Here is a 71,558-nt window from a genome sequence, read left to right on the forward strand (position 1 = left end):
TCTATGAGGGTTGCTTGTTGCTTTGTTTGGTTCAATAATACCGCTTATCCTAGTGAGTTTTACGGGCCCACTGGACCAGAAGCTTCTCAAGCTCAAGCATTTACTTTTCTGGTTAGAGACCAACGCCTTGGGGCTAACGTGGGGTCCGCCCAAGGACCTACCGGTTTAGGTAAATATCTAATGCGTTTATTTTATAGTTTAGCCTTGGTTTAGGGGCGACACCAAGTACTAATGAGGGTAGTCGTACCACCACCTTGAATTTTTTTTTTTTTTTTATAATTTTAATATACCTTAAAAAATTTTGAGTTTTAAATTAATATGGGTCTTTTGATCATCTTAAAAAAAAAAAACTTGACCACCTTAAAAAAAAAACTTAAACATCCTTAATAAAAATTGAGCCTATTAAAAATAAAATTCAACCTCTCCAAAATTTTGGTTTGTTGAATGTTGAACAAAAAAAATTGCAAGAAATGCAATTACCAAAATATTTTCGCAGTATTTTGGTAACAAATCCTAAATAGCAAGTTGGTACTGGTAAACAAAAAAATAATTTCAGTGGGAAGTTCAAATTAGAACCAGTAAAAAATTACCACTTAGGTTTTGTTGTGAAAGTAGTGTAAAAATGTTGTGAATGTAACACTTCTCAAAAATTGCCCAAACAAACAGATTAGTGCCCAAATAAAACATTTAATTGTTATTTTTTAAATTGTGTTCTCAAATGACATATTTTAAAATAGCTATTTTTTATATAAAAATAAAAGTATACTTTTTAAATAGCTAGTGTGTTAGTGCTTGCTTTAATCTTTAGTCGAATTTGTTAGATTTAATTTTTTCAAAAAGATAATGCATTTTGTTTATATTAGTACTTATTTAGGCAATATGTTAGTAATTGAATAAGAGATTAGTAGCTTAATAATTGATTGGTTGTGTACATTGTGAAAATAATTTTTTTTTATTTTTTTTATTTTTATTCTAGTCTAATCTAAGTGTAAATATGTATGAAACTTCATCCTAGAGACTTGAACCCCGGCCCTTGTACCTCAGGGCCCTCACACCCCACAAATTTTTATGCTTATGATGTTAATATATTCAAGTTTTATTATTATTAAAATTTTAATTTAATTATTTTTAATTACCATCCTGAAAAGAATTTTTGAAGCCCCCAGTGCCCTTGTTGCATGAAACTCCAAAGATTTTATGGGCTGAATAGGTTGACTTTGCACACAGTTTGACTTATCGAAATAATGCCTTGATCGATCAAAAATATTAAATATCGATATCCAAAGCTATTGAACAAGCACAAAGTTGAATATGATCTGCAGAACTTGAGTAATTGTTGACCACAAAAACATACTTCCAAGATACATTTTTGATCCGGTTTGCAAACCTATATTATAGACTCAACATTATACATTTTAATTAAAAAAATATAAAAAATTATGTAATAAATAAACTAGAAAAAGGTGTTTTCATAGATGAAGGAGATAAAATTAAGATGAACGGTCAGATTTTACAGAAACCACCTTGGACGACTGTACTAGGGTGACGGGTGAAGAAAGGAGGTAGCATGACCTCACGCGTAGTAAGTGGACGGATTGACTTTGTTGGATGAATAGGGGAGTAGACAAATACAAAACGGACGGTGGCAAGGCCACGTGACGCCCACGTGAGTTGATTGGTCCTCAAGGGACTTCAAAAGGAAAATGACTTGCTCCACGACTAACTCTGGTTAATAAAATTTTTATATGGAAAGGATCTCGTAAAATACGCGCATGCATGAGAATCTTCTCTACAAGGAAATATTCCCCTTCGCTAAGGAACCAAGGTCGGTTCCCCTCTACTATAAAAACCCAAGAACTTCTAGACCAAGGTACACATAATTCACCCTAGTTCTGACACTCTAGAGTTGTGACAATTTTCTGACTTAACCTTCGGAGGGTATTTGGCCGGTACCACATCGGTACTCTCTTGAGGTCTTCTTTTTTAGTGTTGTGTAGGTATTGTTCTGGGCACGTGAGGATCTTGTAGCTTATTGATGATTTTTGGCATCATCAATAGATGCATAGGAGTTTCCATAGACGACTACTGATGCTAAATTGCTAATTTCACCAAATTTTTTGAAGGCAAAATATTAGTTATAATTTTTACTATGTATATTATTAGAAAAGCAATATCAAAACTCATAGAAAAAAATAAATAGAAAGAGATATTTTCGTAGAAAATTAAGAAGGATTATGCCCCTTCTAAAGTAATAGATTATAAACAAAATACTAAATCATAAGCAACAAGACATATGACTTAATCAAAGTCAAAGAGCTACTATGAAGCACACAAAGCCCCCTGAGGGGGCGCCCAATAATATTATTTATTTTTATAAGATAATTTTTTTAATGAATTTCCTTTCTGCCTTTATCTTTCTTTTTTATTTGGGATAATTACACATAACCCACTTGTGGTTCGGGTGAAAATCGCTTTACTTACCCGTGGTTTAAAAAGTATCACTTAACCCACTTGTAGTATGTTCCGTTTGTTTTCTGTAACTCACCTCTGTTAAAATCAAGGGTAAATAGGTATTTTTGCTCAAATTTTATCTCTCCTTCCAAAACAAAAAATAGAGCAAAAATGCAAAAGAAACAAGATCAAAGAGTGGTATTTGTCTCTCTCTCTCCACTGACACAAATTTTAAACATGAAGAATATACCCAAAAAATAAAAAGCCTAAACCCCATTGCCTCCCTCAACCCTTTGGCCAACTCTATCACAAACAGAAAATGAAAAAGAACCAATATAACAGTTCCACCGCTACTTCAAGACCTTTATTGTTATTATTATTAGATCAAATATGCCAGATTATTATTCAAACAAAGAAGAAATCTCAAGCTAAAAAGATTACTGGGTTCCAGGTAATTCTACTTTTAAATTTCAAGTTCTGTTCCCTTTTTGTTTTCTTGTGGTGCTGTGTGCCTAAGAGGCAAGTAACTTTGTATATGAACAGTTTGCCCCTAGGAAATCCATCTCAAGTGCTAGTTACTTTAGCTGATTCCCGGATTAGAATTTTGGATGGTCCTGATGTCACTCAAAAATTCAAAGGTATCTTCATAATCATAGGAGCAGAAGTCTCTACCTATTAGCTGGTTTGTTTTAACCTTTTTCTGCTTATGGTAATGGGTTTGTTGGTTGGATATATAGCAGGTTTGCGAAATACAAGTAGCCAAATATCAGCTTCTTTTAGTCAAGATGGGAAATATATCATTACTGCAAGTGAAGATTCTCAAGTTTATGTTTGGAAGCATGAAAAGCCCAAAAATGCTGGGACAAGAAAATCCAAAATCCAAAAATGTAGTCACCCAATTACAAGAGCACTTTCATCATCAAACACTGAACCCCTTCTTCCCTAAAAACCAAAAGCTTAAAACTTTCATCATTAGAAACTAAATTACACAAACACCAAATTGCATTTTCTTGAGCCAAAGCAGTCCCAGAATTCACAACCCCCAAAAGAACACCAACCCCATTTTTCTCAACGAAATTCTCTTTAATTTCACTAAACAAAGCAAGATTTCTCAGAACCTCAATTGCAAAAGCTTGAGAACCAGGAGTACCCACTTGACAAATCTCCAACAACGATGAAATCCCACCTTGAGAACCAATAGCCCGTGCGTTTTCTTTGCTAAGGGTCAGAACTTGAAGTGCCACACATGCTTTTTCTTTAGCAAAAGCACTCCCAGAGTCCAAAACTTCAACAAATGGTTCAAAAGCAAAAGACCCTTAGCAATCACCATGTGCTTGCTCGAATCCACCAATGAAATCCTCGAAATCAAACTCACAGCTTTCTCTTTCATCTCGAACGAGCTTGAATTAAGCAATTTCACCAACACAGGCACCACGCCTTGAGCCACATCGATCATCACATTCTTGTCATCCAAATATTAATTTTCATAAAACCCTCCCTTTTGATCTTGTTTCTCTTGCATTTTTGTGCTACTTTTTGTTTTGGGAAGAAAGAGACATAAAATTTGAGCAAAAATACCTATTTACTCCTGATTTTAACAGATGTGGGTTACGAAAAACAAACGGAACATACCACAATAGGTTAAGTGATACTTTTCAAACTACGGGTAGGTAAAGTGATTTTCGCCCAAACCATAGGTGGGTTATGTGTAATTACCCCTTTTTATTTTTATGTACTTTTCTTATATCATAACTAATTGGTTATTATAATTTCATACTTCAAACTTCATTGAAAAAAAAAATTCCTATTTTTTTTTACCATTTTTTAAGCTTCATATATTTTTAAGCATCAAGATTTATAAATGAAAAATGAAAAATGAAAAATCAAAGAATATAATTGTTTCCTTTCGAAACTGATAAAACAAATTGATAATAGGATCTCAAATTCTTATGTAATAATTATTCTTCTTCATAATAGTTTTTGTAAAATAATTAAATATGGGGATAATTTCCTAACGAGCTTTATATTGTGATATTATATTTATTGAAATTTCAGGGCAGATATGTTCATGATATATTTTTAAAGCTGTTACAATTTGAACATTATAATATAAATTAACCAAAATAATATAAATTTACATAAGTTGCGTTCGGGTTCAATCTTGCTACCAAAAATTCTTGTGAATTGTGAACAGAATTTTGATTTTAAAATATCATTTTAAAAAAATTATTTTAGAGAAAGGTTGCAAATTTAATTCAAAAAAAGAAACAGAAAAAATCAAATTGGTTTGAATTATAGTGTTGAGGTGGAGGACCAGCCATACTACCTATGAAATGCTTACCATGCCTAGTAAGGTTATAAACAACAAAATTATCCTGGCAACTCACTTGTGAGTAAATAATATGCCTAAAAAACTATGAAAATAATTTCGCATTGGCAATTAAGTGGCCAAATAAAGCTAGAGAGATCTCCTCAGCTTTTAAAAGAATTCATAATTATCTATGAGTCACCCTTCAAGACTGCCTTAATAACCCGAACTTCAAAGGAGAATTCGAGTGCTTTTGCTGTTATCATTGCTTCAATCACTGTAGTCGAATCAATTAAAATTAAGAAGATTGACTTTTTTTTTTCTTTTAATTTTTTTTTTATATACTAATGTGTATGTGTGTGTTAATTATGAATTTTATCCTCCTAGAAATAAATCCACACCCCCCCACTAGAGGCGCAAAAAGCCTAATTCTTATTGTGACTTCACGTAGAAACCATTTGCCTAGCAGACTCTTGTAAAAGCTCTCTCTTTAAGGATTATCACATAAAATTAACAACTAGTGGAGGTTACAAGCTTGAAGCTACAACTCACAGCGCCTAATTCAACCATGAACCAACTAGACAGTCAACCACTCTTTGGAAGAAAATGCATTTCATTCCTTCCTCTATCTGTCCCTCACGCGTTTTTATAAAAGAAAATCGCAATGGGTCAGATTATAATTAAAGGCATATAGAACATTAGTCAATTTTGACAAAATAATTTAGGAGGAAATAATATAAAAATCTTCTTGGCAAACAATCATAATAAATTATTAATATTTTTGTTGTGACATTATGTATGATGATTTTTTATTTTATTTTTTCTAGGATAGGATGATGAAGTTTATTACCACCACTGGGCACCATGGAAATCCCATTGGACACCATTTTATTTGCATTAGGGAGAGGATGATTAAGTTTATTACAAGTTCTGAATTTGTTATGGACCATAACAAATTTAGAACTTTTGGGTATTTTGGTAATTTTTTGGGTTTTGGAGGTATTTTGGTCATTTTTAGGTTTCGGGGGTATTTTGGAAATTTTTTGGGTTTTGGGGGTATTTTGGTCATTTTTAGGTTTCGAGGGTATTTTGGTAATTTTTAGGTTTTGGGGGTATTTTGGTATTTTTTGGGTTTCGGGAGGTATTTAGGTCATTTTTTTGGTTTTGAGGGTCTTTTGGTCATTTTTAGGTTTCAGGGGGTATTTTGGTAATTTTTTAGGTTTCAGGGGTATTTTGGTAATTTTTAGGTTTCGAGGGTATTTTGGTCATTTGTTGGGTTTTGGGGGGGTATTTTGGTCATTTTTTGGGTTTCAGATGTATTTTGGTCATTTTTAGGTTTTGGGGTATTTTGGTAATTTTTAGATTTTTAAGGGTATTTTGGTCATTTTTTAGGTTTTGGAGGTATTTTGGTCATTTTTTGAGTTTTGGGAGTATTTTAGTCATTTTCTAGAAATTTAGATTTTATGAGTTTTAGTGGGTATCAGTGGGTTTATCCATTAAAACCCATATAATTAAATAACCTAATTGGTCTTTACCCATTTGTGCGTCCCAAAATAAGGCTGTTGGGCCTCGAAGGAATTTAGGCTCACAATCTATTTGTATAGTGAGCTTTTGGATTTCCTACCACGGGTGTTGTTATGCTCAGCAAGCCCGTATACTGGGTCTCCTCCCCTTCCTCACTGTCTCTTCCCTCTCTTCCTTAGGGAGAATTGATATCGCTCACTCTCTCTCGTCTTTTCTCTCTTAAATTGCCAACCCCTTTAACTGAGTCTTCCCTGCCTATTTATAGCAAAACTTAGTGGAACGATCATGATTGTTCTCCTGGTGGGTAGAAAGAGGGGTCCAATACTATTACCCATAAGTGGGAGTTTAGTTGGGAGTAGGAGGAAATGAGAGTGGCATTGGAACTAGCTCCAACATTGGGTTTTTTTCTCGGCAGGGGCGTTCCCTAGGCAATGGAAGGGAGGTCCAATACCGTTTCATCTAAGTTGATGTTTGGTGGCGAGAATGAGATAATGATAGTGGCGTTGGGACTAGCCCCTCATGTAAGTTATGTGCTCGGCAGGAGCATGTCACAGGTTACTTTGAGCATTCCGAGCTCTCAACTCTCGGACGGCACGTGTGTCACAATGTGTGATCAGCGCGGGGCTCCCATAAGAGTTGGTCTTCCTGGGCCCTAGGGCCATTGGGCTTGACAAGGGGGTAGGGCCCGTACACCATTTAACCCAAATATTCAAATGGGTTGGGTTAAGGCTTATCCAAATTAGGTGGGTAATGGATGAGTTCATGGATATGGAGACAAATTGCCACCCTAGTTATGGTTAATCATTTTATTTTCTCCCTTGTTCTTCTATCAATATTATTTCAAAGGTATTCTAAAAAAAAAAAAAAAAGGCCATGTTACATGTAACACTGAAAAGATTAAGATAATAAGGCCCATGAGCTCAACAGTGAGTCCATCCCTTGAAGTTGGAGCCTCTTGAGTAGTTTGTCTAGCTGAGTTAAACTTTGAACTTGGATTGGGCTGAATTTATAGAGGACCATGCTTACAAAATCTCTTAGCAACTTTTAGGTAGGCTTGTTGATGGGATGGGTTAGGTTTTAGGTGTTTTTCAATCCAACCCAACTTTTTAAGTTGGCAAATCTCCAATTCAATTCAACTCAACTCAGCTAATGATTGTTCTTAAAACCAAACTAACTCAACCCTTAAATTGAGGAGAAGTTCTAGTCTATAATATTTTCATAATACTTTTACAATAAATTATTCAGCAACTTTTAAGTAGGGTTGTTGATGAGATGAGTAGGGGCTGTTTGGATTTTGTATTTCCATCGTCTATAACTCTGTTTCTATCACTTATAACTCAAAATAAGTGGGACCTACAAAAAAAAAAAAAGTTTGTTTGGATTTGTTTTTTGTTTTTGTTTCCATCACTCAATTTTCTGATTTTTGAGTGATGAGTTATGGAAACTGAAAACACATTTTAGGTATTTTCAATTTCCAAAACTCAGTTTCCAATGACATTTTTGTAATTAAACACACATGCATGAGACTCACTAGTCTTGTCAAGTCAGACTCCCTTCTCTCTCTCCCACCGGTCACTCTCTCTTTTCTTTCTTTTTTCTTTCTTCTCCACTTTTCTTTCTTTCTCTCTTCTTCTTTATTTGTTCTTCTTTAGAGCAAAATCTCACCCAAAGACAAAAGAATCTCAGCCCTCCCCATCCACGACCTCTCTTCTCCGATCTGCCTGCCCACGCCAACCCATCCGACGGACCCACGCCGACCCATCCGATGGACAACTCACAAAGAACCCACGCCGACCCATCTCTCTTTGTCCTTCACCCTTCCCATGCCGACCCACGCCCACCCATCCAACGACTCGATTCGGCTTTGTCGTCAATCCAAAAGAGGAAAAAAGGGATCTATGAAATGGTTATGTTTGTGTTTGTCGTCGATCCGGCTTTGTTGGGTTTGTGCTTTGATTAAAATGATTGTGTGAGAGATGGGTTTTGCTATTTTTCTACATAGTTTTTTTTTTTTTTTGATTTGGTGGTGTATCATAAATAAGAATGAATGGATTTTTGATTTGTTGCTGCATATTTTGAGGGTTCGAAAATGGCTTCTGGGTTTGGAAATGAGAAGTGAAGAAAATGAAATGAAATGGTGGGAGGCGGGTAGGCGAACAGGAATGCCTGACATGGTGCTCAGGTATGGGTCCCACAAAATGTAGAAAAAATTGAATGATGATAAATTGAAAACATGTGCTAAACAAGTGGGGTATAGAAAATTGGAGTATTTTAAGTGATGAATGACGAAAATTGAGTGAGGAATGATGAGTAATGATAAAAAAAAAATCCAAACAGCCCCTTAGGTTTCAAGTGTTTTTCAATCCAACCCAACTTTTTAGGTTGACAAATCTCTAATTCAACTCAGCTCATGATGGTTCTTAAAACCAAACTAACCCAACTCTTAAATTGAGGAGAAGTTCTATGTCTACAATATTTTTATAATACTTTCACAACAAATTATAGGTAGTATGTTGTTGGTTTTAATTTAAATCTACTACAAAAATTACTTTTTTGCCCACCAATAACAACTTGCTACTTATAATTTGTTGTGAAAGTATTGTGAAAATATTGTGGATATAACATTTCTCCGGATTGAGTAATTGAAATTGGGCCATTTTGTCAAGCCTAATAGAAAATTGAGTTTTCATTCAATTATTTAACAACATTTCAATAAATGATTATAACTTACATAATTGAGCATAATATTTTAGTTTTATCAAAATAAAATCTCAAACACCCAAAATATATCAAAATAATAAAATTTAAATAATGTCTAAAAATCGAAAAAACCTAAATAACAAATATATATATATATATATATATATATTTTAAAGTATTTAATATTGTGGGTTGGTTCAGGTAATATGGGTTGAAAATTTTGTCAACTTGAACCTAACCTAAGTTTTCCAAAAATTACAACTGAATCCATCAACCCACAAAAACCAACCCGAGGCATCGGGTTGTGTTGGATTTGATGAGTTGGTGGAGTGAATGCATACTATAGTTTTTGGGAAGGATTCCTATGTTTTTGTTGAATCTTAATCCACATTAATTTCTAGGAAGGATTTCCATGCTTTTGTTGTATCTTGATTTTTTTTGGATATAATAATTTTTAAACAAAAACACATTTATATATTTTAAATTTGGTCAATTGTCATTTTAGTCTATGAAGTTTACTTATTTTTGTCAACATTGAGGCTGCTAGGATACCTAAATGGTTTTGTTAAGTCATGTATTATATATATATATATATATATATATATATATATATATATATATGTTGTAAAATCTATGTAACAAGTTATATTTCATTATTTTTGAGATAAAGTTGTTGATATTTGCAAATGGATTGAGAATTGCAAATGATGCCAACCTAAGTGGGATGTAAACAATTTTTAATGATGCAACTATTCTCACCAAAATATAAATAATGAATACACCAATACATTTATTTATTCCAATCAATAAAAGTTATCAATGGTTTTTAAGTACTTCCATAGATTAGGATTGATTAATATAATTAATTCGCAAATTTAACTTTAAGAGGGCAATTTTTTCATTTAACCAATTGAGGGTAACTTGTAAATAAGGTGACCATTAAACTTAACATCCAAATGAATGATAGGGTGCAATTTGCAAGGTTTGTTAAAGTTGCGATGGTGATTGCGACTTTCATAGTTTGAGGAGCAACGAGCTATCCCGCAGATTAGGCTGGGTTTCAGCAATTTAATAATAATAATTAAAAAATCATTTGGGAATTATCCAAATAAAAAAAAGAGTGGTAATTTATTTAAAGAATTAATATCATTTACACTCATCAAAATGTCTTTGAATTTATGAGGGGAAAAAATGTCCTGAATCTGGAATGAACACAAAAATACATGAATCCTTTATCACAAAGTCTATCACTTAAACAACAGAGTCCTTAGTTGATTTCTTAGCTTCATGACTCTCCTTATCTGGATGACCCAAAAGCTGTGTAGTATCTTTATCTTTAACCTGGAAATTGAGAAAAAGAAAGAGTCAGGCCAATTTTTCATTTCCTATTCTTGTGAAAAGCTTTCTAATATACTATGAAAAAAGAGAGGGAAAAGTAACCTGAGACACCAATGATAGATCAGGGGATTGTTTCTTTTTACTCTCCTGGGTGCAAAAGAATGAATATAGTCCCATGCCGCAAATTGCTATTAGGATTCCAATAATGTTTCTTTCTGTGAAAGGGTCATGGAGTAGTGTATAGCCAAAGCCAAGAATGAGGCATGTCTTGAGGTGGCCTAGCACTTGATATGTAACTGGTGATGTCTTGCCAATAACTAGAAAGGTGCTGAAGTTCACAGATACGGCGATTAGGCATGAAAGTATGATGAATCCCTGCACATGTTCATATCCATTCTATCATCACAAAACCTTCATGGTGATTTTGTCAATTATGTATGGAAATAGTAATGTGCATACCATACTATATTGGATTTATTATATCTATAGTTATGCATGAAAAAAGGAAAAGGAAGGGCAGTAATGAGTAATGTACCAAAACTAAAGGAGAATATTTGAAGGCAAAGACATTTTGCTTGGTGAGGAACTGATCAACCAGAGGGCCAGAGACGAAAAGAATTGCGGCCTGAAATGGAGCTGACTGGTAGAGCAGCTGAGTAGAAGAGACATTGAGCCTCTTTTGTATTGTGTTTGTGAGCTGAATAGATTATTAGGTTAAGAAAGACAATTTAATTCAATTCAAGAGCCAATTAAGTATGTGTCAACATATATATTTATTCTGTAAACCAAAAAAAAAAAAAATCCATTGAACTAGAAAATAGTGGGAGCAAAAGGATACAATTTGACCAACACAGGTAGTTACAATTGCTAAAAGAGAGAGAATTGTTCCAACTAAATTGAGCTGAAGATCAGTCACAGAGGCAATGCCAACTCCTACTAGTAAGAGGAAAAGAGCGAACTTTATCTTGCGGCTGCAAATTAAGAATGGGAAAAAGTAACAGTGAGATTGTAGAAATCGTGAAAATTTTAGGAAGTCTCTGAAGTCTAATATGGGTTACCTGAATTGCTTGTTCAAGAAAAGAGTTTCCAATAATACAGTGAATGGTATAATTGCAAGTTTTGTCATCTGCCACAACAGGAAAAAAGAAAAAAGAAAAACAAAAAATGTGAATGCACAGATATTTTGTACAATATGGTCTTGATTATATTATCACTATAAGATGTGAGCATGCTGCAAGCAACTAGGACTATTCATCTTGTAATTTTAGTCTTAGTGATCTTGTGATCAGTAAAAAAATAGGCTATGTCATCCTGTAAGTTTCTAAATATAAAAATTGAAGTCAACCTGGTAGAATCCAATGGAGTTGAAACCCAGGCTCAAGTTGAGAAGTCCAATTGAAACCCCATTTAGGATGCCAAAGAGCATTACAGTTTTTGTGTCAACTGACTTGGACTCAAAAAAATTCAAGCGTTGCGCCGCGTGAAGGGTGCAGAATGTCACCATAAGATGCCAACTAGTGAGTGTAGTAGCTGCACCAAGGAAAAAAACGAAAGGAAAACTAAGGGGAAGGGAAAAGGAGCAAATTGTGAAAGAAATAAGACATGCATTGTTTAAAATAGTTATTATTATTATTATTATTTATAAAGAAGAATGAGTATACAGGAAACACTTTTGAGAGGAACAAGAGAAAGCATGGAAATTAAAAAAAATTTAATACATGTCACAGCTTTTGAAATCATTAGGCATATATACTCGTGTGTGTGAAACCATTACTTAAATTTTAAAATACAATCTCATATAAAATTAAACAAAAAAGGTAGATACTGCTTAAAAAATAAGGCTATCACTATATATACTATATGGTTAAATAAATAATCTCTTGAAGGAATTATAGCAGGAGAGGGATGGACTAGATACCAAAAGGGAAGCCCAGATTGCTCATCAAAGCTTTGTTGCAGATGACAATGGAGACAGATGAAGCCACTGATAGGAACAGTGCGCCAACAACACCCAACTGGAAGCTCGACATTTCTCCCATCTTTGAAAAAATGATGAAAGACCCAATATATTTGTCAAAAGTCAAAACCAGCCATTATCAATTTCAATTAAACTCTTCAATGACACTAGTTGCTTAGAATTTTAACAATATGAAAAGGTTAAGCGACCCCTGTATTGTATACTATTTTTTTTTTTTCAACGACCCAAAAAACAATGTTTGACAATATGAAATGATAGTTAATTTTATTAGTGATTAGTGTAGTAATGCTCAATTCTATCGATGTCAGTACTCTTTTTTGGCTAACCAATGGTGACTGGTGAGGTCGTTACTTATCATAATTGGTGTCAGATTGGAAGGCAAAACTAGCTACCAGCCTACCACTAAGCATGTAAACATTTTAAAGACAATTTTCATTGACTTGGAATAACAGATGGGGAAATGGCTTTTATATATTTCCTCTTTCTCGTTAAGGGGTGGGCCCTATGAGAGAAGAAGTATAGTCTGGGACTGCACAATAATTTTCCGGTGAAGAATGTACTTTTGGCATGCCATGATTTACTAATTAGACATCATGATTAAAACAAAAGGAATCCAGACTGGAAATGCTTGAACACAAAGCAGATGAAGGCACTGATACAACTTTTTGTACGATAGGCAATGATCAATGAATAAACTAAACAAGTCTCCTGCATGTTCAGATCCAGCCATTACAGTTATAACTGGTGTAATCTTAAATAGAGCTTAGAACTGCTTGTTTAGAATGACATACAAAGGAGAATACAAATGTACCTTTTACAAGTGATAAGAAAGTCTTGGAGTGTTAGGAGCCCTGAAAACAAATTTAACCAAATAAAAAAGGAAGCAACTAATTAAATCAATCACAACACAAACACACACACAAAAGCTTGTACATACATATATATAAAAATGAGCTTCACTCACAAATCACAAACCTTAGAACTTGGAAAATGTACAAATGGATTTACAAGGTATAAGGGCTCCTAAAACTCCAAGCAATGGTGGTGGCTCCGGCAAGTTTTCTTGAAATCAGAGCTGGGAAATGAAGAATGATGAGAGAACTGGTTGGGAGAGGCCTGAGCTTAAAGAAAGAGTCTCATGGCTTGTATGACAATGTAGTTGATGAGCCCTTTTTATTTTGGATGTTTTTTTTTTTGTGGTTGGTGCCAAACGCCGTTGGTTTAGTTTAGAGACTGTCTAGCTAGTTTTTGTTTTCACGTGGATAGCTTCCAGAAGAGAGTTAACGGCTATTACAAGCAAGAAGACAGTCAATTTTAATTGACTGTTAAGATGATAAGATTAGTGATTAGAATGACAAAAATGCCATTAGTAATAGTATTTCAAGGTTTCCCAAAAAAAAAAAAAGAGGAAAAGTAGTTCAGGGGATTTTGTGTACTGTTTATTGTATTGTTTGAAACTTGAAAGCAATGAACTCAATAATAGAATTGGTGGCTTAAAAAAAACAATAAAAATAAAATTCTTCAAAGCAATTACATATATTATTATTATGGGTTTCTTTGGGTTAGATTATATTTCAATTTGTCTAGACTTGGCTATAAGGGAAAAAGGAGGAGTAATATGTGCAAAATTCATTTTTTCTTTAGGTACGTGAAGTCTTTACCTAGGGTTTTGTGTTGAATATTTAGAGTGGGTTACTTGGCACCAAAGCTAAGAATTCTTAATTATATTAAATTTATCAAAATTACATTTTGTTTATTTTTAATGGCATGTAAATGCAGGAACACAACCTCTAAGAGACTAAATTTTTTGTCATGTGTCACTATTGTTTTGATGGTCATTTTACAAGTATAAAGTTTTTGTGGGATGAGGGGTAAGGGCCAAACTTCAAGTTTTTAGGTTGGAGTTTCAAATATATATACACTTCAATAAAGTTTTTCACTTCAATTAAGAATTATTTTATGTAAAGTATTAATAAATGAACATAAATGCATTTACCCCAATAATTCATGATATTGAATTAATACTTTTACTATGTTAAAGTATTAATTAATTTTCCATAAAAAGTATTAATTACTTACCAAATATTAATGATCAATATATGGTGCACTAATTATTTTTGTGAAATGACTTTATATGGTTATTTTTCTAAAATTTATATTTTTTTTGAAAAATAATTACAACATTCTGCTAATCCCGCAGCTCGTACTCTTTCCTCCCTAGACTCCCAAACACTTTGTACATGGGGAAGTGCCAATTTATACTTGAAACAATCAAATTGAAATATAGCAATCTTACCTAAATTTTTGTAATTGAAACAATCATTTGTAACAAAAGAAAGAAGCAAATTTAATAACATGCAATTAAGAATATATAAAAAAAAAATTGTGCACTTTTTTTAATTGAAATAATTAAATATTTTTGAATTCCCTCAAACGATACATTCATATCCTTAATTATAACAATCTTGACAATTTATATTTCCTCTCTTTTTAATGAATTAATATGATTGAAATAATGAGTATTATACACTAATCATGAAGATAATTTCTTATAAAATATTTTAAAGCGAACTTATATTGTGGCACTGCCTCCAAAAATTTCATTTTGGTAGCAAATGAATTAGCCTGCAGTCAAATTGAGTGGCTCCAAGTCACTGCCAAACTAATATAGGACGGTTCTGGTTGAATTAAGGTAACACATATTGTCATGGTACATCAACAATATTTTATGGAGTATATTAGTTCAAAAAAAAGTCTCTATGTTTTTTGTTTTAAATAAGGGTGTTCTAGTCCACTTGGGTACTCAAAAAATTCGAAAGCTAAATTTACTATCAGCACGTTTGGATCCCACAGCTTTCAAGGAATATTAAATTAGACTTAGCACACAAGCCAGGAAGGTGAGGGGAGCATTTCTTTTATGAACGAGGTATCTCCCAATTCAAGCAAAAAGCTTGCCACCCTCAAACTCAATTAGTGTTTGGTGAACAAACTTGTATCTCACTCCTCTAAAAAAAAAAAAAGGCCATTTTCTTGTCCTCTCTTTCTCTTTTTCTATTTTTTCCTCCTCTTTTAGAATCACCCACCAGGCATAATAATGGAGAAAACTCTTCTCACATTAAAATGCTCCTTGAAGCTTTCTCAAGGTCGGCACCAAATTTCATTAAAGAAAATTACACATGATAATAAACACGGAATTTGAAAAGTCATGACTTTGTATTCATGTGTAGAATATAATTGTTTGAAAACCATGTTCTTTTATCCTTCTTAAAGAGACCTTAAGTCTGTAGAGAAATGTTATGTTCATACAATTTTCACAATACTTTTATAATAAATCTTATGTGACAGGTTGTTATTACTATTATTGGTAGGTAAAAAAATAGTTTTAGTTGTGAGTTTAAATTAGAGCTGTAACAACTTACCAAATATAATTTGTTGTGAAAATATTATGAATGTAACACTTTTCTTAATACCACATGAACAGTTTTTCAAATAAATTTAGAGAAAAGTTAATCTAACCATTACATGACAACTTACAAAAAATTATATGCGTGTATTTTTAATTACATGATTTATTTAATAATCATGTAACTTATTTAACAGATTTAGTGAGTCATATGATTTAATACAGATAAATCGTTTTATGAATTGTTGTGTAGAAAATTTCGTCAATGGAGGAAAATTTGTCCAAAGCATATCCCCATGATAGCATAAGCTAGGCCAATGTGAGCAACAGTAATAAGTACAAACAGTAATCGACCACACATTGGACCATAGTAATGATACCAGAAATTCAATTTTTTTTAACTAACTTGGTAAATTAAACATGGAAGAGTTACGTCCATAGTGCAATCCAATCATTGGCAAGGGGAATCAAAAAGATATATTATCCAAAATTTGAAAGAAAGTAAACGTAATTTATCCAAAGAAAATGAAGAAGAAGAAGAAGAAGAAGAATACTTCTTCCCCTTGAGTAGTTCAAGTTTCTTTAAAATTGCCGTATTTGTATTTTGTTTTGCAGGGGTCGTTGTTGCTTCGGCCCGGGCTAATCGATCCCCCAAGCGACATGTCAAATGGGTACATTTCTTTCACCAATAATTTAGTGGTGATAGCAAAAATGGAAAGGTTTTGTCTGTCCCTTCTTATTTACAAAAGCTATAACACATACACTAGGCTTTTCTAATAAATTATAGACCTTGACTACACATTTAAAAGTGCATTAGTGTCCAAACTCCAACCCCTTTGACAACGATTTCTTACCCGGCTAGAAGACCAGAAGTCTATTTTTTCTTCGAAAAATTTGATGCTCTTGTTAGTCATGAAAATGGTGAGTTTCTTACCAATGACAATTCAATTGGTGATTTGGTAATTAGTGCCTTAACCCAAAAGCTAGAATAAGAAGCCTAGAAAGGAGAGAGAAGTCACTTGAGAAAACATTGAGAGCAAATATTTATTGGTAGAGATTGAAGAATGCATATATATATATATATATATATATATATATAAGATAGAACCTTTTTCACTCTCTGCTTTATGTGGTAGTTGAGTGATTGATGTTTCAAAATTATACCAACAAATTCTGATGGTGGCTTCATACTTTAGTCCTCGCTACATCAGGGGCAAACCCATCAAAATCACATTGAGATTGCGGCATTATACATGTGTAGACCTTATTGTAAGATCTCTAATGGTTCCTAAGTTTCGAACAAAACCTTTAATAAAATCTATAATAGAGGAACCCACCAGCACTGCTTAACAGCCTAACATACCACAAACTACTGTAAAAAGAAGGCAAAGCCATATTAAAAAGATAAATCAAGGAGGACGAAATAATCATATTTTGTGTTGATCCATATACGAAAAGAAGGTAAATTTTTATTCTCGTATATAACTACGGCTGTCTATAAAATACAGAAGATCCGGGCTTCAGAAAAATGAGCCTACCACCTTGAGCAAAAAAAGAAAAAGAAAAAGAATAAAATCGCATGAACAGAAGAACTGAGCTCATAAACAACACCCAAGGCAACCCAAAAAATAAAAAAAGAGAAAAAAAAACATGTACAAAAGAAGAACAAAAAAAGAACATGGAAAGGCGGTGTTCGTCAAAGTTACTCCTTCCCAAACTGAGCAAGATATGCCTTATCTGCATTGGTGAGCCGAGCCTGGAACTCAGCCCACTCATTTTTACACCTAGCTCTCACCTGCAACAGGAAACCACCAGGCAAGAATAATTAAAACCCGGTCGACAAACTTTTATTATTGGCTTCTCAAAAAAAACAAGGGTAAGAAAATCAAACTGGGTATTCAAAGGCAGTATTAGCTAATAAAAGCAAGAAGATACAAGTAATGGACAAATGGGCTTTATATAAAGTACAATATTTAGTTCAAAACAATGCGGTACATAATGATGATAAATACACATACCCCTTCCCACGGAGCTTTCCCATCCTCGGACTGGCCCTGAAGTTAACAGATAATTTAAAGTATAAGAATATGATTCATAAGCAAAATTTAAAGCTCCCTCATGCAAAATTTTCCTCTATTTGGCACCAAAAACATCAAACTGTCTTCCATATTTGTGCACAAACTTAAAAGCACATGGGTGCACTCACCCTCATTCTGGCACAGAGATAGAGAGAGGGAGAGAAAGCTTCTAAGAAGCATCATGCACACAACTAAACACAAATGAAAAAAAATTCTAGTGAACTTATTGATGACTAACCTGGCTCCCTAGAGAAGGTATTACTTGATGAACAATCCACTGTGAATCAACCACACCAATTTTTTCATGTGCAGGCTGCAAATACAAAACATAACTGATTAGGATGCACCAAGAAAAGGTGTACCTAATCTAACATAAGGAATTTCTATAAACCTACCTGACTGATTCCACATTGAACAGAAGATCACACTTTCATTTGAAAAATAGGAAGGACCACTACTTTACATGATCCACATTTTCCTTTTGATTGGTCACTTTACAGAATCCATAAAAACTAGTCCAGTAGTTCTTACTGAATTATGTTTATAATGAAAAGACATACAGTGCTAAGCACACATGCTGCCAGAAAGATTTTTAACAAGTCCCTAAATGATCTTTCCATTATAGGATTTAACTGTGTGTCATCCCATTTGATAAAACAGGTCATGCTTGTACTTTGATGTTTAATTGTTTATACTGAATGCCATTGGTTTGGCATGCATCTTCATATTACTTAATATCCACACAAATACAAGCCAACATGATCATTGCACCTAAACCTCATTGTCTAATATTATGGTGAAATTTTGAAATCCCCCAAGAAATTTATATAAAAAATAAGCTTTGAAAGGCCAATGAGTTCTAGCTCAAATGGTGCCTCCTCCCCTTGTAAGAGCAAAATGAAGGGTGAGGGCGTGTGTTCAATACTTATTGGGTGCACATGTAATTACCGATAAAGAAAAAAAATATATGAAGCTTTGAAATCCATAAAATTGCTTTTCTAGTGTTGATATAAGCATTTTCTTTTCCTTCACCCCTTTTTCTGATAGATAAATGGGAGAAGGGCAACAAAAAGTGATGATCATTACAAATGAGGAGAATTTAAAACCTGGTTCTACGATACTATTACCAACAACCCTTTACTTGGCTACCTGGCTTTCCTTAAAAATATGCAGGATAAAAAGTAGTTGAAAGATAACAGGCCATCAATATAGCATCTGAATAGGCAGCAAATCCTACAGGGCACCAAACCCAAAAAAAAAAAGGAAAGAAGGAAGAGCCACTGACCTCTACACATCTTCTGAGTGCAAAATCCAATCCCCATCCATGCACCAAATCATTCTACAAGCAGATATTAGAGCGTTTCATTTAGGTAGATGAATCGTTTGAAAGCACTCAGAAGAGAATATTATGTATGTAGTTGTCTAAGCAACATAATTCTAGATAGACAACATGCCTGAATCAAATGCCACACACATCGCCAAGCTTCTCGAGAAAATACTGGGGCCATAATTTCCACAAACCTGAATGAATACAAGAAATAATAATCACAGAATTAAAACAAAAAAGAAAAAAACAGATCTCCTTAGATTGTGTTTAGTAAGAATTTTGCAAAAAAAAAAAAATGGCACAATGAATTGACATAACGAATTCTAGCAAAATATATTCTTCTTAAGACAATGTTTGGGTGAAGGGAAAGAAGAAGAAGAGGAGGAGGAAGTTCTGATGTGGAAGTAAGAATGGAAGGAAAAAAAATAGAGAAGAGAAGAACAAAAAAAGAGATAGATAAATGGCTGTTGTAATGCCTCATGCAGACTGTATATGCATCTGATTGATTTATAACAAGAACAAGAATTAGAATGCAAAATCGTTAGTTTTGAGGATTCTCAATTTAGCTTAAAGAAAAAAGAAAGAAAATAGTTTTCAGAATCTACTACAAAGTAGAGTTAACAAACAAGACCAAAAAAAAAAGAAAAAAAGAAGTAAAATGCATTCTCATGCTTAACACCTGAAAAATGCACTCTCAGTAGTGACACCGAACAAGGGCTTAGACAGTGGTAGTAACTATTTCAGACATCTTGATCAAACATCATCTATCATGAATCCCAAACAAAAAGACGATCCTCCATGCTAATGGCATCTTATCCAAGCATGATAGTTAATCTTGCATTATTGTAAACCAAAATATTCAAAAGTTTCAAGCAAAGCTTCTGAAAACTTTGGAAGGATAAAGTGCTCATATGTGATACTTAACTAATCAAAATATCTTAATTAAAATATAAAATTATTTATATAAAACAGTCAACTTACTCATAGATTGCTCAAAATTTTCTTTTGGTAAGCATAAATTTGTCCAAGATGACAGCCAAAGTGCCAGGTAATAAATAGCATTCATAATTGCAACCAATTCTACAAGCATTTGATACAAAGACTAGAAAATATTTCTTTGTATTGTGTTTATGGACATACACACAGAGAGAGAGAGAGAGAGAGAGAGAGAGAGAGCATACGCAGCACAAGGAGGCAAATGTGGGTCATTACACCAGCCTGGCTTCTCCTCTGTATCCCTATTCATTAATGCAGACAAGAAGAACTTTTAACATCAATTTCCAATGCATAACAGCAATACCATTATAATAATGTCACTAGGGTGAGGGAGAGAGCTTACATGTGAACTTCTCTGTCACCTCTCCTCTTTGTCATTTCCCATGTTAGTCCATTATTGGGTTCAAGACCAGGTTGAGAGATTTCCAAACCATGTTTCTTAACCAACTCAATGTACCTGGTAATAGCATGGAGGAAAACATAAATAAGCATACAACACGCGGATTTGAGCAAGAAAAAAACTGATAAATAAGAACTTACTTATCTCCTCTGAAGTGTTCGACTCCAAGATCTTCATCCCATATAAAGATATATTCAAAAGCTGACACAACATTAGGATGCAGAAACCTTTTTGCATACCACCTGCAAAACATAAAAGAGTAAAATTATGAGAACAAACTATAGATACAAACACCTGCATGGGCATAAGTCTCAGCTAATTATAAAATGCAGCAGACTGAACTCTTCAAAAAAATGCAGATAAATAGAGCTCTAATTTGATGTTCAAGAGCTTGCTAGTCAAAGCTTACTACAGGGTGTAAGGATTTGTGAAGCTCTTATTCAATGTATATAAAAAGGTAGGAACTGAAATAGTGACAAAACTCACCATTTTGTTTGTTTCCTTACGCTAACGTGGATTGCACGTTTGGACCACTCAAATTGATCCCATTCACTTGTGTGACCATCATAATGAAAAAGCATGATCATGAAATCCTCAGAAAACTACAAGAAAATAATTAAAAAAAAAAAAACCCCTCAGCAGTCAGAATCCTGAATATCAAAATAATCAAGTAAAAAAAATAAGGGAAGGCTGCTTTTATGACCTTCTTGACGGCTGCATCAATATTATTTCTCTGATCAATACCAACAGTGAAAGTTACCAAGTATTTTGGCTTTTTCTGCAGATCCTGCAGATTTCATAATTTATGAAATTCCCATAAACGAGGCAGTTGGTTCACATCACAGTCAATAAAAGCTCAAATGTGAAAATTTATGGCACTTGGGCTTCCTGCTCAAAAATATATATACACATGCAATTTTTGACAAGAAAGGTCCTTATCCCCCTTCCTCCCCCAAAACCTTCTTTTCCTATCTCTCTCCTTCAAAAGCATAACCTACCATCTAAATCCAATTCAGCATGCATGTGCAAAGGGCAATGCTATGACCTATTTAAAAGAGGAAATGTTTAAAAAACCAAAACAACTGACTTTATGGTGTGGACAACAAAAGCACTATATTGATGATGATTGATTTTATTGGACCTGATTGATGCAGAAACTTTTAGGATTTTATTCTCTTTTATCTTGCATTGAATGTAATATATTACAAGTTAATTCTTTCCTTGTTACATTAGAAATTTATTTCATTCCTTCTAGGATGTAATTTGGGAGTCTAATTTAAGGCCTGATTTCTATCATGCATGGTGCCGATGCCTAGGTTTTATATATTTTCTATGTTATCTACTTGATGCTGATTTCAAACAAGCTCTAGGTGCTAATTCCTAGGTCCAATATCTTTATCTTGTTCTTGTTTTGTAATCCAAATAAAACCATCCTCCTAGAGTCTATTTGTCCTGCATCACTTTACCAACACTGAGTTTGGATCTTACAACCATTAACATCTAACAGTGTATTATAAAATGTTTTGGGCCACAATTGTACATATTAATGCTGCTAGTAACTACTCTTAGAATATCATCATTCCATTTGGGGTTCTATAACTGGTGAATTATTATTCTTACAGTCAATGAACATTATACCTCATTGGGATCGCCCCATAATCTGCGTAAATAGAGATCAGATTCTGGTACGACAATTCCTGGAGGTAATGACTCTGCACCACGAGGATTTGTTGGAACGTGTATCTGAGAGCAAACAAACAAACCACAAGCAAATTATCAGTTTAAATGAAAACAAGGCCGTATAGATTTTCTTTTGATTAGCCTACACTATGATGCAAAACCAGCAACTGTGAAGGAATACATAGAAGTCAAGCCAATCTTGAACATGGGACTTCTGGCTTTTTTTAATTTACTTATATTGGTTGAATAAATTCAAACAAGAATCGAAATTGTATCTTACGCTAAGTAATTACTCTTTTATTCTTCTAATTTAAGAGGAAGTTTCGGTACTTAATGCAACAAGAACAACTAGACCAATCAGGAAATTACTGCTAGCCCAAAATACTAGGATGATCTCACTATTCCTCTTTAATGTTTATGTCTATTTCAAAACTTTGATACAATAAGTACGCACCAACAAGAATTTTACGTTTTATCACCTAAGCAATTTTAATGATCCAGAAAGATCCTAAAAACCAGACAATTATCAGTTTCCACGAAACACGCAACTAAGTTGATCCTTCAGCTAGGGTACTAATTGGCGGACATTACATCTTTAAATCAGCTGACTACAAAAGTAGAAGAAGAAGAAGAAACATGGATTGCTTTCAGTGAATTTATATTACAACTAAAATCAAGAATCGTACAATTCTGGCCCCAACATCAGCATTTTCATTTCTACATTCACTGTAAACTACAAAGTATCGCTAAGCGTAAGCGACATCAAAGTCAAGAGTAGTTTGTCAGTAAACTATTACTTGAACAACATATTGCTTAAATGAGAGACAAAAGCTGATCCTCAATTGGTGGCTGTAAAATACAATACTCGACGAACCAATATCAAACAACAAGACAAACAAGAACCAACAATTTTGGAACCAACCAAAATCTATATACATTGACAAAAGCAAAAAAATCACCTTAGGAACCGTGGTGGATCCGACGTTTTCAAGAGATTCGGTTTTAGGGGATGTGGATGTGGATCCATGAATGTCAGTGATGGCTACATCAAGCGATGTTATAATGTTTGAAGGTATATTAATCTGTGAAAAATTCAAAATTCAAAATTCAACCAATCAAAATGAATACAAAATATATATGAATGCAATTCAACAATAAGAAAGGAAAGAAATTGATTCACATACCTTGTTCAATGAAGAAGAAGGAATCGATATGCCTATAAAAAAACCAATTACGATTCCAATAATCGTCGTGACTACTTGCCTAGCTCTATCGTTTGGTTTCCTAAAAAAAACAACAACAACAACAACAACAACAACACTTTTTTCTAATCAAAAATTTAAATCAATATAGAATTGAAGACGAAGAATAGTAGATCATACATACCTACGGTGTGAGTTCCCCATTGTATATATACTTTGGAAACAGTGTTTGAAAACTCAATAGGGATTAGATCACATTCCAAATTTCGAATTCTGAAGAGCTGAACCAAAATAATGACATTCTTTGTTCTCAATTTATAACAGAATAAGCGAACAGAAAAACGGAATGGACCTGAGTGACAGTTTCAAATGTGGGATTTTTGGGAATTTGAGAATTAATGCTACACTACAATCACTCCCCCATTTCTAACCTACCCTCATTTTTATTGCATTGTTTCTCTGTCAGTTATATTGACTTACTGCAAATTTATAAAAAAAAAAAAAAAAAGACTATTAGGATTTATTAGAAAAAAAAAAAAGAAGAAGAGAGGTTTTAGTTTTAGTTTTCTAGAGAAAGACCTTTTTATTTTTTATAAATTTATAATTTTTTTTTTTTTTTTGAGAAAGAATTTATAAATTTATTTAATTTGATAGAGATGATGTATATCAACTACGACTACACATGATACCGAACACCACTAAGTTATCGGTTTGTTTGTTTTATAATTTTTATTGCCGGGGAGAGAAACTTAACTGATCAAGGGGATTTTATTGTGACCGAATTGCCCCCCGGCCTATTGGTTTGAATTTGCTAGGATGACCAAGCTGAATAGGCCTTTGCTCTTGCTCTCTTCTCACGCTTTTGACTTTTTTGGGCTCCTGCGTACCCAAGGGCCAAGTCCAAGCAAGAGACTTTGAGAAATTAATCCAACCCACTCCTTTTAATGGTACCATCCTAGGTCATATGTTCATCTTAATCATACTAATTCTAGCGGCACATAAAAAAAAAAATTATAATTTTTACCATAATTATTTTATTTGGTAAATTGTGATTGACTGTATGTCACATTCACATAGACCTACAATTTTTTTTTTGCCACTTACAATTTGCGACATGAACAATTGTGGCAAGAGTTGTGATTTAATATGTGGTCTTAGAATTTTTGTTTTAATAACAAAGTATTTTTTTCCCAATAGCTTATGTATTTATAATAGTCGTTTATAAAATATATTTTTTAAAAATTATTACTAATTACATTTTATAATATTTTAAGAATTAATATCAATTGTATTAGAATTTATCAAAAATAATGTAAATTGTTCAGATTAATATAGTTCAATAACAAATATTTAATTTTTTTCACTAACTTAAGCACATTTAAGAAAAAAATTATTAGGTGAATATGTTCTTAAATATTTTTTTTGATAAACGAAAGGGGGGGTGGGGGCGACCATATGTGGCTTACCCCTCAGGGCGTGACCTAATAGGGGCACCCCCCGCTAGGGAATATGTTCTTAAATATATTTTCTCCTTTTGGTTTGATTTTATTTCCGCTGTTCTCAAAGTTATATATAAATAGACACTTGTTATCAAGTAATAGGACATTATATAAGATATTAAAATTTTGGCTTGAGAAATATCACCCATATACTTCATTAAATGTGAAAATGGAGTACAAAGAAACCACTGTGAGAGTGTGGCTTGGTGGCAAGAGTGGTCGTATTGCTTCGCATAATACTTGATAGAAGTAGAGTGGTTCGAGTAGTGGGGCTTCAACAAATGTGTTGTGCCCATAATGATAGTCTCAGTGGTATACATGATATTACAAAACTAAACGAATGTGTTGTGCCTACAATGATAGCCCAATCAAGGCCTTGGTGGTAATAATTAGATGGTACACGGGATATTACACATTATACATAATACTAATTGATGTGACAATTACATATTATACTAATCAATTTGGTTAAACCATTACTGAATCGAAAAGCCCTAATTTAATGTAATAAATATATATAACTAAAGTACACTTTTGACCCTTAAAGTTTGGAGTTGTTTTTACTTTGTCCATTTATGTTTCAAAATTATCATTTTGGTCCTTCATATTCGATTTATTTGAACATTTTTATAGTGGCCCTTCATGTTCCCTCAACAAAACAGAGCACCCAAGTTTGTTGTTTGTACTTGGGTTTACTACTAAGCTTATCGCTGGTACTTGGGTGACCACTATGTGCCTAATCTTACTGTTGAATGCTTGGATATTTGGATTCACTGTCAAGTGTCTGAGGTTGCCACTAAGAGCTTGAGTTTCACCGCTTTGTGTCGAGAGTTATGGTTAAACCCTTAGGTTTTACTATTGAATGATTTTATTGTTTATATTTTTTATAATTTGATAGTTGGGAGAGGAAGAATTTTGGTTCCTAAAATATCTTCATTGAGAATTTCAAAAAGTATCAATTGAATTACAAGACTCTAGTTGAATACTATTAAATTACAATACTCTAGGAGAATACTATTAAATATCCCGTACAATATTTTCAAGACTTCTACAAAATGCCTTGCTTAATGTTAAACATCATGTAGTGAGCGGTTGAGCATCACATTAGGGGTAACACAACCACACTATAAAATTAAGAACTTTTTCACTTATACCTTTAAGAATTGTGTTTATTTAATATGAACTTGGATTCAAGTTAACATACATTAATTTCCTCTTGAAAAGATTGAGTTCCTTGATACTTACAGCTAGGGGCGTAGCTAGGAATAATTACTTGGGGGGTTGTAGTAGAGATATACTAAATATAATTCATAAGTCTATTGAATACAAAATTATCAATTTTCATATACATCATATTCTTGTACGTTAATGAACATGAAAAACTGTCTAATTCAATGTAGACATAAAAAAAGAACTAACTTGGGAGAGATATAATAAATTATCATATAAAATTCATTATTACATGAATATAATATAAATACACCTTTAGTTAAGTAATGGCCTTTTAGGATAAAAAATTATATAAACAAATCAATCAAAAGTATAAACAAACAACATAAACCAAATAAATTAACAACACCCTACTACCTTGCATAATGTAATGGCTGAAAACAAAATACACAAACTCACGGCCCTCATCCCAATTGCCTTCCATAGATTAATTTTTTTTTTAATTTATAATTTACTTACTTTACTACCTAACTACACAATGCAAGCCCCACCCTGCCCTCACTCAATAGACAAAAAACACAAAAGCCAAAAGGCTAAGTCATAGAGTCAGTGGAGTCAATGGGTCAAAAATAAAGAATACAATAATAATAAACAAAAAAAACAAAGTCAAATATGCATAAATAGCTATGCTGGCAAAGGGATATCATACATTCACATACAAATATTTGATATTTCTATTCTGCAATTCAGACTTTTATATTTAGTTCAGTTGTTGAGAAAAAGAGAGATAAGTGAGATGAGAATGACTGAATGAGACACCTTGAGGAATTGAGGTGAGGGCTTGAGGTTGAAGTGATGAACAAGTCAGCGGGTTAGTGGAGTCTGTGGCGTCATGGCGAGCAGGTGAAAAGATTGTTTTCAAGGTAGAGGCGTGACACTATTGGAGGCGTGAATTGAGAACTGAGAAGGAAAAAAACGAAGGTGTAGGCGTGACAGTCAGATTGCTTTTTTTTTTTTAGACAGTGAGGATGGAAGATGCCTATGTTTTGTTTGATTAGGTATTTTAGATTTGGGGTTGGGCTGGGCTAGAAGTGTGTTTAGTTTAGAGGAGAAAAATTTTGTTTTATTAAGGGTTTGGGCTTGGTTGGTGGGGCTGGATGTGGGCCAAGGTTTTTCTTTTATTTGAAGTTGTATTAGACTACAACTTTAGAAGAATTGTTAAAATAATTTGAGGGGGGGGGGGGGGGGGGGGATGGAGCCAAGTGGCTCCGCCCCTGTCAGCATTTTGTGAATTACTTCTAGTGTCAGCATTTTGTGAATTACTTCTAGTGGTGGCATATCAAAAAACAGAATTGATTCGTGTGATATTGACAAATAGAGAAGAATTTAGTTACAAAGAGGGAAATGTGTGACTCGTTGATTTCTTTTAGGAAAGGATGAAAGACACACAAACACAGACAGAAAGAGTTGTATAAGGATCTTTTTACTAAGAGATCGAGCAAGCCACTTTTGGCTGCATTACAAAGAGTAACATAATTTGAATTCCTCACCAAGCAGTATCCCCTCCCACCCCCTTGAAGTTGAGAAAAATATATTCCCAGAATTATTTCTTGTAAGAGAAAAAAGAAAGAATAAATTGATAACAAAAAAAAAAAAAAATCAGAATTTTGCACAGCGCATTGGCAGACCTGTTACGTGATCAACAGCTACTATCTCTGAGACATTGTTACATCTAAGTACATCTTGGCCCAACTTGGCCCCAGCTGCCTTGAGTCCCTTTAGAGAAACTGGCTGGTTGAAGAGGTTCAATGATGGCAACCTTGAAGCTGGAGGCAATTTCCCACCTGGTAACAATGTCCGAAAATCGACCTTTAACAATGGAACCTCAAAGTCTGTCTTGTCATGCTTAACAACGTTGTCCTTTGCACTAATATGAGCCCCTGGTTCCATATGGTTAGTTGAAAAGCTTGATTGCTTTGGAAAGTTTGGATAAAGGCTTACATAGCCTCTAAGGTACATCATATCAATGAGAAACTTTTTCCATGAAGCTTGCCACCCATTTGTTCTAGACTTTGGAATTTGAACTGGGTTTGACTTTGCATCCTCAGTGAACCTCATGTTCATGTACACATAGAACTCTCTCCAAAGCTTGGGAAAAAACACAGCTCCCCAACTACATGGTAACTGGTGGAGGTAAGGTGTGTTTGGATGAATGTGCTTGAAAAACTCTGTTGGGTTCCATTTAGGCCTTTCTTTCACTACCTCAACAAGCCTAGGTGTGTAAAGGGAGAGAGAGGTGAGCTCTGGAAGAGACACCTGAGGGTCATAGTGGTATGCTAAGAGGGCATATTTGATCCATAGATAGTAGTAAGGGGAGACTTCGATATCGTCTTCAAGTAGGAGGCCAAAATCATCATCTGAGGATGGGTACCAACTCTCACTGACTGCTCGAATGAGTCCTCCTTGAATGATTCTTCTTCTGAGGGTTTTGGGGCCATGAGGCCACTCGAATGAGTTTACAAGTTTAATTGTTGCCTCATCCACTTTACTATCCATGTTGAAGCTGATAGGGATCTCATCCCCAAGATAGTAGGCATTGCTGAGAGATTTGAGAAGCCTTGTTAATGAATGAACACGGTTTTGGGTGATAATGTTCACAGAAACCCGCATCTTGTTCCAATCTGCATTTTGCCAATTGATTGCTTAGATGATTGACTAATAGAAAAACAAAATCCATAGAGTTATATACATTTAAAATATGACCACGAGTCCTATTTTATAGATAGAAAATGCTAAAGATATTACAAATTTTATTTCTTAACATTTACAAACCGATGTGGCAATAATGTGATTGGTGAAACCGTGAAAGGTAGCAACATAATAAATAAATGTCTATATTACTTTTTACATAATAAATAAATGTCTATATTACTTTTTTTTTAATGATTGGTGAAACATAATTTGTAAAAGTTATGTATAATTCACAATAATTCTAACTTAGATAATGCTAAATTGGACACTAGTGCCTCGCCAGGTTCGACAACCGTATCAACACTTGTACATGTGTAACATAGAAATTGAATATTCTAGTCGGAATTTGGCCAAACTTGGTCAATTGGGTTGCCCCTTAGTGGACTTGACCCAAACAGCTAAGTTGGTCCTGTTTGATATGATTATTTCTTCATGTAATTAATATACACGTTATATGGGGATAAGTTGCAAAAAAGGGTGTGCAAGCCTCCTTTGTGTAACTCATGTAAGGATGAAAGCAGAAAAAAGACAACTCTCCTTTTCTTAGCTCTAGTAGCAAGCACAACCATGACTAATAACTATTTTGGTTATGAAGATATAGTTTACAATGTGAAAGTTGGTCCTAGAGATACGTGCTTGTCTTCTTTCAATTCTAACAAGGGAAAGTTTCCTATTTTGTTATCATATAGGTAGGGGGAATCCATGTTTAAGAACTCGATAAATTCTTTTACTCTCAAAAGTTCACCAAATTAGAGGACACAAGTACTATAAAAATCAACTTGATATTCATTCTTTTGAGAGCTAAGTTTAGACTATTTTATGTTTATTCTGGGATTCAGTTACCACAATTGAAAAATAGCACTGAAGAACAGAAAGCTAACATTCTTACTTGGCAATGCAGTTGATCGTAGATCAGCCATCCAAAGAACCTTTGATATGGAGGGTCTTGGTAAAAGAACCAGTGTTGTGCCATTGGAATTTGTTTCTGTTGCCATCTTTAAAGCCTTCCTAACATGAGGATCAATGTCAGCCACTGTGATCACCACGCTGGGATTGTGAATTTTGATCAAACCTTTCATGCTGGAGTACAATGCTTGTACCACCGGCACCTCCGAATTCGATATTCCTGATAGAGATCCTATTGCCAGATCAAATATCTTAAACCTTCTCTCTTTGCATACTAACTTAGGCCACTTGAGAGCAGTTGTAGCTTCTTCACAAGGGCAGAAATCGCCTCCAGAGACAGCAATGTAGGCCTTTTTGCCAACAGTGGACCTGAACTTTTCAAGAAGGGGTGCGAGCACTTTGACCTCATCAACTGAGTGGGCATAGAAAAGTGCATCAATTTTTTGAGGATGCATTGCAGCCCATTGAGTGACATAACCAGTAGAAAATGCTTTCCACCATTGATCATCTCGAACTTGAACAATGTCTTTGAAGATTACAGTGGTTTCAGACACATAGGCAAGTCTATGTTCACTATCACCCCATGTTTCCTTGTCATTTGGGTCAACTGGAAGAACAAACGAGCCAGCGTTTCTGTACTTTTGAAGTTGATAACTGCACGTTTTTGTGGGAAATTTTGAACATTAGAAACTCATTCATATAATAGAAAAGACCAGTATAACATGTGAATGGTCCTAAGTGCTGTCACAATATTTTGAAAGCCGTGGAAATATGACAGTTTTCAAGATATCAACATGGGCAATTTTCATTATTTTCAAGAGTAGCATTCAAAGGGACGTGCATTACATGAACTTTGACTCAAAATTTGACTGCCATATATAAATTTCATTCTATTGTTTTCTTCTACTGAATTATGTACAAGTTTTAGTTTAACTATGTAGATTATCTAAAAGATTAGGAAATATAATTATTTTATACTGTTATAAATATCAGGTTAAAACAAGATAGGCCTCTCACCTCTAAATTCATTGGTAATAACCTTTATTAGTGTACATTGCATTATATCATTACATGGTGCACTCTGGTATAGCCCTGGACTTCATACCAGTACCAAACCAGCTTTAATAATTTTGAGTTAGTGCTTCAGAGAATCTCAAAAAGGAAACTGAGATTTCTAATAAAGTTTTTGCTTTGTCCAGCAATTAAGCGATTATTGTCTCATTTAGACTTTTTTATTTTTTTTATTAAGAAAAAAAAATCTAGATGAGACAAATTAGTAGATAGATAAATATTAGCAAAGGTGGCAGGGTACAGATTCTAGGGAATACTCATCTTAAAAATGGACTATATTTTCTGAGTTTCTTTTAATAATGTTAGAACAGAGAAGTTGACCATGTTATTAATGAAAGAAGGTATAGTTACGAAGATTCCTATCTATAATACAATACTAACTACTAAGTGCATAAAATAAAAATTAGACTCATCAATAGTACTTCGAAATTTCAAATGCTTCCTGAGTCGATTGTCAACTTTATATACCTAAATCAAGTTAGTGGCCTGTGGCCTAGTCTAGATCATATAAAAGAGTATAATCGATCTAACGCGATAAATGGCCTTGTATATTATTAATCCCTAGACTTGATAATCAACTAGTTGAGCCTTGAGACTCACAAAATTGGTTTGATTGTCCCAATTATTTCTTCAGGTGATGACTAATATGTACATATATTATTGCACAGGTGAGCAACCCAATATAAATTCTAATCTGTTATGACCTTATTGATATTAGAGAAATGACTCAAATGAGATCAGAAACAGTCTTTCCTTTATAAATACTTAAACTACTAAGTTTGGTTAATCCATTAACAATCCATTGGTGGAGACTTACAGCCTATTGACTCTTCCTAGAATATTTACCCAAACAAAAAAAAAAAAAAAAAAACTCTTCCTAGCTAGTACTAATCATTTCATATTTCCGCTAGCAATGATTTGGTTTCAAAAACTTATCTATAAATATAGGTTAAGTTATTAATTTGATCTTTTATATTTTAATCATTGGATAAAGTTCAATTTATTCCCTTAATTAATAATTATGTCAATTTCATTCCTTAACTTTTAAACACATTTATAACTATTTTTATTAAGGCAACTTTCAAATGATTCCACCAAGATTTTAATGGAAAGAAAACTCAAGGATAAAATTCTTTTGATCTTGAAAATTTAGAGAATGATATCGACATAAGCAATAGTTGAGGAACAAAATTGAACTTTGTCTAATAGTTGAGGATACCAATTAGTAATATAACCTAAATTATGTAGTATAAACTTGTTCTTCTATTCAAATGTGAAAAAACCAAAAAATATTGAAGGATTTCAATGATAATATACATACCTAAGGTGGAGATCTTCGCCAGTTGCAAAGGTGAAGGGTGTCTCAATGAAAAGTGTCTTGACAAGCTCCGCAGACAAGAACCAAGAGCTGGAAAGAAAATCCACCTGCACAATTTTACCAATTGTGATATCATAAGCAGGGTCAGGCAAATAAAGTCCTGCCTCCTTAGACCGAAATTTTCGATAGCTTGGAAACGCAAAATCCTTCTGCCTAAATGGCAAAATCCTTCCTATACTGCCCAAAACCGCATTCTTATACTTGTCAGTCCCGGCTACATGTGACAAAATCTGTAACATTTTCCTACCAGGAATCATGTCATCATCAAGGATATATACAAGATCTGCTTCTGTTTGTAAAGCCATTTGGAACCTTCCATAGTACTTGAAATCATAGCTTGAACTTATGAAGCTTATTCTTGAATCATTATAGCTATCTACAATTCTTTTCAAAGAGAGCTCATTTGGGCTCCCAAAAGAAAGTACCCAAACGTGGTGGAAAGGAAGGGTCTGTTCAAGCAATGAATCAAGCTGGGCACAGAGCGTTTTCCTTTTGAAATGGTTTAAAATCACTGTTACTTTTGGCTTGTTTGGACCTCGCAAGTCCCACTTAGACTTCATTGCCAATAGCTGAGCCAGAGTTTCAGTACCCAAGTTTTTGCTTTGGAAGTCCAGTACCTCATTGTAAAGCTCTGTTTTAAACTTGATCATCTGAGCGTCATTAGACTTCTTCTGCATGAAATCTATTTTTTCATGCTCACATACTAAAGATGGAGTAATCGGCTGGATTTCGGATCCAATGAGAGAAGAGGATCCCTGGTAGTGACTAAGAACATGGGGTGTGATTCTGAATTGCTTCCATTGTTGAACGATTCGTGTAGCCCACGTAAAGTCAGGTTTGGTCCGCAAATCTATTGTAGGACTCATGTAATACAATAGGAATGTTGCATACACTGCAAAGGCAAATTGGAGACAAGTAAGCGCTGTGACAAGTCGAGCTGAGGTGCTCTTATGAGCTTTCAACTTGGTCTTTCCACCAACATAATCACTAAGCATTCCTTCCAAGTAATCCCCACTTCTCGACGACTGACTTCGAAAGAAACCCATAATTAAACAAGATTATAGGGATTGGCAGACCTACAAATGCAAAGCAAATGTATCTGTCAGAAACAGCCAAACACAGAACACAGAACCTGAACTGAAACATAAAAATTTGTATAGCAGTTGAGGTTGACACTGACCAAAAACCGACAAGCCAGATCAGCAAAAGCAATTATATATGGTTGTGAAGAGAGAAATCTATATATATATATATATATATATATATATCAATCAAATTATGACTGATATCTCCAAGAGTTTGACTCCACCTTATGAAATCGGAAGAGAAGAGACCAAATGGGGTTGTGAATAAGTTGGTAGTGGCATTAGTGAGGTTTTGAAGAGCAATGGAACCAATGGCTTTATATGCATAAAGTTGAAAAGTTTAACAAAAACAGTCTAGGGGAAGCATAGCAGCCCACGAGAAGTGGCATCGAAGGTCACATGGGCTAAACGCATATAATAAAGAGTTTGAGTTTAATATTTGAGAAAAATGTTAATAAACGCGTTACATTCACTTCTTGCTCATACATTTCAACCTCAAGACACCATTAAAAAGCCGGCTTTGATGCCGCACAAAAGGGCTAACCCTGCGTTTTTGGCACTACCCCACACTTTCACTTCATAAATTTTACAAAAATTTCTAAAAATAACTTATATATACATTCCATAATCTACTTCTTTTCCACTCCTCTAAAACCCAAATCCCCATAAATCATGTAAACGAAAACATTTTAAGAGTATAATTTACATGTATTTAACTTTGTCAAACCCAATTCCCTAGAACAAGATGCAATTATAGACTTAAAAATATAACAAACAAACAGAATTTTTTTTTTGGGTAATAAACAAACAAGCAGATTATACAATGGAAAGTCATACTCACTATCTTGTTCATAACGTTATTGAAACCAACCAAATAAGTGGAAATCCTTTTCTTCTTCAGCAAATCAAGCTAAAGCTAAACCTCAAATTCACACCACCACTATATCACTATTAGTACGTATCAATGAATTGAATGAGAGACCGCGTAGAGTTGCAGAGAGGGAAAGCATTATGTATAAAGATTGAGTATAAAAGCCTTATAAATAGTTAAATATATACACCGCAAATTAATGAACAAAAAAAACAAAAAAGGTTATGTTGGCAAAGTCTGACTTTTTTGCATGAAAATACGTAGGAACATTACAGCCAAAAAAACTGGTAATATGGTATTCCCCCAAACTTATTCAAGTTGAGATCAAGAAAAGCCGTGGGTTGAATTTGCTTGCGGAAGGGATAATTCAACTGGGTTTGGCAGCTTGTTCAAGAAAAAATGAATGAGATAACGAAAAAACTTTCTTTTCTTTTTGTTGTTTATCAATTGGTCAAGTCTTTATTTTACAGGTGAGTTTCCATTAGAGTTTGCAGAACAGAAGCTGAGACAGTGAAAAGACTACGAAGAAAAACATATGTTTTGACATTTATTGATTGATAAAATCTAGGAGATCTGTGTTAATTAATTAAGAACTGGGTTTTATTATCAAAAAAAAAAAAAAAAAAAAAATTAAGAACTGGGTTTTGAAGAAAGTTACTGTGCAGGGTGTCCCCTCTAAAATCCCAGGTCCTAACGGCTACGTTTACGTGAACATTGACCCAAAAATAAAACATTTTACAATTGATGAAGTGATAAATTGTTAATGGCAAATTATAATAAAATGATGTCACTAATAGACTATGATGAAAATCAATAAAAGTTAAAAACTTGCCAACTTAAATTTTCAGGGTTCAAATCCTCGTAACTATCAAATCATAACAAGATGATGCCAAAAATACTACAAAAATGATTGTGTTTATACTTTATAACATTACTCTGGTACTTCAAAATTGTGTCAGCTTATACAAAAGAAGCAAGAATTGGAGGGAAAAATTAAATGATCCTAAAGAAAAAGGTATTTGGTTATAAATTAATATTAAAGGAAATTTTAAGAAATTAAGTGAATAATTTTACAAAAATGAATTAGTTTGTTTTATTGTTTTTTTGGAGTTATTTTACAAAAAAAAAACTTTTTTTTTGGTGGTGATAACTTGATAGTTGAAAGAAAGAAGAATTGAATTCTAAATGTCTCTGTTTTTATTTAATAGGCTAAATGTCTTTGTTAAAAACACAAAAGTGCTCTTGAGTTGCAAGACTTTTGATTTTGATTTATTTATTTATTTATACAAATATCACATTAAGAGACTTTAATATATATCAATTTTTCTGTACACTATCCTTTTGAACAAGTAAGCTCTTGGATATATCTTCTCTAAAAAAGGAAAAAGAAAAAGAAAAAAAAAAGATCTCTTGGATATAGGTGGGTAACGAGAAATTATACAGTCCTCTAGTGAACCATATTACTTGTCCACCATTCCACTAAAAGGCTCCCATTTGTTTAAAATTGTTGAGTCAGTAATTAGTTTTTGTTTTAAAAAAATTTCTAACTCAACAATTTTAAATAGGTAGGAGTCTTTTAGTGGAATGGTGGACTACGTCACTTGTCCATCATGAGAACCTTATAATTTCACATGGTTAACAAGTCAAACTTTAGTTAGTTTTTCTAATAAATCTTTTTAGATCTAATTATGATGTGCACGTTATAATACTGACATTTTCAGGTTATTGATGATGCCACATAAACTATGTACATATTAATTATTTGATTAAATTTAAGAAATTTAATAGTTTACATTTTTAAGATTTACATTATAGACTAAAAAAATGTTACAATGTATACAATTTACATGAGTAGTAAAGCTTACAATGTGTATTTATTAGGCTCTAGCTAAAAATACTAATAAAATTTCTTATTTGTGATAATTATAATTTCTAATGATCATGGGGGTTCATTACTAATAAAATTTCTTATTTGTTATGATCTTTGCATGTTGCTCCCATTTTAACTAAACAACAGCTTCGAAGTAAAATCAATAAAAATAAAAATAAAGTCAGAGGAGATCAAATTGAGAGAGAGAGAGAGAGAGAGAGAGAGAGAGAGAGAGAGAGAGAGAGAGGGATAGAATTTTTTAAGTAGAGATATAAAATGTAAATATTTAAAAATGCATTTCATGAAAATAAAATTACCATGAGAGGAGTGTGAAAGATATCACCGATTTTTTATACTTCCTCATCTCCTTTTTTTTTTTTTTTTTGGTAGAATAAGATGTACATAACATGAGAAGAGTGTGAAAAATTCAATGAAAAAATTTGTATCTATAGCTCTTTAATTTATTATTGAAAGGAAAAAAAAATTAATTTTAAACCATTTTAAAACTATCTTCCTTCAATTTACTATGCAGTGATTAATGGTTGTCTATCTTTAATTTAATTACATGACATTTTTTTAATGAGTCATATAATTTATTTAAATGATACACATAAATAATCTTATAAATCTCCATATTACGAGTTAGAGGATATAATTTCGGATTATCCTTATTATTACAACTTTACAAGGGCGCTTGATGGTGCTTATTTAAGTTATGGATAATGGAATCTTTTACTTTTAACCGTGTATTAAAAATTACTTACGACAAGTCAACTTCGAAATTTTAAATACATAAATGAGCCACCTCATGCGACACTTTACCTTAGATTTATTTTCATGAGAATCATCGTGTAACATGAATTATAAATTATCAGTGTGCCCAAAAGTTTAACAAATAATAAATGCCAAACTTACGTTCTTAATCAATACTCTCTTTATTTTTCTTCCAAAAAAAAATATTTTTATTTTATTTTTTATACATTAATCATGGGTGAGAGATTTGATCCTTGGATATCCTTGTTAGAAAAGTTGAGCTATATAGCTCTTGACTTCTTGATCAATATTCTACCACTCACTTTCACACCGGAATTTAGTTTCCTAATTTAGATTCCTTTTTATAATAAGTAAAATTGAATATGTGAGATTTTTTACATTTCAAATGAAAAATAAAATGAAGACAAAGTTTAAATTTAAGACCACCTAATTAGACACCACATATATATATATATATATATATATATATATATATATATATATAAATCATATTACTCTTAAAATTGAAACTAATATGAAATGGTAAATTTAAATACTTGATCAAAGTTATATCAGTAAAGAACTCATGTTAAGTGGCAAAAGACATTTGTTTCATCCAAAATTCATTATAGTTTATTTTAAGTGGTAATCACTAATCAGTCTAACAACATGGTAATTGGTTACTTCCTTTCCAAGTAGAGAAAGGTATCTGGAGTCTGCACCCATAATATAAGGCAAGAAAGAACTAGCAACTTTTGGGTTTAGGATAATGCAGATTATTTTAAGCATTTGACATCTCAGAGAGGGTACCGTTACGGTAAATAAGTTAGATGCCATTTAAAATTAATTCTTTTATTTTTTGAATTAAAAATAAATGCAAATTGTCTTGAGCATTGACTCCCAATTTTTATTTTTTATTTTTACTATTTTTCTTCCCTATCAAGTATCCATATTCCATATGGCAACTCTCAAAAGGATTCACATAGGGTGGGCTCATTAGTCTAGGATGTAATGTAAACACAAAACCAAAGCTGTGGCAAAAGTGCATCTTAAATAAGATAGCTAAAAAAAAAAAAATTTTGAGAATATATTATGCAGAATTTTTTATAGAGAAACATCTTATACTGAATTGAATATATAGAAAATAAAATTCAGCTCAATATTTTTCAAAAGATCGATGTATTAATAATTTTGCAAAAAAAAAAAAAAAAAGAGAAAACAAAAACGTAAATACATAGAACAATGTACGATTATATTACAGATTTTAATAAAAAGAATTGGGACTTAGACAAAGGCTATATATGTAAGATTATATCTTTTATTATTATTCAATTTATTTGTACAATTATGTTGGCTTAAAATAATTTAGTGAGAAATTATGACAGTAAATTTGTTTAGGAATTAGTAAAAACTCGTTAATATATTGTGTATATATATATATTTCTTCAATTTACTTATCATACTTCAAAGAGAAGTAATGCACAAAAATACATACTATTTATTTTTCTCAATTACTCCAATTAATAAGTTTTAAATTTTCGCTTAATTTGAAATCCAATTTGTGTGTGTAAGTATTATAAGTTCAGTCATATGTATGTATATGTATGTACATTATATGGTACAATACGTGATTTTTACAACTAGGTTGTGTTGTCTATACTCATTAATAACTTTTATATTCCCAGGGAAAACCACTTGCAGTGATAAGTGGCCTTGTGAATAATTTGTAGATTTGTGTTAATAACTCATTATTCATAGCTTTATATTTCTACTTGTATGTGTTTGTTTGAATAGTTTGAGTCAAAACTTTAGATTTGTGTTAACGAACTTTATGTCAACTCTCATAACTTATATAGATATGAGAGTATGTACGTGTTAAAAAATTTGGTGTTTATGTGTAGCAACTCTCATACTGATAATCTATTACGTCAAGTTGCACCAAGTTAACAGTGAGGGTAGCTAAGCCTATATGAGACTTCGAGACATTTCTTAAACTAAACTAATAGACGTGAAAGAATTTATGTTTGAAATTTTGAATGTCAAAATCTATCCAAGTCCAAGTAACCAACAGTAACTATGATCCTTTTTCTTTTCTGGTAAATTCTGAACAAGAACTTGTTACGTGTACGTGACATGTGCTTGAATCACGTGAAATACACACGTGCACATGCCTTGAACATATCATTATGAAATTCATGAGGCCCTTGATTAGTGCATCTAATTGTGAGTTTAATAAAGTCAAAACCCTAGGCTAAACCCTAAGAAAGTCAATCTTGGTGATCTATTTTTAGGGACTGATTTTGGAAATCTTGGCGATCAAACGCACTTAGACAATTTTGACTCTATCCAGACGTCGATTTTTGGTAGGCACGTTTGGCTTGGACTAAGTGCAAGTGCAATTACAGATCAAGTGGAATCCACATAAGCAATTAGAGATTTAATTAGGTGCTAGTTTTTCTATATATGACCTAACAAGTAGCAACATTTTAATTTGATCAAGGTCATAAAGAATCTCCATGTGCACTCTCTCTTATTATTAATTTACTATATAAATGCTGAATGCTATCACGGTTTGTACAATTCGTAGTCAATTTGAAGAGACTGGTCTTAACTTAATTTTGGTGTGCTTCTGTACACACAAACAACACAAGTGGAATAATAACTAATAATGCATAATGGAAATTCTCGAGGCATATCACATGGTTTTGATCTTCTTTCTGGAACCCCAAGTGCAGATTGAGACTTTTTTGAGTCCTAGATGGTAACCTAGAGATTTTGGTTTCCTTGTGAACTGCGGAGGGTATCTATTGTTAAAGGACAATTTCTTTAGTATGCCGAACATAATTTAATGATACCCATTGCCTATAGCTGCTGCCAGATCCAGTGAGTTTATTGCCCCCCTCCTTTTATCCCCCTCCATTTTAGTTATCAGATTGTATTGTAGTTATATATCAAACCGTAAACTATGTCACTTCATCTCACAATTAATTAGTTCTAAGGAAGGTATGCTTATAAGTCTTTTATGACATTCAATATTATGCTCCGTGGGCCTATTTTTAGAGCAATTGTTGAGAGCCGAATTGTGATCCCCCAACAATTTCCCCTCGTGATGACCTTGATTTTAATACCACTTGTTAGATCTTGAGCTATGCTATTTTATTTCAAAATCAATTGATGATGAAGAAAACACTCAAATCTTTTATGACAAGTAATATCGCACCCTACAAGTTTGTTTTTATAACAATTGTAAGGAGTTGAATTGTGATTCTCACCGTAGTATATATTAAAAAAAAAAATATTAAGTATTTGAAAAAATGAAAAAAAAATTATGATGAGTTGGTTCAACTTGTGTTTTTCTTTGACAAAATAAAATTCAACATTCCATATCAAGAAAGTAGGTGGAATATACAATCTAATGGTTGGGCACAAAACAGGAAGCCTTCCCTCTCCATTAATTTTAAAAATCAAAATTTTGTTAAAATGTCTTTATTATTTCGATAATATATATGAGATGGCCGACAATTTGGGATGGTGAAGGAAAGAACAGGCACTGTGCTTAAGCGTGGTACGGCAACGCTAATAAAGAATGAAATAGACTTCCAATTACTAGACCATTAATGTCAACTGTCAGCTGAAAGTGTGGTTACAGATCTTTGTTGGGTTAGTTGCTGGAGAAATTGGGCAAAACTAGTTTGATCTTCATTTAATTATTTTCTTACAACTAAATTTCAAGGTTATGTGTATGTGCAGGAGATCTTTAAGCTTTAATGTCAGAATTTAAGCCTTGCACCTCATTACCAATTTAATTGTTGACTTTATATTGCACCTTTTAAATTTGGTGTCATTTTGATATCATTCCTTAAAATTTTGGATTTTTGATTTTAAAGATTATATAGTATTTTTTTTATACAAGATAAAAATTTTACTCTAATTTAATCTAAGTGTATATATATGTATAAAACTCATTCCTAAAAACTTGAACTCTAATTCTTAACTTGAACTCTAATCCTTACCTTTCACACCATACAAAAACTTAGTTGACTCATGCCAAGGGTGCACAGTAAGTCAGTAATAGTGATTATATTGTATTTTAATTGATTCAAGTTCTTTTTGTTTATATTTGTTGTTAAGGTGGCCATTAAATGCCACCTAAACTCAGAAGTCAAAATTACCTAGTTTTAATAGGCTAAAATTACGTTTAATTCTGTATGAGTGGGAATCAATCACCAACCTAATAATAGGTAGAAAAATCAAACCTTAATACAAATAAGGAGTCCAGATAAGTTTTATTCAAGAGACATAACTCTTCTGTCAATAACTAATTTAACATTAAATTAATCTCCTATTGATACGCTAGTGAAGCAACATCATTTTTTAAGTGGGGAGTTATTGCATGACTAAAGGTGTGTCATATTATGGCGTGATTATTTATCACTTTTATTCACTTACATATTGTTTGTTTTATCCTTCTCCCCCTCCAAAAAAAAAAAAAAATCCCATATAATAGTAGGTTTTTTACACATCAACTTTTAGGGGTGAGAGGATTTTTTTTTTTTGAAAGTGGAATGGATTTTATTAAACATTAACCAAGTCCAAATATAGAGCTTCTAACGCAGGGGGAGGGGACTCCAACCATTCAATCTCATCAACCAACCCTCTAGCAAACTTTGCTAAACAATGAGCCACCCCATTAGCTGTACGCCTCACCCACCCAACAGACATAGCTCTAAGGCCCGTACATAAACACTGGATATCCCCATACAAATGTCCCAAACGTGAGTTGTTAGGCTGTGAGCGTGAGATAGTCTGCATGACTGACTCATTATCACCCTCTATAAGAAGCTCAGCGAACCCCGCATCCATAGCAAACTCCAAGGCCTTGCGACAAGCCAAAACCTCAGCCTCCTCACAGTTTGAAATAGGTGGACCTCTCGTTGCCAACGCAGCCAACACTTCGCCCTCCTCGTTGCGTATAACTGCACCGAACCCTGACGCATTTAAATCCTCGAAGATGGCTGCATCAAAATTCAGCTTAAGACCATTTTTCGGTGGTGGACTCCACTGGGCTTCTCTCACATTGGACGTTTGAACCGCTAAGTGTCATTGAGCTTCTTTATACTCCACTAGAAATTCCGTTGCTCTCTTGTTTAGCCAAGACGGGTCTTGCATGCTCCCTCTATGGATAATAGTGTTCCGTTGACTCCAAATCACCCTGGACAAAAAATAGCTCAAGCTCCTTGGTTGTCAGTTTTTTTAGTAGCTCCTCCACTAGTTGCAACACATCAATCTGACCTCCCACCATTTTTTGCAAACGTCTTGCATAGCCTGCCCACACATCCTGAGCCACACTACATTTCCATAAGGCATGAAGTGCAGATTCAGGTTCTCTGTTGCATAAAAGGCATGTGTCATCCTCCACGATTAATCTTCGAGCAAGCTTCACATGAGTGGGCAAAATATCATGGCAAGCGTGCCATGCAAAGATGCGGACCTTGTTTGGAATTTGGAGTTTCCATAACTTACCCCAAACCATGTTGTTGCCCACCGTTGAAGAGCTTTCACCATTCATATCATTCTGTCTCCTTAACTCTCTAGCTAGATGGTACCCTGTTTTAACTGAATAATCCCCCTCTGTAGAATGCAACCAAAACAGAGCATCATTTGTTTGTCGTCGACTTTGAGGAATCCGAGAGATCGCATCTGCGTCCTCAAGGTGAAACTTCAGATCAAGTAGTTGCCTATCCCAAATCTTGGCTGACCAATCAATTAGCTCTGACACCCGCCATTCCCACTCGTCGTCCATCGGTGGATGCAACACCTTATTAGTAGGATAATTCGGAATCCATTTGTCTTTTAGTACCCGAATTTCAGACCCATCTCCCACCCTCCAACAGCTTCCTTTCTCCAGGATCGGTTGAGCCGCAATAAGACTCGTCCACACATAGGAACTATTAGGAACATCCTCTGCCTCCAAGAAATTGCACCGTGGAAAGTACTTTACTTTGAAGCATTTATAGAGCAGCGTATCCTTATTTTTTAGCAACCTCCAACCTTGCTTGGCTAACATAGCCAGGTTAAAGCAACGAATATCCCTAAAGCCCATTCCACCCTCCTTCTTTGGTTTAGATAGTGAATCCCAACTCCTCCAGTGGATTTTCCTCTCATTTCCCACCTGCCCCCACCAAAATCTTGCGCACATGGCATTGAGCTCATCGCAAAGTTTCACAGGAAGTTGAAACACCCTCATAGTATATGTTGGTAGAGATTGAGCAATGGCCTTTATCAACACCTCCTTTCCAGCTCTAGATAGCAATAACCCCTTCCATCCTTGTAACTTTTTCCACACTTTTTCCTTGAGAAGGGCAAAAACTTGATATTTTGAGCGTCCAATCAGTGTTGGTAAGCCCCGGTAGGATTCGAATTGGTCCACTTCCTTGGCATTCGGTCTAGTTTTAATCCAATTTCACTGCCCACCATCCGTGTTGCTACTGAAATATACTGAGGATTTTTCAAAATTTATTAGCTGCCCAGAAGACAAGGCGTAGAGCTGCAAAATATCTGCTATTTCTTGAACTTCATCATGAGTAGCTTGGCAAAATAAAAGGGAGTCATCTATGAACAGTAAATGAGATATACTAGGAGCTCTCCTACATATAGACACTCCATGCAATTTGTTCTTTGCCTCAGCTTTTGCTAAAAGTGATGAAAAGCCATTTGCACATAATAGAAACAAATAAGGAGACAATGGGTCACCTTGACGCAGCCCTCTAGACGGAATAATATTACCGTAGGATTTTCCATTGATACGGATTGAAAACGAGGCGGTGGTGACACAACACATGACTCGCTCAATCCACATCTCAGGAAATCCTAGTTTTGTCATGATACCTTTCAGGAAGGCCCATTCAACCCGATCATATGCTTTGCTGACATCTAATTTCAGCACAAGGGAACATCTTCTGCCTTTTTTGCGACAATGCATAGCATGTAAGGACTCATATGCAATAAGAAAGTTATCAGTAATGAGACGGCCAGGTACAAAGCACTTTGAGTGGTAGCAATCAAATTGGGGAGAATTTGCTTCAATCTATTTGCCAAGACCTTTGAGATAATTTTGTACATAACATTATAAAGGCTAATGGGTCTGTAATCAGTAATTTTTTCCAGTGATTTTATTTTCAGAATGAGAACAATATGCGTATAATTAAAATCAAGTTCCATAATTCCATTATTCAGAAAATCCAACACAGCATTAATCATATCATCTCTAACAATATGCCAAAATTTCTAATAAAAAAGAGCATTTATACCGTCAGGTCCAAAAGTCTTTGTTGGTCCCATTTGGAACAACGCTGCTTTAATTTCCTCTGAACTGTAATCACTGGACAAAATATCCCGCATATCAGGAGACACCTTAGGATGTACTGCAACTAGGCACTCTTCCAACCTGTCACAATCACCGGCCTTAAAAATATTCTCAAAATATCTGACAGCCACACCTGCTATCTCTTCCTCCTCCTCCACCCATATTATCATCATGATTCTTTATTCCTTGAATAAAATTCCTCCGTCTTCGTTGTGAGGCCTTGGCATGAAAGAGCTTTGTATTTTTATCTTCATGCTTAAGCCAAGAGATCCGAGAACGTTGTGCCCAAAAAATCTCCTGTTTAAGCAAGAGGTCATCCAACTCCTTATTGGCCATTAGAAACTCAGCTTTATTTTCTTCAGTGCACTCAGCCATATTCAAAACCTCAATCCTCCTTTGAAGCACCTTTATTTTTTCAGTGTCAGGATGCGTTTTAGATGCACCCCATGCATGCAATTCCCTACCACACTCTACAATCCTCTCTTTCACATTGGCCAAAGCTGGACCCGTGCCTCCCATTTTATTCCAACCTTCTTGAACCACCGCTTTGCAATCCTCCCACAATAACCATGCTTCTTCAAATTTAAATCCCATACTACTCCTTGACAGGCGGTACTTGGAGGTCTTGGTCTGGAGAATAATTGGCAAGTGATCGGATGCATGAGATGACAAATGTGTTACCGTGCTCTTTAGAAACTTTGCTCTCCAGTCCACAGTAGCAACAGCTCGGTCAAGGCGCTCTTTTGTATTGGCCGGTCTAAGTCGCTTATTATTCCATGTGAAGGGGTAGCCAAGAAATCCCAAGTCTGATAAAGAACATTGTTCCAACACCTCACGGAACTCATCCATTTGCTTGTATGAAGGAGGTCGATGACTGAGCTTCTCAGTAGAGTGCAATATCGCATTGAAATCTCCAATACACAGCCATGGACCATCCACGAATGAAGACAAGTGTGATAATAGAGCCCATGACTTAGCTTTCTGACTAGACTCAGGCCATCCATAAAAGCATGTAAGAAACCAAACAAATCCGTCCTCTTCAACCACCCTTGCTAAGATGTGATTCTCAGTAAAATTAATAACATCCATTGAAACATCCCTTTTCCACAACAAAGCCAACCCACCCCTTGAATCATGCTTCTTAACTATTAACTTGTTAGGAAATTTAATCTCCCTACAATGCTTCTCAAACCCAGCTTTATTAAGTCTTGTTTCCATTAAAAAACAAACCATGGGTGCTTGATCCTTCAGAAGCTTCTGAAGGCTACGAACTGTCCAAGGGTTCCCAAGCCCTTGGTAGTTCCAACACAAAAGCCTCATTGTGATTGGCAAGGGTGTTCCGACACCCCTGACTCTTCAATAATTTCTAAAAATTCTTGTGTTTTTCCACGCTTGCAACCATGCATCCCCATACTGTCTGCGTTCTCCTCCTCCAGGATGGCCGAAACTCTTCTTTTCCCCAGAGAAGTGGATTCACCCTTAGCTTCCTCAACATGCCTATACTCCATACGTATTAACCTGTTCCATTTAGGCCGTGGCTTGATAAGCCCATTCTGTGTAGCATTCAACCCATATTCCCCATTAGTTTTCATTACCTCACTCCCTTCAATCGAACTTGGCCCCATACAATTACTTTCCATGCACGTTGAAGCCATAATTCCCTTGACAGCTACGTTCCCTTTATTCTTGCAAACATTAAATCCCTTAGAATCCGGCCCGTTTTCTAAAATCTCGCCACCCTCTTTATTGCGAAAATTATTTCCATTATTATCATCTGTAACGTCTACCACCGCCTCTGTTGTGTTCTGCTGCTTCCTATTTCGTGAAACCACCTCCTCCGCCAATTCAGCTCTGTGTGTGGATTAGCCCTGTCCTGCTTTAGGTGGAGACCATGAACGTGCCCCTATAGACTTTAGCCATTCGCCATACTAACAATCCACCGCACCTCCATTCTTCGACACTGCAAAGAAGCCAGCGCAATGACGAACATTATGACCCAGCAGGCCACAGTAATGGCAGAACATCGGAAGCTGCTCGTTCCTGTAGGTAACCCACGACTGACCACCCTTCGAGCCTGCTATAAATCCACCTAGCAGGATCGGTTTTTCTATTGGAAGCGCAACATTCACCCTCATAAAGAGATTCTGTTGCTCTTCCTTTTGCCGCCTCTCAACTTCCTCTACCACCCCTAGTCTCCTGCCCACCTCCGCCGCCACCATGGGAGATACCATATCAAATGGAGCCTCCCAGATTTGGACCCACAAAGAGACAGACTCAAATTTCTCGTTTTTGGCCGTCATACCTTTTTGCCATCTACGTAACATTAGAGCTTGGTTATCAAAAGACCACGGCCCCCCTTTAAGCACCCTCTCCATGTCAAACTCCGTATGAAATTTGAATTGGAAAAGATTTTGACCAACTTCCATAATCTGGACCCTATCTTGTAAGCCCCACGCCTTTTTAATGGTATTGTAAGCCGCCCTCTTGTTGAAGGGTTTGCACGTGAGGAATTTTCCGATTAAACTCTGCTTGCAACTTTCAATTTCATCCTTTCTTTCTTCATCGGAAACCCCTATGACTTCTTCCTCTTCCGTTGTAAGTTTCATGTTCACCAATCTATCAGTCACTTCGTCAGCCATCGTACCCAACAAATGACAACAAAAGAAAAAACAGACCCTCGGTACAAAGCCAAGGGAGGGAGTAAACTCGTTCAGAGATGAGAGAGAGAGCTCCTACCTAGAGGAGAGTTGCTAAACCTTAATATCTCTATTGAAAACATAAAGTTATACTAACTGAGCTACAAGATTCTTAGCTTGTATAATAATAGTTTAACCCTTACACTGATTTGAAAACCTAAACAACTATGGATTTATATACTTTCTTTTTTATTTTACTTTTTCTAGGGTCCCACTTGAAACACTATTTCAAAATTTGTTAATTCGCCATAACTTTAGAATCGCAATTTATTTCACAATTTTTTTAACGACGATTAAGGTGACATATTAAATTAGTAGATAATAAAGTGGTGTTTATGATAGGTTCATATTAGAGTCAATAACAGCGTGACAACTCATTATTTTTGAATTTTGTTATAAAAAATATCATATATGTAGCATTGCTCTTTTCCTTGTTGCACTTTGTCATTTTCACCATTCACTGCAAGTCAAGTAATAAAACAGTGTTCTCTTAAAAAGAAAGAAACATAGTAAAATGGTGTCTTCCACATGATATTCATAATAATGAATCCTACTTTTTGGTGAATATAGCATGGGAACTAAAAAAAAAAAACTAAAGTTGGGTTATGTACTTATACTGTATGCGGTGCTAAACTGCTAGGGTCTCCACTAAATTTTTTCTCTTCCATCTTCTTATTATTTCATAGTTTAAGACTTTGAGTTTTTGCTATTAATCCAAGTTTTTACTACTTAAAAGAGTTGAGGAAGAAATATTGAATTCTATGTCATTTTTTTAAAAGCATTCAAAGCTTAGAGTAACGTATACAACTTTATTTTCTTAATTTATATTTTACGAAATCAAATTATATTTTAAATTTGTTATATTTAAATTAATCTCATAATTTGATTATTATTAACTATGAATTAATCAATTTTACCATAACATGTTTTCTTTGTTTAAACTTGTTTGTTATTAACTTTATGAGCTGATTCTAAAATAATAATTAAATTTGTGTGAATTTAGCCATTCAAAATCCATTCTCAACCAGCATGCTGAAAACCTAACAGCTAAACCCATCACAAATTGTTACCCACATGCCATTTAGCCGCTGCATGCAGTGGTTCAACCCTCAAAACAATATTCAAACTAAAATACCCACACCCCAAACAAATCCCAAGCCCATGCCAGTCACACCAAAATTTGCCGTTAAAGCCACCCAATTTCCACTGGTAAACTCCTAAAACCTTTCCTTTGCTGCCTTGACACAATTGCAACCATGTACCTATAAAGCCGGCAGTAACACAGAGAGAGAGAGAGAGAGAGAGAGAGAGAGAGAGGTCATATTTTATGTAATTGGCATATCCTACAAACAAAACACTTTATATGTAATTGAGTCATAGTTTCTAGCGTGTTCTAGAAGACCTTGAGTTGAGTTTGAATAACAAGTGTTATTATTGAAGACACAAAACTGCTTAAGAAAATCTAAAACTACTCATCCTGATACTTGCTTGATACTTGTTGATCCATCGAGAGTTAATGAACCTTGATACCTGCTCGACGACTCTCGATCTAGCAAGCCTAGGGTAAATTGAATTTAAAATTCAGTTTTCAGCCCATGATGAGTTTTCAAGGAATTCGTGTACTAGGGTTTCATAACATATAAAAAACATATTTTATAGTCATCATCAAGTAGACAAAGATACACACACATATTAGGAGTTGTAGTAACATTCTATGCACCTAGGGTTTTGTGCCAAATTACTTCCGATCCATCCAAGCGTGGATTGAAGAACTCTGCAAAGCTACAACAATAAAAAAAAGGTTGCTATGGAGTCATCATGGATATGAAGATTCATGCAAAGGAGAAGTTTTATACAAGATTAAGTCCAATTGGAGATTGGAGATGATATTGGTATAACTTAGAAGGTTCTACTGTAGGTAAGAACTTCAAGATAGGTTTGTAGGTAAGATTCCTTATACTTATAACCATTTTTCCTTGATTAGTAAATTCTTTGAGAGTGGTGACTTGAAATTCACTTAGTGGGATTTTGCCTACGAAGGGTTTTCCCATTGAGATCAAATTGTCATGTCAAACTTAATTTCTTTTGCACTTTATTTAGTTTGGTGATTTGATTGTGCCTTAACCTGATTTGCATGTATTATTAACTAATTAATCAACTTGGGTTATTGGATTAATTAACTAGGGCTAATCTATAGCCCAACACAAAATACCAAAATAAATAGGAAAAAATTGAAAAATGAATTATATGAATTAATAGGAAAAGTACGTTGATTTGATTTAAATGGTAATTGTTAATGCACACACTATACATACAAATTAATTTTGAACTGAAATTTGTGTAATAGGCAATGTGTAATAAACACTGCTTACTTTTAATAAGGCTCAAATTGAGTATGGAGTAGAAAACTACTTCATTTTGAGCTTAGTGGCATTTAAAGGCAATTTCTCGGCAATGAACATACATGGAAGGACTTGAATCGTTTTATTTAGCATTAAGGTATAAAATTCAAAATTTTAACTTTAGGAGGCAAAATCAAATTTATCCCAAACTTAGAGGAGTCATCATTTACAATTTAGTCCTGTCGCCACTAAAGTAGGTTTGGTTGATTCCGCTTCATTTGTAGGTGGCTTGAAAAGTCCCTTTGATATATATGCTTGTATCATATGTGATAGAGTTTTTGAAGTATTTTTTTTTAGAATACTAAGTATTTTAACACACACACATAGAGGAAGAAGAGAGAAAGTTTTAAAGAAACTGACAGTAGTGTATATCCAAAAGGGCCTAATTCTTGGATACATAACATAGGCTTTAAAGTAAAACTTGAACTCTACAAAAGAAAATGGAAAATATTGAATAGTAAACTAAATGGCCGGTAGAGAGAACAAGTAAAATGGAGCAGATAGAGTCTGTTTGGTTATAACATTTTTTTACGCAATGTAATTTTTTAGTGTGCTTATGTCAATCTAATTGGGGTATTTATAGATATCCAAAATTCTCAAAATTCACTTCACTTCCTTACGCTCTCTCTTATCCACGTTATTGCCCCCACTCATATAGGCTCTATATTTCTAAAAAAGTGGATCCACTTCAATTGCATATTTTGACCACATCAAGATCAAACCCCACAAATTCAACATGACAAACTTGCAATATCCATTATCTCTTAACAATTTAACGAAATAATAAGTGATACACAAAAAAAAAAAAAAAAACGCATGCAATGACTAAGATGACTATTTGGTGATACAAATAATGGCTATTTGGCCAATAAAAAATGATCATAATTATTAACTTTAAAGCCAAATGTAATAATTGCATTATAAGACATATAATGCTAGTCTTGAGGTTTGTTTAAAACCATACAATGATTTGGTGAGAGATAAAAACTAATCCTTTGCAGTTTAGGTACCTTGTCAATGTGATTAAATTGAATCTTGACTATTTGGTGATACAAATAAGAGAAATGATATGTACAAATAATGGCTATTTGGCCAATCAAAAATGATCATAATTATTAACTTTAAAGCCAAATGTAATAATTGCATTATAAGACATATAATGCCAGTCTTGAGGTTTGTTTAAAACCATGCAATGATTTGGTGAGAGATAAAAACTAATCCTTTGCAGTTTAGGTACCTTGTCAATGTCCCCCCCCCCACCCCCCACCCCCACACACACACACACACACACAAAAAGCTTAGAAGCTCGATCCTCGTTTCAAATCAAGTTAAAGTCCTCGTTTCAAACCTTAATACAAATAACGAGTCCAAATAAGTTTTATTCAAGAGACATAACTCTTCTGTCAATAACTAATTTAACATTAAATTAATCTCCTATTGATACGCTAGTGAAGCAAAAACATCATTTTTTAAGTGGGGAGTTATTGTATGGCTAAATGTGTGTCATATTATGGTGTGATTATTTATCACTTTTATTCACTTACATATTGTTTATTTTATCCTTCCCCCTCCAATATATATATATCCTATATAATAGTAGGCTTTTTACACATCAACTTTTAGGGGTGAGAGAATTTTAAACTTTAATATCTTTATTGAAAACATAAAATTGTACTAATTGAGCTACAAAATTCTTAGCTTATATAATAGTACTTTAACCCTTACACCGATTTGAAATAATAAACAACTATGGATTTATATACTTTCTTTTTTATTTTACTTTTCCTAGGGTCCACTTAAAACACTATTTCAAAATTTGTTTTGTTTTGTTTTTGTTTTTTTTTTATTTTTAATTTTTTTTTACAATATTTCAAAATTTGTTAATTTGCAATAATTTTAGAATTGCAATTTATTTCACAATTTTTTTAACGATGATTGAGGTGACATATTATAATTGGTAGATAATAAAGTGATGTTTATGATGGGTCCATATTAGAATCAATAACAATTTTTTTTTGGATATAATATAGAATTTCTACTCTAGTTTAAGAATCAATAACAACTTGACAACTCATTAATTGTGAAATTTGTTATAAAGCTATCTTACTTGTTCCACTTTGTCATTTAATTTTCACCATCCACTGCAAGTCAAGTAATAAAACAGTGTTCTCTTAAAAAAAAGAGAAAGAAAGTAAAATGGTGTCTTCCACAGTTCCACATGATAATCATAATAATGAATCCTACTTTTTGGTGAATATAGCATAGGAACTGAAAAAAAAAAAAAAAAACAAAACAAAAGTTGGGTTATGTACTTACTGTATGCGTTGCGAAACTGAGGGTCTCCACTAAATTTTTTCTCTTCCATCTTCTTATTATTTCATAGTTTTACAGTTTGAGTTTTTGCTATTAATCCAATTTTTTACTACTTAAAAGAGTAGAGGAAGAAATATTGAATTCTATGTCATTTTTTTTTAAAAGCATTCAAAGCTTAGAGTAATAACGTATACAACTTTATTTTATTAATTTATTTTACGTAATCAAATTATATTTTTAAATTTGATATATTTAAATTAATCTCATAATTTGATTATTATTATTAACTATGAATTAATTAATTTACTATAATTTTTTTTTCTTTGTTTAAACTTGTTTGTTATTAACTTTATTAACTTTGGTCTCCATCAATCTCATTTTGAAGGTGATTCGGAGGTAGGTAGGTGTCAAAGCCCTCCAAATAAGAGATTTTTCTTTCTCTTCTTTTGGTCATCTTGTTCGGGATACTTTAATTTTTGCTAGCTCCCTTCGGAGTTTCTCTTTCTCTCATACTCTGAGGCAAGGTAATGTTGTTGCATATTCCTTAGCCCATAGAGTGAAACTAACCTTTCCGTTATTAGTTTGGATGCATGGAACATGTTCTACTAGACATAGAATCTGTTGTTCTTGCTGATTTATCAGCTCTTTAATTCTATACATGATAAATTGTTTTCTCAAAAAAAAAAAAAAAACTTTATGAATTGATTCTAAAATAATAATAAATCAAGCCATTCAAAACCCCTTCTCAACCAGCATGCTGAAAGCCTAACAACTAAACCCATCACAAATTGTTACCCACATGCAATTTAGCCACTGCATGCATGCAATGGTTCAATCCTCAAAACAATATTCAAACTAAAATACCCACACCCCAAACAAACCCCAAGCCCATGCCAGTCACACCAAAATTTGCCACCCATTTTCCATTGGTCAACTCTTAAATCCTCTCCTTTGCTGCCTTGACACAATTGCAACCACCTACAAAGCCGCCAGTAAAACACACACACACACACTCAGAGAGAGAGAGAGAGAGAGAATGTAAGGGTCATATTTTATGTAATTGGCATATCCTACAAACAAAACACATTTTATATGTAATTGAGTCTTAGTTTCTAGTGTGTTCAAGAAGACCTTGAGTTGAGTTTGAATAACAAGTGTTATTATTGGAGACACAAGACTACTTAAGAAAAGCTAAAACTGCTCATCCCGACACCTACTTGATACCTGTCGATCTATTGAGAGTTAATGAACCTTGATCCTGCTCAACGCCTCTCGATCTATCAAGCTTGGGGTAAATTGAATTTAAAATTCAGTTTTCGGCCCATGATGACTTTTCAAGGAATTCGTGTACTAAGGTTTTAGAACATATAAAAGACATATTTTATAGTCATCATCAAGTAGACAAAGAGACACACGCATAATAGGCGTTGCTGCAACATTTTGCGCACCTAGGGTTTTGTGCCAAGTTACTTCTAATTCATCCAAGCGTGGATTGAAGAACTCTGCAAAAATACAACAATAAAAAAAAGTTGCTATGGAGTTAGTCATGAATATGAAGATTCATGCAAAGGAGAAGTCTTCTATAAGATTAAGTCCAATTGGAGATTGGAGATGAGATTGGTAAAGCATAGAAGGTTCTACTTCAAGATAGGCTTGTAGAATAAGATTTCTTATACTTATAACTATTTTTTCTTGATTAGTAGATTCTTTGAGAGTGGTGACCTGAAATACACCTGGTGGGATTTTGCTTGCGAGGGTTTTCCCATCGTGATCAAATTGCCGTGTTAAACTTAATTTAGGTAGCACTCTATTTAGTTTGGTGATTTGATTGTGCCTTAATATGATTTGCATGTGTTATTAACTAATTAATCAACTTGGGTTATTAGATTAATTAACAGAGGTCAATCTATAGCCCAACAAAAAATACCAAAATAAATAGAAAAAATTGAAAAATGAATTAAAAAAATGAATTATATGAATTAATAGGAAAAGTACGTTGATATGATTTAAATGGTAATTGTTAATGTACACATTATACATACAAATTAATTTTTGAACTGAAATTTATGTAGTAGGCAATGTGTAATAAACATTGCTCGCTTTTTTTTTTGAGGTAATAAGATAGAAGATATTATTGATTCGAGAAAAAACAAATATACAAGATAAAACGTATAGACCCTGTTTTAGCACCAAAAAAACAGGGGAAGAGTTAGACCTCTAGAGGCAAAGTATCCAAATACAATTGTAAAGAAATGAAAACGGTTAAACACAATCCATGGCTGAAGGAAGTGTCCTTGCTTGGGTCTCCATTTCATCTACGGCAGTAGAACCTGATAGCTCAGCCAATGTTCCTTTGTGCGTTGTTGAGATGTTGGTATTCCTGCAAGAACCCAACAGCCCCTGCCCAAATGGCTTTGGGGTGGGGTTGAACTCTCTCAAAGTAGACTTTATTTCGTGCATTCCAAATTCCCCATGATACCACTGCCCATATTTCTAATTCCACGGTAGAGAGTCTCTGTACCAACCATTTGAACAGCAAGAAGATATCATTGGCTTCGTTGGAACATTTTTGGATTTTCCTTGGACCGAAGGCCCATACGTTCCTTGCGAAAGGGCACTCCCACAGCAAGTGACCTGCGGATTCTGGTTGCAGACAACACAGTTCACACCGGTCTTCCACGTGTAGCCGTCTTCGATGGAGGTTCTCCCTGGTGGGCAGTATATTTGAGCAGGCTCGCCAGATGAAGTTACGGACCTTTGGGGGCACATTCAGCTTCCAAATTTTCTTCCAATGAGTACTGTCTCTACCAGCCGTGGAGTGTTCAACCCGGTTTTGTTCCTGCAATCTGATGGCAACATGATAGGCTGACTTAACCGAGAAAGATTGGGATTTGTTTTCCTTCCAAACAAGTACATCTCTAGACGGGGTACTTTGCAACGGGATAGATAAAATTTCCATCCGCGTCCTATGCGCGAAGAGGTCGTGTAGTCGTTCCCTATCCCATTGAGCGGTATGGACATCAATAAGATCCTTTACCATCAAGTTGTGTTGTGGCTCACCAAGGAAAATTGGCTTATGTGACAGCCACTTGTGATCAGACACTCTAATAGATTGACCATCCCCCACCTTCCACTGTGCTCCTTCCTTGATTATATCCCTTGCAGCTAGCAAGCTTCGCCATACATAGGATGGATTATTCCCCAACTCAGCTTCCATAAACGAACAATTTGGGAAGTATCGAGCCTTATATACCCGAAAAAATAAGGAGTGGTTTTGATGGATCAACCTCCACGCTTGTTTTGCCAGCAAAGCTAAATTAAAAGCATGAATATCCCTAAACCCCATACCACCCCTCCCCTTTGGGGTGCACAATTTTTTCCAATTTATCCAATGGATTTTTTTCTCATCCTTTGTTTGCCCCCACCAATACTTGGCCAAAGTAGAATTAATCGTATCACATAAAGCTTTAGGGATTTTAAAAATACCCATAGAGTAAGTCGGAATGGCTTGAGCAACTGTTTTGATGAGGGTCTCCCTCCCTGCTTTGGAAATAAATTTTTCCTTCCAACCCATGACTCTTTTGGTTATCCTTTCCTGTAAATCCTTAAAGGTGTTAACCTTTGATTTACCACTCACCATAGGTAGTCCAAGATAGGACTCACAATTCTCCATAATCCGTGCTCCAAAAAGACCTTGGATGTCTGTTTTAACATCTTGATTTGTATTCCGACTAAAAAAGATAGATGTCTTTTGTCTATTGATTGCCTGCCCCGATGCAGCTTCATACTGCCTTAAAATATCTATAAGGTGTTGGCCTTCTTCCATTGTAGCTTGGCAGAAGATAAAGCTGTCATCTGCAAATAATAGATGAGAAATACAAATCCCATTAGTGCAGGATAAGATGCCATGTAGTTGTTGTGTCTCTGTTGCCTTCCTGATTAATGAGGATAGGCCCTCCGCACACAAAAGAAATAGGTATGGGGAGAGTGGATCGCCCTGCTTTATGCCACGGGATGGTGTGATATAGCCTTTTGGTTCCCCATTAATGAGTACCGAGTATGATGCAGTATGGACTGTTTCCATTGCTAACCGCACCCATCTCCCATCAATTCCCAATTTGAGCATAATCTGCTGGAGGAAAGCCCATTCCACCCGATCATAGGCTTTGCTAATGTCCAGTTTTATTGCCATTTGCCCTTTCTTTCCTGTTCTTTTGTTCCTCATCCTGTGTAACACTTCAAAAGCTACTGTAGTATTATCAGTAATCAACCGGTTAGGAACAAAAGCACTTTGGGAGTCAGATATTACATTTGGCAAAATTACTTTCAGTCTATTGGCTAACACTTTAGATACAATTCGGGACACGACGTTGCCTAGGCTAATAGGCCTGTAATCTGATACAGATCTAGGTTCATTTTTTTTTGGGATAAGTACAATATGAGTGGAATTCATTTTACGCAAAAAATGACCAGACTGTAAAACAGACAATACAGCAGTAGTAACATCCCTTCCAACTATGTGCCAATAATTTTGAAAAAAGAAAGGGGACATACCATCCGGTCCCGGTGATTTGGAGGGGTGCATTTGAAATAGAGCCCGCTTGACCTCCTCAGGAGTGTATGGTTGGAGCAGTGTATGGTTCATGTCTGGAGTGACTACTCTATCCACCGAGTCCAACACTGATTCCAGATTTGTTGGGTTGGTTGATGTGAATAAATTCTGGAAATATGCTCGCTTTTAATAATGCTCAAATCGAGTTTGGAATAGAAAACTACTTCATTTTGAGCTTAGTGGCATTTAAAGGCAATTTCTCAGCAATGAACATATGGGGAAGGACTTGAATCATTCTATCTAGCATTAAGGTATAAAATTCGAAAGTTTAACTTTAGGAGGCAAAATCAAATTTATCCCAAACTTAGAGGAGTCATAATTTACAATTTAGTCTTGTTGCCACTAAATTAGGTTTGGTTGATTCCGCTTCATTTGTAGGCGGCTTGAAAAGTCCCTTTGATATATATTCTTGTATCATATGTGATAGAGTTTTTGAAGTAGAACTTGAACTCTACAAATTAAATTTGAAAATATTGAATATTAAACTAAATTGCTGGTAGAGAGAACAAGAGTTATGGAGCAGATGGAGTCTGTTTGGTTATAACGGTTTTTAACGCAATATAATTTTTTAGTGTGCTTGTGTCAATCTAATTGGGTTATTTATAGATATCCAAAATTCTCAAAATTCACTTCACTTCCTAATGCTCTCTTATCCACGATATTGCCCCCACTCACAGGCTCAATATTTCTAAAAAAGTGGATCCACTTCAATTGCATATTTTGACCACATCAAACCCCACAAATTCAACATGGCAAACTTGCAATATCCATTATCTCTTAACAATTTAACAAATTAATAGGTGATACACAAAAAAAAAAAGGCATGCAATGACTAAGAAGACTATTTTGTGATACAAATAATGGCTATTTGGCCAATCAAAAATGATCATAATGATTAACTTTAAAGCCAAATTTAATAATTGCATTATAAGACGTATAATGCTAGTCTTGAGGTTTGTTTAAAACCATACAATGATTTAGTGAGACATAAAAACTAATCCTTCGCAGTTTAGGTACCTTGTCAATGTGACTAAATTGAATCTTGACTATCTTACTCACCCCCCCCCCCCCTCCCCTCCCCTTAAACCTTAGGAGCTCGATCCTCATTTCAATCCAAGTAAAGTCCTCTTTGATCATTTAAGACTGATTAGTTCAACAAATCAGTGGTCGACAGGAAGAGGGAGGTTATTACTTAATGGTTTAAGAAGAAGGGGAAAAAAAGTAAAGAGAAAAAAAAAACACCCAAGTTCAATTCCAAACGAGTAGTTATTTAAGGTTATCAATAATAAGGAACTTGTTAAAAAGTGACTTGAAGAAATTGGTTATTGTCAAAATTTATGCACTTAAGCGTATACTTGTGCTGTTTGATTAGCAGGAAGAAGAAGATTACTACTTACTAGAGGAGAATTTTAGAATTCTGTGGTTCAATCTCTGTATTCCTAGACATGCATTCACAGATGGATGGCTATGAAGAACAAACTTCCCTCCAAGGATAGGATGCTCAATTGGGATTATAAAGGAGATACTGCTTGTCCTTTCTCTAGGAGCTGTATTGAGTGCAGAGATCACATTTTCTTTAAATACCTCATGTCTAAGAGGATTTGGAGAATAAGCATCGGTCTCTCCCTTTGTTGCAGCCCCACCCTTGCTATGGCTGAAAAATAGCCTACTTTCAGTCAACTCTACTCTACTCTCCTCCCCTCTCTCTCAATCCAAATGGATCATAAGTGTCGTATGTTGAGGTGTGCTGGTTGTGTACTTGGAATGTCTTGCTAAGGCATTAGTGTGTGTCATGATGAGTCAGTTTTTTTTTTTTTTTGTCCCCCTTGCTGACTTTAGATAGCCTCTAATGGATTGTTAAGTATTTGTACAGGATTTTGCTGTACAACGCGTATTGCCTTAGTTGCTTTGTAGATGTTGAGGCTGGTTTCTGATCTCTGTGATGTACTCGTGTTGTAGCAACTAAAGTTGCTATGTCTTGTGCCATCTTATGCAGAGCTTACTCTGCTGTCAGCTGGATTTTGGATTTTAGCTTTGTGTTCTATTTGGTTGAATAAAAATTTCTTACTGATTTTTCAAAAAAGAAAAAAGAAAAAAGAATTCACGACATATATTCCAATACAAATTGTTGTAAAACTAAATTTTCTTCTCTACTTCCCTGCTTTTGGCAACCAAATGGAGCATCAGAGTACCCAATTATCATGGAAGATAATAATCAAGCTACATATTTTGGGGTTAATTCTTTTTAGCTTACACTAGGGGAAAAAAAAAGAAAAGGAATGGCCACTTAAGGAAATTTTGTGGTCATCTAAAATTAGTCCCTTTCATCAAGCTGTCACTTTCTTCTACTCCATGCAACATTCATTCACATTGAGATTTCGCATTTTGGAGTGTAACCTAACTGTTCAATCTCCCAGTTTAGCTTTGAAGCAACTCCTTCATGGCGCGGAAAATATTCCTAAAACAGAGAAATGCAAATTCTAAAATTGGTGAATAATTGTAAATAAATGTTAGATACATTTATATTCTTCACACTCTTAAGGAAAAAAAAAAAAAGCTTTGATCCAAAATTCCATATTAATCGACACATTCAATGGATTAATCAAGTGCTTTAAGAGTTTTGGACATCATGTCTCTCACAAAAAAAAAAAAGAAAAAAAAAAAGACAAAGCCCAAATTTTTTATTTTTTTATTTTATATAAACATAACTACAAAATAAAAAGTTCATAGTGTACCTCCAATTTTTTCACTAGCTCCATTGCTGTCGGTGCAGATACAATAATATGGCGTGCACTTGGACTAACGAAGCCTTCCTCTACAGCTTTGTCGATGAATGACAACAAGGAGTTGTAATATCCATCCACATTCAACAATCCCACCTACAAAATCATCAAAGAGAACAAAATTCTATTTAATCCATTTCCCTCTTAAGGATTAATAGCGGTTTTATAACGTTATACTTTCTATTATATGAGAAGTAATAACAATTTGTCGCCTCAATAAATTTTGAAAAATTTAGTGAAAAAGTTTTGTTTCGTAGTATTATTCAAGAGAAAAAGAAATTCTTATCCAAAATTAATACTTTTTCTATACAAAATATTAGCAAGGATTAATAATTTAATTAAGAACTGCAAAATATAAAATTATTTACCGGTTTATCATGGATGCCAAGTTGGGCCCAAGTTATCACTTCAAGAAGCTCTTCAAGAGTCCCGTAACCGCCTTAAACACAAAGGAATAAATTTTTTCATTCTACTTGAAACATTGGAAGCAAAAGCAAGAATGTATAGGCAAGAATGTATAGTGTAGTATAAAAATGTACTAAAGTGTGTGTTAGGCTCCAAATTAAAAAGTTAACTTATTTTACTATTTAATTTATTTTTGCTACTATTTATGGGTCTCACTGTATATTTTTGGTACTATTTAATGGTCTTACTATACTATTTTAGTTAACTTTTATTTTTATCTATCGCACCTTCAACAAAAAATTTTAATTTTAGCAAAATAATTGAATACGAACGATGAGATGTTTAGATTCATGACATATGCCACATGCCCAAAGCTTTTCCCTTGAATGATGAGGCCCACTTTAGCCCAATCCATTGCCAAGTCAAACTTTTAAAACCCAGAAAGAAAACAAACTATTGTAGTTCGTAGGCCCAAAAACACAAATAGCAATTGTAGCGCATGTCCGTTTGTTAAATCGTTTGTTGTTTTAGCCTTTTTCATAACTTAATGACTTTCAACAATCAATCAAAACCAACAGTTTGAAAAATAGTTGGTAATTTTAGCATTTTTCATAATTTAACAACTTTCAACAATCAATCAAACTTGCATCCGTGGATTGAATTGCAGTTTCCCAACCCAGAACAAATTGGGCTGAAGCCTGGTTTAGGCCTAGAGTTGAAAACAAAGCCCAACCTGGTTCAAATCTTTCTACTTTAAGAAGTGATTAAAAACTCAGGTACAACTCTAGAAGAGGACTAGAGGAGTAAACAATCTTTGCTTTAATTTGTTGCTTGACTAGTACAGTAATATCACAGGCAAAAAAGGACTCTTAACTCTTGTACCAAGCCCACGGAGACTCACTGTATATAATAGTCATAGTTGCTAATACTGTTAATCTTTAATGCATGCATAGTAACATATCAGCTTTCTGAAAAACTGGCTTAGTTGTTGTAAATCATAAAGCTGACCTTTCTTCTTCACTGTATATATATTTTTAACCTATTCAGCAAATTATATATAGAGTTTTTAGAAGTTTGAACAACTGCACGGAAAGCAAATGAGACAAGCAAGGGCCTGTGGCACTGGGACTCATAGCAATGTGTCACACTGTAAATCATAGGTAATAATCTCAAAAGAAATTTCCTCAGTTCAAAAACTTTTCCAATCTCTCTTTTATCTTGGTTGTGTTTAACTTTTCATCATCATATAGAACCATATAAGTAAGAGACCTTTATACGTTTATATTATAAGAACTCCCTAGTGTGTGTATATATCTATGTGTGTGTATATTATAATTATGTGAGTTAATTTATTATAGCAAAAAAATTATTGATCATTTATTATTATTATTATTATTCTATATTCCCCTGCCTTGGTTCCTGGCTGGTCAATTTTACTTAGCATTCTTGGAAATCTGAAGGACATTTTGGGGATACCAATTCGTTTTTGTCATGAAAATTAAAAATATATAAACAAAATTCTTTGTCCTGCGTGTTTCACTTTATATTCCATTAATTGTAATATGACATCTGCTTGATTTTTTTCCCCCTTAAAAAGACTTGGTTATTTGATAAGGAAAGGGAAAAAAAGTGACATACTGTACGTATAGTTTCTTCAAAAAAAGAAAAGAAGAAAAAGAAATGACATACTGTAAGTATAAAGTGAAACATGGTGAGCAAGATAAAGTATCGTTTTAAGAAAACTTGGGTCATTAAGAATCATGTCAGGATTTAATAGTTATATACAGATTTATTCAACTAAGTACCAACCAGGTAAGGCAATGAAGGCATCAGACTGCCTAGCCATCTCAGCCTTCCTTTGGTGCATGTCTGCTACTGCCTTCACTTCTCCCACTGTTTCTCCAGTTATCTGCAAACTCAGCAATACCCCAATAAGTCAATCCAAAAATATGCACAAGTCAGCAACTCTCTCTTTCTCTCTCTCTCTCTCTCTCTCTCTCTCTCTGTTTGTGTGTGTGAGATAGAGTCTTCTAAAGGGTGTAGGGCACAAATTAAGAAGCAATGATGAGTGGTGCACAGGTGGTGGGCTCAATCCAATATCATATAACACGGCAGAAAAGAAAAGAAAAAGGAAAGAAAAGGTCTATATACACATAAAGTGATAAAACTTGATATTTTTAGTCTACCCAAGAATGAGAGGGAAAAAAAAAAATCAGAGGAATAAAGAATCTAATTAGTGGGTACTATGTGAAAAACTTTGAGCAAGGGATAAAGTGGTAGGAATAAGTTCGAGAAGATCCTAGTGAGAAAGCAAGGAGATCTTCAAGACCTATCAAAAGTCCCACTTAGAACCTACATGGATCCCAAAGGACAATTTCACACATGTGAAATCCGAATTAAGATAACAAAGATGAGGTAGAAATCCATGTAATGTAGCTACCACAAAATGAAAAGAAAGCCCCATTTAACAGAAAAAGAGAGAAAAGGAAGTAGATAATGCTTTGTGTTTGGTCATTTTCAATTTTTTTCTTGGTCACAATTGAAACGTTATATATGTAATAGTTAGCAAACGTACCTCTCTAGGCATGAGTGTCTTGGGTATAACTCTGAAGACAATAACGAGACAAAAAAAGAGAAAAAAGAAGAAGGAAATTAGTTGAGTTGAAGGCCATATCCATTATATCAACACAACCCCAAAAATCTCAATTTTCTTGTATCAAATACTTTGCAAAGAAATAGAAACTAGATGCTCACCCAATTACATGGCGACCGCCATTATAGACAGCTTGGGAAATCAAACCCATCAAACCAATGCTCCCTCCTCCATAAACCAGGTCAATATTCCTTGAAACCTGTCACAAACAACACAAATTAATACCCATGCAAGTGAGCGTGCAATAAAATGGTACAAAAAAGGGAAACTTGGGTAGAAACTTCAAATGTCATTTATGAAGAAACCAATTCAGACAGAGAGACATCAAAGTACACTAATAAAACTACTCCAACAACAAAAGAGTGAAGAAAAATGTGATGGAATTTAATGTTTATTCATCCAAGTACTTAAAACAGAAATTCGTAGTTTCCCATATTTAGAATTGAAAAAGTAACAGTATGTGTATCGTATCTTCCATCTCCAAGATGATTATTAAGTCAAATGCCACTAAGAAGTAGAGAGAGAGAGAGAGAGAGAGAGAGAGAGAGAGAGAGGTTTTAGACGAGCAAGAGACATGAAAGAGAGGCTTTAAATTGAACATGGCTAACCAAAAGTACAGTTTTTTTTTTCGAGAAAGCCATGACATGTAAAAGAACAAAACTCTAAGAGAGTCAACTAATTTTCATGCAAAAATCAATTGGGGAAACATGAAAATAGAGTTTAGATTCAAGAACTCCAAGAAGGCTATTTTCCAAAATTCAATGAAAACTACATTTTTGTTAGAAAATTTTGAGAAGCTGTTGACCTGATTTCCCGAAAAACTTCACCAAAGAAATCAACTTGAAAAGATTGTTAGTGGGGGACATATACAAGGAAAAAAAGAACAACCCAATGAAACAAAAACAGAGCTATTACAGAGAGACATTACCAACTCTGTTCCAAGCTCAATAGCAGCATCCCTATAACTGCTTTTCTTTCCAGGGCTACTCCCACAGAACACACAAATCCTCTTAAACTTTGATTGCTTCATTTCTTTCTCCCTCTCCATTTCTCTCTCTCTCTCTCTCTCTCTCTCTCTGTTTCTTTCTCTCTCTATCTCTCAAAGAACTATGGAAATATCCCCTCTGTCTTACTGTCCCACAGTTTGACAATTTGAGAGTGCTTCATGGGTGGATGGATGCCTTTGAGTGCATTATATATAACGGTAGCATAAGCGTACGTTAGCACGCGCAAATCCATTCCATACCCTCTGCCTCTGCTAGTCCATAACTTTACGGACAAATGACTTTTTTTTTTTTTTTTTTTAATTAATATTTTTATGACTCGATACTTGAAAAGATTAGGAGATGGACGGTTTGGACAATGTAAAATCTTTTTTGGAAGCATTAGTACCGGTGCAAGTTAAGTTATAAAACTCTTGGCAACTTATTATTTTATTTTTCCTTTATTTTTTCTACAAAAGAATTTAAGTTGCAGCTTTATATAAACTTTTCTGAATTATGAAACAAAGAAAAATCTTTTAACGTAAGTATGTAGGGATTGGGACAAGGACGGACCCAGGTGGGGGCCTAAGGGGCCGGGCTCCCCCGGGTCTAATTTTTTTTTTTAGGTATAATATTTTTCATTTTTGTAATTACGCCCCTCTCAAAACCTTAGGCCCCCTTTCTCCATAACAAGTTTAACTAGTTTCACCCAAATAACAACTATTCAACTAAAAAACTTAACAAAAATAATAAAAATATTCATAATGGTGATTGTATTTTAGCAAAAAAAAAAAAAAAACTATTTTACAACTAGAAAATCATGTGTTATTGGAGAAGATAAAGCTAATTTTATTGTAGCAAGTTGTTAAAAATAAAATAAAAATTTTTATTAAGATTATATCTCTTCCTTCAATTAAAAAACTCAAATTCTCTCGCCTCCTTTTATTATTTTAATGAATTGTTTATATTATTTTAAATGAAGTTATAAAAAAAAATAGAACATTTGATATTAGGTTTATTGTAAAGTGAGGTGGTAAAATAGATACATTTTTTTTGAGATGCTAAAAGCTAAAATTTTTAGCACCACCAATGTGAATTCTCTAATTTCAAAAAAAAAAAAAAAAAATCCTAACTAGCCTAGTTTTAAAAAAAGACATTGTTGGTAAATGATTGCATCTTAATGTATTTAGAAGCAATGAGTTTTAGTATTTATAATTTTTTAATACTATAGGGATTTTTTTTTTCTGGCCCCCGCTAGCTTAAAATTCTGAGTTCGTCCTTGTAGGGATATACGGAGAGAAATTGTACTAAAAATTAATTGAAATTGATAATGATATGGTATTAAATATATTATATTAATAGTTTTGAAAAACCTATAAAGAGAAAAAAAAAAAATTAAGTCCAAACATTATTATTATTATTGTAAGGGTGGGTTTTGGATCTTAGGCCCAAAAAGCAACAGGACTAGGGCCCAAAGAGCCCAACACAATTAATTTGTAGAGAGTGGGCTTATAGGCTAGGCTTCAATGGAAGGACCAACGTGAACAGTGGATTAAGGACAGTAGGAAAATAAAGAAAATTAAGCTATAAGTGAAGAAATTCGCTCCTCAGCAAAGTCCGAGGAGAGTTGTTCTTAAATATATCTCTCTAGACTTGGTTACAATTTTTGTTCTAGATTGCTACAGTTTCTTCTTCCACCATTTTTCTGATCTCTTCCTTTGGAAGGGCTCTCACATTATATAGCCCCCTTTAGATGATCTTAGCCCTCCAGTTGTTGGTTGCTTAGGTTACTACTTGAGTGCTTGTCGCACCAGACACATTTCCAAACCCCTTGTTAGTTGTGGCAATCAAGGTAGTACTGTTCAAGAGTTTTCTTCACATAAATGCAGCCAGAAGGTTTGGTGGGAAGTATTAAATGTGGTAGCAGCCATTGTTCCTTCAGTCAGGGCTAGCCCTTTCCCCGATGCTCATTCTTTTCAGTATGACCTCCTCTGGTAGTGTGCCACTAAAGTGGCCTCACCATCCGAGGATGTGATCTCCTCGGAGCTGTAGGCTTCCTCGGCCTCAGGTATGACACGTGGCAATGTAGCCTTATCAAATTTCTATTCTCCATAATTATCATCATCATCATCATTGCCTTTGTTTGTTATTTTAGACCCCTGTAAACTCATATTATTTAACCTAATTTAATACCAAAGATTTAGATCTTTAGCACCTTTGATGGCTAGTGATGGCAGCAACTTCTACAATACCAGATCTTGATTTTCTTTAAGGAATATTGCTAGTAAAAAATTTGAGAGAGTTTTGGTACAAAAACCCTAAATCTACAATATGAAGCACAAGAAGCACTATTCTCTCTCTAAAAACAACTTTAAAACATACCTTAGAGTTTCCTTTAAATATTAGGAGAATTAAATCTAAAACCCTAATAACTTAATGGGCTGATGAACTTTAATTAAATTCTGTAGAAACATATCTCGATTGGTCAAACTTGGCATGTTTCAGATTTCCTAAACCTACAGCTTCCTTGCTTTTGTATTCTAAATTCTAGAACCTTGAGCATTGCCTAATCATACTCATAGACTTATGAATCTATATCTAGACAAGTTTGTGTTCATGGTTTGCCAATTATTCTAAAATTTTAGAACCTAACAGTCTTGAATTGTTTTCCTATCTAAAAGTATATATAAAAAAAATTTCAAGCAGAATAGTATGAGAATGCACTTCAAGCACCAAATGCATTTATGCATCATTCTCAATGACGAGACATGAAGGACTTGTTATTGAGGGCTTCTAGTAAAGCAAGACACAAAAGAAAAATAATTTCACAAATATTTTCACAAAACCCTACTTATGCGTACTCAAGGTCGATCCATGCATACACAAGCAATGGTTGGTAAAGCTGTTTAGAGAAATTTTCTCTCAAAAAATTGGTGCAAAATTGATCTCATGTTGTTGAGAGAAGGCTTAGCACTCAAATTTACTATGGAAGGCCATGCTCAACTCCTTTGCAAAATACAAGCAAGTATCAAAAAACATATATGTTAGGTTCTAAGTACTTAGGAACTAATGCATTAGAACCCTAATATGTATTGTTGGCAAACCATGATCAAAATAGGTGTCTAGTTATGTTTTAGACTTGCTCAAAGTATGTGATTTATGTAAAGTTGGAATCGAGTTAACTGCAGAAGTTACTATGCTTTTCTCCCTGACTCGATCAATCGAGAATTAGACTTGACCGATCGAAAGTCGTGCAGATTGTTTTTTTCTGCAAATTTTCCAACTCAGCTCAAAGCCCATATAACGTGTAGGGTTTTATGTTTTACCCTAGGTATAAAAGGCAAACCCTAGCCACGTTTTTGAGGTTGCTCATATTGTTGTTTGTGTGAATCTCTTCTGAGATCTGAGATGTGCTTACCTTCACACAAGCTTAGGATTATCAAGAAGGAGATAGCTTCAAGAACTTGATGATTGTTCAGTTGCTGCCGTAAGAGCTTAAAGATACACAAGCGGGGGTGCTTGTACTTGCTGGAGAATCCAAGAAAGAAGGAGTTTGTGGTCTCGGAGTTTGCACGTGGTCGTGTCAGTAAGTTCTACTGGTGGGTAGCAATAGGATGTTAGTGGTCTAAGTCGCTATTGTACACTTCGATTCTTTCTTAGTGGATTCAGGTTTACCTTGAGAATAGCTAGGTTAAATCCTCCCCAGGTTTCTTACCGGTTTAATTTTCCTGGGTCATTATATCATTGTGTTATTTATTTTTCCACTGCTTTGCATGATATGATTATTTGATTGTGTTAACCTAGATCTAAAATTTGGACTAAGTAATAACTTGGCTTGTTAACTAGGTTAATCCTATTGTGTGTTTAAGGGGTCTAAACAAACTCTACAATATACATTAAAATAGCTATCAAAGCATTTCTTGAGCAATAGAGGGAGTTTTATCAAAATTGCTTTGAGTTTTAATTCTTGCTTGGCCAAGGCCTCTCTTAGGTAACTAACCCTTCAGTTCAAGGTTTGTTGATTTCTTTGTTTATGTGGTAGAGTAGTTTCACAAATTGACTAAGGAGAATATCCAAATCTAAGTTTTGGTTCTTGCTTCAAGGTATTCTCTTTTCTTTTTTTTATATTTTATATTTTATCTTCAATTCCTTTGTTTTATTTTTCTTACTTCAGTTATTTAATTTCCTAGTTTAATTACTTTCTAGTCTTGGGTTCCTCTATGATAGGATCATGTTTAGGCTAAAATAGTCAAAATGTAGGGTTTCTAACTTGAGGTGCATGTACAAGCTTGACCTTGTATACGCATCTTAAGGAGCCTGCATATGCAACCTTAGTCATGCGTACGTAGGCTTATATAGAAACCCAAATTTTTGAATGTTCCTGGTTTTGTTGTTGGGTGATATGTTTTTAGCATTCAATAGCATAGCAACATGCTTAATTAGGACATCAATAACATGCTTAGAGCATTATATTGTGAAAAATATTCCTAGGACACATGTTTAGGGTTAGGTGATTATTGTATGAAATTGTTTGATTTCAATTCTTGTAAGAATCTTGTGTAGGCTATTAGTTTATATTTGTTGTGTGACTAGGAGAGGTCCCTTTACAAGGATCATTATTGGATTGTGGCTGCAAGATATGTAAGTGGAGTTTGACCTATTTGAGTAGGTGGGTTTGGATGCCTAACACTTTTTTAGGCTTAAACCTTAACTCTGGACTTTATGTCTGACTAGTTAGATCTATAGATAGGGGTCATAATTGGTTCCTAAACCTAAACTAAGTAGCGACTCCCATTCTCTACCCTAACCCATTAAAATTGAGACATACTAGCACTCTTAGAACCATGTTTAAATTAGGCCAACACTGGATAGAAACCATTTTCAAAATGAGAGCTCACATAAGTTGAATGGGATTAATTTGAATAAAAAAAGGGGCTCATGCCCCAAGTCGATCAATTAAAATGATTGGAGTAAATATTTTTGAACCTTTTAAATTAGGACTTAACATTTAAATGCAAACATCGCTATGTGAAACTCATAAATTCATTCTCCAATAAATAACATGGACTAGGACATGGTTTTTTTGATGAAGCATCTGCCTCCTTTAACCAAAGTTATTGTAGGGGAGGGTACTCCTTATTTGTTCTCTCTTTTGTTGCAATGAATCTTTGTTTCATAAAAAAAAAAAAAATAAACTCACTTCGTTTGAGAGTTTATAAGAGAATTTAATGGAATTGAATGGAATGATGATAAGGGAATGAAAATGAATGGAATATATTAGCAAAGGAAATGAATGGAAAAGAATGAAATAGAATGGAATTAAGTAACTTTGATTAGATGTTTTAAAATAAAGGAATAGAAATGAATGAAAATGAATAGAATATAGCGAGAATGGAATAAAATTATTTTATGACAATATTACTATTATACCCCTATTTTAAAATAAAGTGATGAATATATAGGGGTATTTTGGAAGTTTTAGTAAAAAATTCATTAAATCTAATTCCATTCCCTCCTATTCCTCCAAATTTTAGCCATCATTTGGAAGTAGGGAATGGAATAGAATGGAAAGAAAAGAAAAGAATAATTTTAGAATATTCTTCCCTTTCCTTGTTTGAGAGTTTTAATGGAGGGAATATAAAGTCCATTCCCTTATTTGGGAGTTTAAGTGGGAGGGAATAGAATGGGTAGGAGGGAACACTCATTCCTCTCTATTCCCTTAAAACCTCAAATTTTCATTCCCCTCCAAATTTGGGAGGAATGAGAGGGAATGAAATTAGATTTAATGAAAATTTTAAAAAAAATCCCAAAATACCCCTATATATTCAACATTTTATTTTAAAATAAGGGTCTAATAGTAATATTGTCATAAAATGATTCCATTCCATTCCCTCTCTATTACTCCAAAAACAAGATTACTTACATTCCATTCATTTTCCTTCCTTTCAGTTCCTTTATTTAAAAACATCTAATTATTCCATTTCATTCCATTCATTTCCTTTACTTAAATACATTCCATTCCATTCCCTTATGATCATTCATTTCCATTCTATTCCATTCCATTGTGAACTCCCAAACGAGGCTTTAGGGGGAATGAAAATTTGAGATTTTAAGCTCTCATTTGGGAGAAGGGAATGGAATGGAAAGAAAATGAATGAAAAGAATAATTTATAATATTCTTCCCTTACCTTGTTTGAGAGTTTTAATGAAGGGAATGAAAAGTTTATTCCCTAATTTGGGAGTTTAAGTGGGAGAGAATAGAATGGGTAGGAAGGAACACTCATTCCTCTCTATTCTCTTAAAATCTCAAATTTGCATCCCCCGAAATTGGGAGGAATGTGAGGGAATGAAATTAGATTTAATGAATTTTTTACTAAAACTCCTAAAATACTCCTATATACTCAATCCGTTATTTTAAAATAGGGGTCTAATAGTAATATTGTTATAAAATTATTTCATTTCATTCCCTCTATGTTACTCTCAAACAAGATTATTTATATTCCATTCGTTTTCATTAATTTTCATTCATTTATTTTAAATCATACAATCAAAGTTACTTAATTCCATTTTATTCCTTTCCACTCTCTTATAATCATTCCATTCCATTCTCTTATGAACTCCCAAACGAAGCCTAAGGGAATAGAGAGGAATAAGTGTTCCCTCCTACTCATTTTATTCTCTCACACTTAAACTCCTAAACAAGGGATAAGTTCACTATAAGTAACACCTAACTCAAACATAAGCAAAGGCCTAAATTCAAACCCTAAAACCCATACAAAAACTCTTTAGTGATGATACTGAACCTCAAGTTATTACTTTTGCAACTTGCAGGAATTTCATTTGAAGCTGGGCTGGCTGGAAGGATGACTTTCAAGCTTCGGGACTTAGCTAGTTGTTAGGGACATATTTGCCGTAATTGGTTAATCCTTTGACAAAATGCACTTTACTTGTAATTTGGTAAATCTAGGATGGTTTAAAACTTCAAGAAACATGTTGTTCAAGTTAAATGTTAAAGTCATGTAAATCTGTCCAAGAAACAAGTGAAAAAGTGTGGTTCATTAAAACTCGACATATGTCTCGATGAAAGCTTATCTATCGAGATTTAATGTTGAAGCTCGACACAAGCTGTATCTGTTGAGAATTACGAAATCAGAATTTCTAGATCTGTTTACATGCATATCCTTGAGTATTTGTGTAGGGTTTCTTTCCTCACAACCCTTGACATATATAAGGGTTATTTTAAAGACTGTCGAATTATGCACAACGTATGCATAGGATTATGCAAACAAAATTCAAACATATTGTGAACTAGTTCATCATTCTCTCTAGAGAAGTTATTGCATTTTTGCGCCAAGGGTTTTATGACCAATGAGCTTCTTGATCTTTATGTTGATGAATTGAAGAATTTTGCAGTCAACATTTTCCTCAAGTTGGTGTGTTAGTCACGTACTCGGATTCGTGCATCATTAGTTAGTCATATATTGGGATTCGTGCATTGAAATGAGAGATTGCCGCTACAATACAAGTCCAATTGGGTATTAGGGTAAGGGTTCAATTGTAGGTTCGTATTAGGTACTAGGATTCATTTTACTTATAACCACTTGTGATTGATAATAGTGGAATCTCAGGAGTAGTGACCTTAAATTCACTTGATGGGGTTTTGCCTCGGAGGTTTTCCTTATTCGTAAACAAATCACTATGTCGAATTTATTTTCCGTTGTATTTAACTTAGTTGGTGATTTGTTTGCGCTACCACGCTTATTGCATGTTAAATTGACTTAATTAATTAACTTGAATAATTAATTAATTAATTTGCCAAATGGGCCAATATATTTTTGGCCTATCACTAGTATTAAACTTGAACTGATTGGATGATGAGTAATGATTTTCAAGTCAATGAGATCTTGAGCCACTTATCAGTGTTGTAGCCCGTTCTTTGATGATACAAACAATACCAGTTAATGTCAGGATTCCTTGGCCAAGGGTTTGGTGTAGGTCTCTGTTCTAGTAGATTCAACAACTCTTAGCTTTATGCTATCTAAAGGACTTGCCCAAAGAAACCTGGCTCATCAAAATTCCCTCTCAAGGTTTAATTGGTATTGGCTTCATCCTCATTGGTGATGTAGACAGTAGACTATTGGGTTGGGTGTAGGAATGACCTTTTGATCGATCAACTTGAACTGCACCTCTTCATGCGATGCATCTTTGGGTGGTATTTCCAAGCCCTAGATGATAATTGCAATACTCATTCAAATTATGACTTTTGGGAAGCTTGAAAATTCTCTTAGGTAAAGCGGTTCTGTTAGTCTTTTAGCTTTTAACTTTCCAAAGAAACAATCTAACGACATGTAAAGCTTGTCAAAATGCCTCCTTTGGGAGATGCCAGTTAAAAGGGTTACTTGATGACTTAAAAAAAATTAAATATTACTTAAATTCTATTATCTTGTTTTATATATGTAAAATTATTATTAATTAACATGAACCATGTATTTTTTTTTTTTTGTTTAGAAAGTCTATAAACATAAAAAATTTGAAAAAAATTTCACACCTATTGATGTGGTAGATTAATAGTGGTAAGTAAAAAAATGATATTAGTGGTGAACTTA

At 34.1% G+C, this 71,558-nt stretch overlaps 5 protein-coding genes across 6 annotated transcripts; all 5 read right to left on the reverse strand.

Annotated features, from left to right (window-relative positions):
• Positions 1 to 10,092: 10,092 nt before the first annotated feature.
• On the reverse strand, positions 10,093 to 13,444 carry LOC142606807 (UDP-xylose transporter 1). The gene is made up of 9 exons (XM_075778146.1): positions 13,275 to 13,444; positions 13,113 to 13,150; positions 12,240 to 12,361; positions 11,667 to 11,851; positions 11,380 to 11,447; positions 11,160 to 11,292; positions 10,857 to 11,018; positions 10,424 to 10,696; positions 10,093 to 10,324 (listed from the first exon to the last, which is right to left on the reverse strand). Exons 3-9 carry the CDS (start codon positions 12,358 to 12,360, stop codon positions 10,235 to 10,237), a joined length of 1,032 nt encoding a protein of 343 aa, XP_075634261.1. The 5' UTR covers position 12,361; positions 13,113 to 13,150; positions 13,275 to 13,444; the 3' UTR covers positions 10,093 to 10,234.
• A 3,707-nt stretch (positions 13,445 to 17,151) lies between these two features.
• Positions 17,152 to 24,075, reverse strand: LOC142605506 (uncharacterized). The gene is made up of 14 exons (XM_075776902.1): positions 23,570 to 24,075; positions 23,368 to 23,467; positions 23,143 to 23,265; positions 22,142 to 22,246; positions 21,207 to 21,290; positions 20,990 to 21,105; positions 20,644 to 20,745; positions 20,447 to 20,560; positions 20,289 to 20,345; positions 19,235 to 19,301; positions 19,066 to 19,119; positions 18,019 to 18,093; positions 17,721 to 17,756; positions 17,152 to 17,497 (listed from the first exon to the last, which is right to left on the reverse strand). The coding sequence occupies exons 1-14, from the start codon at positions 23,587 to 23,589 to the stop codon at positions 17,405 to 17,407; spliced, it is 1,146 nt and encodes a 381-aa protein (XP_075633017.1). The 5' UTR covers positions 23,590 to 24,075; the 3' UTR covers positions 17,152 to 17,404.
• A 3,435-nt stretch (positions 24,076 to 27,510) lies between these two features.
• LOC142606777 (uncharacterized) lies at positions 27,511 to 34,258 on the reverse strand. Of its 2 annotated transcripts, none has more exons than XM_075778113.1 (4): positions 34,087 to 34,258; positions 32,104 to 33,236; positions 29,695 to 30,365; positions 27,511 to 28,735 (listed from the first exon to the last, which is right to left on the reverse strand). In XM_075778113.1, the coding sequence occupies exons 2-4, from the start codon at positions 33,204 to 33,206 to the stop codon at positions 27,714 to 27,716; spliced, it is 2,796 nt and encodes a 931-aa protein (XP_075634228.1). In that variant the 5' UTR covers positions 33,207 to 33,236; positions 34,087 to 34,258; the 3' UTR covers positions 27,511 to 27,713. The 2 variants fall into 2 exon arrangements, with proteins under 2 accessions (XP_075634228.1, XP_075634229.1); XM_075778114.1 differs by having other exon boundaries at positions 34,083 to 34,258.
• Positions 34,259 to 43,202: 8,944 nt separating this feature from the next.
• On the reverse strand, positions 43,203 to 45,425 carry LOC142606252 (uncharacterized). The gene is made up of 3 exons (XM_075777636.1): positions 44,239 to 45,425; positions 44,050 to 44,186; positions 43,203 to 43,702 (listed from the first exon to the last, which is right to left on the reverse strand). The coding sequence occupies exons 1-3, from the start codon at positions 45,423 to 45,425 to the stop codon at positions 43,203 to 43,205; spliced, it is 1,824 nt and encodes a 607-aa protein (XP_075633751.1).
• Positions 45,426 to 58,253: 12,828 nt separating this feature from the next.
• LOC142606871 (cytokinin riboside 5'-monophosphate phosphoribohydrolase LOG1) lies at positions 58,254 to 63,140 on the reverse strand. The gene is made up of 7 exons (XM_075778232.1): positions 62,898 to 63,140; positions 62,071 to 62,168; positions 61,892 to 61,922; positions 61,126 to 61,225; positions 59,280 to 59,350; positions 58,864 to 59,007; positions 58,254 to 58,586 (listed from the first exon to the last, which is right to left on the reverse strand). Exons 1-7 carry the CDS (start codon positions 63,015 to 63,017, stop codon positions 58,494 to 58,496), a joined length of 657 nt encoding a protein of 218 aa, XP_075634347.1. The 5' UTR covers positions 63,018 to 63,140; the 3' UTR covers positions 58,254 to 58,493.
• Positions 63,141 to 71,558: the final 8,418 nt, after the last annotated feature.

Source organism: Castanea sativa, chromosome 8 (assembly GCF_040712315.1).
Source record: "Castanea sativa cultivar Marrone di Chiusa Pesio chromosome 8, ASM4071231v1".
Classification (NCBI taxonomy): Eukaryota; Viridiplantae; Streptophyta; class Magnoliopsida; order Fagales; family Fagaceae; genus Castanea; species Castanea sativa.

What these genes read in the sequence shown, in the direction of transcription:
- LOC142606807 (XM_075778146.1), bottom strand. Translation starts at nt 12,360, where the DNA reads ATGGGAGAAATGTCGAGCTTCCAGTTGGGTGTTGTTGGCGCACTGTTC. An exon ending in TTCTTGAACAAGCAATTCAG is followed by an intron (nt 11,293 to 11,379) that starts GTAACCCATATT and finishes CTTAATTTGCAG; the next exon opens with CCGCAAGATAAAGTTCGCTC. An exon ending in AATATTCTCCTTTAGTTTTG is followed by an intron (nt 10,697 to 10,856) that starts GTACATTACTCA and finishes GAACATGTGCAG; the next exon opens with GGATTCATCATACTTTCATG.
- LOC142605506 (XM_075776902.1), bottom strand. Translation starts at nt 23,589, where the DNA reads ATGGGGAACTCACACCGTAG. An exon ending in TATGGGGCGATCCCAATGAG is followed by an intron (nt 21,291 to 22,141) that starts GTATAATGTTCA and finishes TGAAATCTGCAG; the next exon opens with GATCTGCAGAAAAAGCCAAA. An exon ending in TACCTTCTCTAGGGAGCCAG is followed by an intron (nt 17,757 to 18,018) that starts GTTAGTCATCAA and finishes TGTTAACTTCAG; the next exon opens with GGCCAGTCCGAGGATGGGAA.
- LOC142606777 (XM_075778113.1), bottom strand. Translation starts at nt 33,206, where the DNA reads ATGGGTTTCTTTCGAAGTCAGTCGTCGAGAAGTGGGGATTACTTGGAA. An exon ending in GGCGAAGATCTCCACCTTAG is followed by an intron (nt 30,366 to 32,103) that starts GTATGTATATTA and finishes AAAAACGTGCAG; the next exon opens with TTATCAACTTCAAAAGTACA. An exon ending in ACGATCAACTGCATTGCCAA is followed by an intron (nt 28,736 to 29,694) that starts GTAAGAATGTTA and finishes GGCAAAATGCAG; the next exon opens with ATTGGAACAAGATGCGGGTT.
- LOC142606252 (XM_075777636.1), bottom strand. Translation starts at nt 45,425, where the DNA reads ATGAGGCTTTTGTGTTGGAACTACCAAGGGCTTGGGAACCCTTGGACA. An exon ending in GGAGGAGGAAGAGATAGCAG is followed by an intron (nt 44,187 to 44,238) that starts GTGTGGCTGTCA and finishes TGATTGTGACAG; the next exon opens with GTTGGAAGAGTGCCTAGTTG. An exon ending in AAAGACTTTTGGACCTGACG is followed by an intron (nt 43,703 to 44,049) that starts GTATAAATGCTC and finishes GTCGCAAAAAAG; the next exon opens with GCAGAAGATGTTCCCTTGTG.
- LOC142606871 (XM_075778232.1), bottom strand. Translation starts at nt 63,017, where the DNA reads ATGGAGAGGGAGAAAGAAATGAAGCAATCAAAGTTTAAGAGGATTTGT. An exon ending in TTGAGCTTGGAACAGAGTTG is followed by an intron (nt 62,169 to 62,897) that starts GTAATGTCTCTC and finishes TGTTTGTGACAG; the next exon opens with GTTTCAAGGAATATTGACCT. An exon ending in TTGGCATCCATGATAAACCG is followed by an intron (nt 59,008 to 59,279) that starts GTAAATAATTTT and finishes ATGATTTTGTAG; the next exon opens with GTGGGATTGTTGAATGTGGA.